The sequence below is a fragment of the Haliotis asinina genome, chromosome 8 (genome assembly GCF_037392515.1).
Source record: "Haliotis asinina isolate JCU_RB_2024 chromosome 8, JCU_Hal_asi_v2, whole genome shotgun sequence".
Taxonomy (NCBI): domain Eukaryota; kingdom Metazoa; phylum Mollusca; class Gastropoda; order Lepetellida; family Haliotidae; genus Haliotis; species Haliotis asinina.
The window spans coordinates 22,608,722-22,677,776 of record NC_090287.1 but is presented as its reverse complement, the minus strand read 5'-3'; the positions used below and the strand labels follow the sequence as shown (position 1 = coordinate 22,677,776).

The 69,055-nt window shown below is 37.2% G+C and overlaps 1 protein-coding gene across 1 annotated transcript; it reads right to left on the bottom strand.

Moving 5' to 3' along the window:
* Positions 1-17,973: 17,973 nt before the first annotated feature.
* Positions 17,974-61,171, bottom strand: LOC137293580 (serine/threonine-protein phosphatase 2A 56 kDa regulatory subunit epsilon isoform-like). Its single transcript, XM_067824216.1, has 12 exons — positions 60,671-61,171; positions 57,448-57,644; positions 40,413-40,514; positions 38,030-38,122; positions 35,740-35,870; positions 35,288-35,347; positions 34,948-35,056; positions 31,195-31,248; positions 29,893-29,943; positions 28,187-28,306; positions 23,298-23,527; positions 17,974-22,508 (listed from the first exon to the last, which is right to left on the bottom strand). Exons 1-12 carry the CDS (start codon positions 60,810-60,812, stop codon positions 22,415-22,417), a joined length of 1,383 nt encoding a protein of 460 aa, XP_067680317.1. The 5' UTR covers positions 60,813-61,171; the 3' UTR covers positions 17,974-22,414.
* Between the last annotated feature and the right edge of the window lie 7,884 nt (positions 61,172-69,055).

Below are 69,055 nucleotides of genomic sequence, written 5' to 3'. Positions count from 1 at the left end.
TAACTCAGTAGTACTGGATGTAGTCATACATTTCAGCAAATCATACTTTGTTGTGCTATGTTGAGGCAGCTTGGAACGGGGACTATGTATTCAGCAACGTCCATACGTCCCGATTCTTGTTAACACGATATATCATTAACTGTTGTACCCAGTGTCTTCAAATTTTGGAAATTATGCAGTCTCCAGTGGATTTTGGTGACCTGGACAATATTTTCAAAGTCACCTCAACTCACCATCAGCTTCTTATTAATGTGATATCTCTTGAACTCTTGTACCCAGTGTCTTCAAATTTGGTGACTACCTACATTGGAGGGTTACACAGATACTGTAGATTTGGGTAACTTTGACCCTGTCTTCAAAGTTTATATCCGATGAAACATTGCACCCAGTGTCTTCAATTTTGTTGATAGCCTACATTTGGTGATTACGCAGACACCAGTCATTTCAGGCATCTTGTTTGTGACCAAGAAGTAAAAAATAGTCAATATGTTATACATATTTGATTCTTCTCTAACAGCTGGGGACATTTGCCATTTTAGTGGCAAACTCTTGTTCATAATTGATATCCTGTACAACACAGAAACTCCTCTAAGGGTCTATGAGCTGTTGTGCAGAGTTGTGTCCCTTAGACATCCCTGAAACCTGTGATTGTTGGCTTGAATCCTGGTTTGCCCCAATCATATTGTGTGTCCAAAGTGATAAACATCTTACACCTGCATCATTTTGTGTTCCTCTCTCACATTAAACTTAACTCACTATGACATAACCGTTCAGATGCATGTTAAATCTTACTCACTCATGTTAAAAGATGACACTCGATCTGGTCCAGACTGTTGTTCAGCATAGGTTATCACTACATTAGAGGGGTGCTGTTTACTGCTCTGAATGAAAATGTGTGAACGCAGTGACACCGTGGTAGACAGTAACATTCCTGGTACCTCTACAGTTCTAATAGAGATTGTCCAGTAGAGGGGTTGGTCTGATTAACATGATAAGCAGCTTTGCAGACAATGGCAATGACAAAATTCAGCTGAAGAAATTCGGGTAGGAATGACCAAGTTGTTTAACCATTTCTCCTCATGCCAAAGATCTAGGTTCAATACCCCATGTGTTAAATATGTGAAGTCCATTTGTGGAGACCCTTGTCGTGGTATTGTGGAATATTGCTAAAAGTCATTTGAAACCAGACTCACTCTCTCATCCAGGTTTAGGTAGTAGGAAATGGGCTGGAAAACTTTATGTCTTGGATTAAGATTCTGCAGTGTTGCCTACTCCAAGGCTCTGCCTTGGGTTTTGCTACTTACATCAAGTGTTGAGTGGTCTATTGTGCAACAGCACCAACACATAACCAGGAGCAGCCCGAGGTGATGGGGTAGCCAAGTGGTTAAAGCATTCCCTCATCATGCTGAAGACCTGGGTTCGATTCCAGACCAGGGCACAGTGTTTGGGGTCCATTTCTTGTGTCCCTCCACGGTGATGTTGATGGAATATTGCTAAGAGTGGTGTAAAGCTATACTCACTCACTGTAAAGTGTACATCAATGCTTTAGAAAATATTCTTATGCAGTAACCATTTCAGGAGTAATTCACAGCAACATCCTAGCTTAATTTACATGTGGGAATCAGTGAGGGATAGAACTTTTTCAATGATCTTCCTTCTGAAATGACAACAAAACATTGCTCTGAGTTCATCTTGAACATTTTAAGTTACTTTCAAAGTGTATAGGATGGCCTCGATCAAACCATTAAGGCATGCCACTTGTTGTTGGTTCCTCATACACCTTTTATTTGAGACTGCAGATCTGATATGATCAAATCCATATACGCATAATCGGCCATGATTGCACCATAGGGGGTATAGCCCAGTGGTTAAAGCATTTGTTTGTCACAATGAAAACCCAGGTTTGCTTCTCCGCATGGGTGCAATTTGTGAAGCCCATTTCAGGCATTCCTCTGTTGTGATATTACTGGAATATTGCTAAAAGTGATGAAAAACCATACTGTTTCGCTGTCTCTATTATCACATGCCTTGCACTGAATCTTGCTTGGTTATGAAAACTTATTATCTTGAAATAACAAAAACAAATACAAATGTATTGCGGGAAAATTGGGTGTAAGTGCTATACTAAAAGATGTTTCCAGTTGTATAGGGCTGATTTAGGCAAGTTGAGTATTGGCTATACCATGAATTATAATATTTGGTTAAGGTGCGAACTTAAGCACAGTAGCTGGTAGCCATAATGCTATAGAGACTTATGTACTAGTTCACAGCATGTTTGTGTGCCATGACTTATTGCATTCAGTGCATTCCTGAAACCTGTGTTCAGCTTGAAAGATCTCAGAAAATACAGAATACATACTGCTGCCCGCATCATTTCATTACAGTCAAAATCAAGTCATATTACTCTGTTCCTCAGATCATTTCATTGGGTATGAACTATGTATGAACTCAGTTCTCTGCACTGTTTATACAGTATGGTTCAAAATTATTGAGAATAGCTAAAGCATTTCATATTATTAAACGAGAACAAATCAGATAAAATTGAATGTATTGTGAAAGTGAACTGACCTTTTCATGTTGTGTAGGTAACAATTTAATATTTTATCAAGTCTCCTTGAGCTTCACGGCACAGTCTAAGACGGGTAGGCATACTTCCTATCAGAGAGGTTAGTGTCTCGTGAGTTATGCTGTCCCAGTATCGGACCACTTCTCTCTTCATGTCTTCAATTTTTGTCAACCCCTTTTGATTCACACATTCCTTCATCATCCCCCAAATGTTCTCAATGGGATTTAAGTCAGGACTATATGCAGGAAATGGTAATGCAGTCACATTTTTCTCCTGAAACCACTGCTTGGCATGTTTTGCGGTGTGTTTAGGATCATTATCTTGCTGCAAAATCCAGTCATTTCCATAAAACACATGTGCACTTGGAAGCAGAAAATTATCTAATATGTTAGTGTAGCGTTGACTTGTCAGATTTCCCTCAAACACACACAGCGGGGTCGTTCCTAATAAGGATATCCCTCCCCATACATGAAACTTTGGGCTGTATTTAGGTCGTCGATACAACGGTGCTGACGCAGACTTTGTCAATATTTTCACATTATTGGGATATACCCATATTGAGCTTTCATCAGTAAAAATCACATTTTCCCAGTCAAAGTTTTCATGTGCCAAACACCACTCAACACGCCTGTCTTTATGTTCTTGTTTCATGAGAGGAGAAAGAATTCCAGTCTTTTTCTCCCATCCAAGATCAATCAAATTTCTTCTAACTGTAGATTTTGATACAACTGTTGATCCCCTTTCTATCATTTCATACCTGATGTTGGAGATGCTTGCCCTTTGCTTTTTAGACGCTAAAATTCCCAGCCGGACGCGATCTGAGAAGTCCAATTTTCTGGGTCTCCCTGCTCCTTTCTGATGCCCAAAATCCTTTCCCTCTTTAAAATTCTTCCTAATCCTATACACAGTAGAAAGAGGAGTTCCTGTTCTCTCTGCCAGTGTATTTACATCATCAATTCCTTGATTACACAACTCAAAAATCAACCTTCTTTTATCTTCAGCAGACATTGTTGACAGTGCTGAGGAAAATGACGTCTGCTACAAATTCAGGGGAGGTAACTCTAATTGTACTATACTCAGTAGGCCAAGATGAGTTACCTCCCTTATACCATTACTTAGTTTTAAGTATCAGTGAATCAGTTGAGGTGTTAGGATAGCTCAAAGTAAGAAGAAAAATTCTCAATAATTATGAACCAGACTATATATGCTTCCACAACCAAGCCCCCATGCTCTTGTATTCTATCTCACTGACGGCTTTGTAAACAAAGCTTAAGTCTCTTCTGTGTATAACTGACTCTCTCTATCTGTATTTCTGTGTATAGCAGGTGGATTAGAGCGCATAAGAAATGGACATTATTATGTTTATTATTATCATTTATTACCCTTAGGAAGTTGTAAAGGCATATATATTTGCACAGTGCTACAAGATGACAGTGACATCATACTTCCTGGTTGATCATACTGAATGGCTTTTTGACCAACAGAACAATATTCACATGCTCACATGTGGGCATTGGTAGAAGAAAATGCTTTATGTCTGAAAGTGTGTGATGTCAATAGAAACAAACTCCATTTAAACCAAAAAGGATCCACCCACTTCCTGGACATTCAGAACCTATAAACAATCTAGAAAGCTTCGTACTGGGCTGTAGCATTTCCAATGTGGTTTGTTTGGAAAGGAAAATCGCTTAACCATTTGCTTTGAAGTCATTGTGTACAGTGATGTAAGGGTAAAACTACAGAATACCAGATACCGTCCTCTATCTTTGAAAGCAGTTTACTTTTGTTTAGGTTAAGGGTTAGGGTAAGGTTTAGGGTTAGGGTAAGCTTTGTGGCAATGGTTACGGTAAGGTTCAGGGTTAGTGTTGGTGTTATGGTAAGGGTGATGTGACACTGAACAATAGGGCAGGTAGGTAGCCAATATTCTGTAGGTGTACCTGATGTAGGGATGTTTTATTCTGTCTGACAGTCTTATCAGGAATGGCAAGTTTACAGGTGTTCAGTGTGACCTGGCGATTCATAGTTTTCTTCTTTTGTTTTCCTGTTTCAAGGCTCTGGTTTGTTTTTCAAAGGGCTTTAGTTTAAAGGAATGATTTGTATATTTTCAGAAGTGATGCAAAGGGCTTTATTTTAAAGGAATGATTTGTATATTTTCAGAAGTGATGCAAAGGGCTTTATTTTAAAGGAATGATTTGTATATTTTCAGAAGTGATGCAAAGGGCGTTATTTTAAAGGAATGATTTGTATATTTTCAGAAGTGATGCAAAGGGCTTTAGTTTAAAGGAATGATTTGTATATTTTCAGAAGTGATGCGGATGATGAAGAGGAGGGGACAGTTACAGCATCTGGGTAACAGCAGGGCAACAGAACATCGGCAGGGGTGTAACATTGAAGCAACATTGTCAGAGATGTATCATTGAAGTAACATTGTCAGAGATGTAACATTGAAGTAACATCAGAGATGTAGCATTGAAGTAACACCATCAGAGATGTAACATTGAAGTAACATTGTCAGAGATGTAACATTGAAGTAACATTATCAGAGATGTAACATTGAAGGAACATTATCAGAGATGTAACATTGAAGTAACATCGTCAGAGATCTAACACTGAAGTAACATCGTCAGAAATGTATGATTGAAGTAACCTTGGTATAGATGTAACATTGATTTCATATCAAATTTAATATTGGAATAAGATCATGTGAGATGTATGTTTGAGCTGACAATATCTGATCGATTTAACATTGATATCTTGAAGATGTCAGCATGAGAAGAATCGACAACTGAACATCATTAAGAATCAGAAGCTCCTGACAGGGTATAACTTACCTCCTGACAGGGTTAATGAGTTCCATGTCTGTTGCATTGTTTTGTTGACAATATTTTGTTTGAAAGAGTGGTATGTTTGAGAAAAAACATTGTTTTGCAATAGTGTGACATATGTAAATTGTTTTGAAATTTGGATCAAATTGTATTGTTTCGTATTTGTAAACTTTATTTATTGTCAAAATCTTGGCTCCTTCCTAATCAGAGTTGGCTAATTTTGATGAGTCAGTACTTGTAAAATTCAATTTCAGTATGGCTCCATTTTTAGTGCTTGTTTTTTAAATCAAAATTTGTGCACAGATGTGAATGATATACAAAATCTATAACTTCAAGTCAAATGGAGTGTTATTTTTCCATCTCAAATTGAAAACATCACTTGTGATATCTTGCAGATAATTATTGCAAGATAAGGTACGAACTGCTGTTGCTTGTGTCTTCAGTCACTGCTGCTGCTACCATCATGCCTGCCCCGCCACTGCTTGTGTCATATCCACCACAAGGCTATATGTCTCATAGCAACGTACCTGGTGTATATGCTGGGCTGTCATTAGTTGTTAGTTTGTACAGTCGTCAAAATGCAGTGGTTAAAAAATATGTACCTCTTATGTGATTGATTTTAAAGAAAACAATCACAGGTATGATGTGAATCAGTTGTGAACATAAGACTTGGTATGATTGTAACATTTGTATTGCTAAACCCAGAGAAAAATCTTACTGAGCATATTCTGTTCTTTAGTAAAACATTTTGACAATTTTTGTATAAATGTGATTATGATATATTTAACTGATTTGCATAATGTGTTTTCTTGTAAAAGATTCCAATGGCATAGCAAGTCTAAAACTTAAGGAAAATGTTTTTGAATTGCTGCATTGGTCTGTATATTCTCCTGCAGTGTAGTTTGTTCTGTCTGTAGGTCCCTTTCACTGTGCTCTCGTTGGTCAGTTAGCTGTAGTGCACTGTGCTCTCATTGGTCTGTTAACTCTTGTAAAATAAACTCTCATTGGTCATTTAGCTTTCAGATACATGTAGTCTCATTTAATAGTCTTGTCGATCTATTTGGTCTTTTTGCATTCTGATAAACTATAGTCTCATTTGTTGAAAGTATATCAGTGTCTGTTTTGTTACATCTTAATGGATTTATTATGTTCTATGTTGAAATGAATTGTGTTATGTTGTTATATCTAGCCATATTGGTTCATCATGTGATACATGTTAAGCAAAATTCTGCCTTATAGTCAGCAATATGTTGTGCCAAAGCTATAGTATGTTGGCCAGAGCCGTTGTCTGTTTCCTGTTTTGTTGATACATTTCAAGATTTTATAAAGTTCTGTTCTTTTGTTATGGCTGTCTTTAGTTTAAGGTGACTTAGAAAAAGATTCATTAACTTGAAGCGGTTCTTACCCCCGGTAACTCCAGTGTGTATCAGCGATTTGTCATGAATGATAGCTATCATGTTTGATCAAAGAGGCATCGTTATTAATTTGTTTGGTTTTTTTTTTTAAAATTGATTTTTATTGAATTTATATTATGTTCACATTCAGACATTACAAACTGATGTACAAGAATTGTTTTGCTATGTAACTGTGATCCAGACTTGGTGAAGTGAGCACCTAAAGATCATTACGTGTATGACAATTCGGTCAGTTCCTGTGGTGCGGAGTAACTCATTATGCTGATGATGTCTTTCTGTGTAATGAATACTCCGTTGGAAAGATTGCAAAATGCAGTTTATTAAACACACAATGTTTCAGTTTTATACATATTCATAGGGCATCTATAGATCTTATTGATAGCGACTCAAAGGGTAGTAGAATTGATGGTAGCCCAGTTCTCTTCAGCACAGCCATTCATGGTACAGAGTTATGGCCGTTAGATATGCCAGGTACCTATTAACGTTGGGTCCACTTATGTTTCCTCTAGTTGTGCTTAAGTTTTATAAGTGTGATCATGGGTTTTATTTACACACGGTGAACATAACAGACAGTCATCAATTTGGGCATTCTCCCACATGAGGTTGTCATGTCGTGACATAACTGAATTACTGTTAAAAGAAGCATCAAAGTAACACTTAGCCTTTCACATATAGTTGAAAGTTTGTCACAATGTTGTTGGTATGTGATGAAATTCAGTGCTTGTTCCATAGGATTAGATAGAACATGTAGGTGCATACTTCATCAGGTAGGTTTGTGTCTGTCTTCAGTTCCCTTGGAAACTCCTGTAACTCAAAAGGTCAACAAGTTTCAGAAAGAACATGTGTGCACATGGGGTACTGGCCTCTCCTTTGATGCAATAGGGAGGAAAATCCAGAAATGGTATCCATCTGTGATAGTATTACTTTTATAGGATTGGTATTGTTTTATAAGAAAACTGGATTTGTTTTATTGAGAGATTTCACCCTTGGTTGGATCACAACCTTTAGTTGTTCTTGAATGATGTTGTCACATTGATCAGCTTCGTGTCTCATTTGTCATATGTATTGGCATTATTGCGTGTTTGCAGTGAAAATAAACTAATGAATTTCACCAAAAATATAAAAGGAAATCAAAGAAAGTGTACTTAAGATTATGAATCCTCATTATTTCACTTTGCTAACTGAAAATTGAAATCTCAGAATTTTATTCAGCTTAGGATAAAAGTTGTTTAATAAACAACCATAGTTTCAAATCGCTGTTGTTTAGTTTGTATTACAAGGTTGCAAGCACATTAAATGAAACACCGAGAACAAGTAGGATTGGTCGAAGTTAACCCTCATCACATGCATTTGTTTCGCTGTTCTAACTACTGTGCCTACCCCCTTGTAATATAAACCAATAATAGCTATTTGAAACTGTGATATTTTGTTAAACATCTTTCATCATAAGTTTGATTAAACTTCTCAGACTTTCATGTTCAATTGGCAAGGTAAAATGATAATGCATAATCTTAATTTCACTTGATTTGATTCACATTTTTGTTTAAAGTAAAATTCATTTGTACATTTTCACATCAACAGACTATACATCATATTTGAACTCGTGTTCATGCTGAAACTTCGTATCATCATCACTGATGTTTGGCCGCTCTGAATTGGAACTGACGAAGGGAAGGAAATAACCATTTTGTGTACAGTATCCGTGTATTCATATCTACAGATTCTGTAAAAACCTGGAAACTTTGTTGTCAAGTAGAATGTACACGACTGTTCATGACAAAGGTTATATTCAGACTGTAATTTGTAATGTTTGTGGTTAAGCTTTGTAATATGTCAAGAATGCTGAATGTAATTTTTGTTTCAAAAGTTATTGCATACATTATGTGTAATCCATATGTATTTAGAAATCAAAGTCTAGCATTGTACCAGATATTTTGTGTTTAATCATAGCATTGTACCAAATACACACATAATCATCATTGAGCATCGGTTTGATCAACTTGTCCATTTGTCAAAATGGCAGAATTTCCTCTGGTTGTGTTCTCTGGTCCAAGGTGACCTTGTAGACATTGTACTCAGCACTCTGCTTTGTCCCAGTAACTTCCTGTTTGCTCACGCCATGGCCTCCTGGGAAGGCTCCACATGTACAGATGTAAATATTCCAATTTTCTCATGTGCTGGCATAGGTGGCTCACAGCTAGTGGCAAGTAGTGGATTGCAGATTTCACCATCATTAATTGACGCAAACTTTGAATGAACAGTGTCTTTTCTTGCCATATTTCCGGTGAGAATTATGTCAAATAATGACAACATGCTGATATCCTGTATGAATATTCAGAGCTCTTCTTGATTATTCAGAGTAATTGGTTTATTGCAATGAATAGTTGGCTAAAGCAAAAAACTAAACACATATTTGGCGGATATTGAAAGGATGAATCTAAGGTCACAATGATAGATAATCAAATGGTTCAAAGCTAACCTACCTTCTTAGAAACTTTGAAAAATATTTCAACCTTTCAAATATTACAGTTAAGTTTACAGTGTAGTTGTACATTGTAAATGAGTTTAGTGGAATAATCATTTATTTCAACCAAAATGTTTCTATTTTCTGATTACTCAGTGTCTCTTGCCCTTAATCAGAGGAGGATGAAAATTGAAATCTGCCTGTCATTATCACTCACAGCAGATTACATTCAACTGGAGCACATCCAAAACCAAGTTTCATTTATTGAAATTCTGGCCAACAAATATTTCTCCAACTTGATTTACTGACCATAACTATGAAAATAATACGTATAATTTTTGCTGTGGTTCAACTGATTTATTATTAAATGTAGTAACAATGTACAAGGAAAAAACCTGATTCTATTCCATTCCTGATTGTTATTATTCTCTCTGGATTTCAGTGCTGCAGCCATACTGTGTAATTATGTGATTCCTGCTAATTGTATTTACCATGGCATTTTGTTTATAACTGCATGCTCCAGCACTGGTACAAATTTAGAAGTTTTAAGTTACTTATATATCGGGAACGTAATTTATTTCAAAATATGACTATTTTTATTGAAAGCGATGTCAGACATCAGATGTTTGGAAATCTAACAAAATATTCAAAACAAGGCATCATAAGCTTTGCATATTGCTTGCATATCTAATTGCATTTGCAACTGTAACATGAATCGCTGTAAGGAGTTTGTTTGCTTTATGGAGCTTGACTTGATGTACCAAGATCATCATGGAATCCTTTTGACTGTCAAAATGTCAAAGCGAAGGATTACAGGTGTTTTCACTTTTTATTTTCCCACATTTTCTAAAGGTAGGTGCCCCCTTCGAAGGAAATCCAGGCTGCAGTGCTGGAATTTAGTTGTTGACAATAACTGCCAGTTCGAAGACTGAAAAACAGAACAATTCTTTGAGATTGTCCCTTGATCATGTTAATATTGTTCGTGCATGTTGTAAATTTACTCCATGTTGGATGTCAAACAATCAGTTCATGAGCAGTTATTAGATGTGGTTTAGCCCCTAGGTCATACCCTTGATATGGTATCAGTTGCATAATATTGCTTGTATGTGTGATAGTTGTCTCCTACCACTGCAGTTTCTAGACATTGATCTCCATTTTATTGTACGAATTATGATAAATGCCTTGAAATATGATTGTGATAATTCGATTCCTTAGTCAACTTGTATGTGATATGTTCCAAGGATGAAATCAAAGTGGGTGGGCAACAAATTGTCTTTAGGATGACAGGAGCTAGAGTGTGTGCGATGAGTGTTTGTTGAATTCTGAAGCATTTGATAATGTGTGTATTAAGTTAGTTTCAGTTTATGCCACTTGTAGCATTGCCATGTTGTGTTCGAGGTCACTGGAATGTGGAGATCATGTCAGGTTAATCAATGTCAGAAACTGAGGATAGGTTTGAGGTACTATAGTTGAAGTACAGGTGGATTTTCCATAGTTTATTTTGACTTAATAAAGTTTGGGTGAGGACTAAGACAGTAGACTGTTGCCCTGATTTCCATTCTTTATACAGTGAATGAAATGAATGAACTAATTATATTTTATTTATAGTTTGTGATTCATTAATGAAATTTCTGACATTGTAGGTTTCAGTGGACCACATATGAATATTGTATTGAAAAGAAAAAAATCTTCCAGAAAATTGTTGTTAAAGCATAATAGAGTTGTCTCCCCTAGAAGGACACAACGGCCAGTGAGATTTTCCTTGCTGTAGTGAATTAACAGAACATGGTGTCTACATCCTAGGTTGTGTGTGAACAAAGACCTGATAATATTCTTCACATAGTTTCATCTTGTTTTATTCACAGTCTTAATTGGGTTAACACAAGATGTCTTTTTTTGGTCTTTGTTTTTGTTTATGTCTGAGAAATGTTTTTGCAACAGATCTGTTGTATCCATTCCGTGTAAGTTGAAGGATATCATTAGGTGTGATCTATAGCGAAGTGAGTTCATGAATGTGTCGTCTCCACTTGTGTAATGTAATCATTCTGGCTCATCATCTTTGCATTTATCATATTTATCTCTTTGTTCCCATACCTGACATAAATGAGAAGTGTATGCATAAGTGTAACAATGTGTAATATTGTAACTGCCATGGTCATGTTGTTCATGCTTGTATGAAGATAGCTATATGTTTTTGTAAAGAATGTGTATGTTAAGTTTGGGTTGTATAATAAGTTGTACAATATCATATACTGGACCATATGTCTTTGGTAGACTTTCCAGCACCGTGTAAACAGTATTTTCTCTACATCTAAGTCAGTATGTGCAGTATTCAGGTTAGCCTGTGTCATCCTAAGAGCTAGGCTTCACGTCAGTCCATCATGTGTCTTGTAGTGTATGTTTGCAGCATCATGTTTCTGTTTGGGAAAAAAATGTATACTTTTCTCTGATTGGTTGTTAATATTCTGTTGTTGGCAAGCTAACTGTCTGGACATCCTACACAGTAGTGTGTTTCTTACCCATGTGGTCAAACCCTTGGTAGTCGCATGCTAATCTTGTACGTCACATGAGTGTTATATTGCGCTGACCTGTGCAGAGATGCCAACCTCTACGATTTTATCGTAGTCGCTACAAATTTTAACTTCAAACTACGCCAATACTATTCCATTAGAAATCCTACAGAATTTGAATGAAATGCATTAAAATTCGGATATATAGACAAAAACATATACTTTCAACAATGAAATACATTTTCGGACTTCACGTACCTTCCAACCATCATATTTAATGACATATTTGAACTGGAATGATTGCAAGTAACAAATGTAATTTTAGCCAAGCTGATTTCAGTACCTTTGCGATTTGACACATTTAGTTCCTGCGGAAATAATTTAACCACGTAACCGTAGTATCGTTCATTTTTTTCTCAGAATCCATCATGATTTTGTTTATTTAGTAGCCTATGAATTTTATGGTCAAACTGCTAATTTTGAACATTGAAACTACTATTTGCAACACTTTGGGGTTGGCATCTCTGCCTGTGTCGTAACAACTTGACCTGAGATTCTAATGATTTGACTGGATAACTGATGACCTCTCAGTTATGTCATGATGTGATGGAACTACGTTTCCATTCATAACAAATGTGAATTCATCTATTCTACAACTTGTATGCATTGTGGGAATGTAAACATTGCAAATGTTGCCATGTTGTTTATTTGTGAGTCGAACTGAGAAATTATATCCTGCAAAAACATAAACTCAATGTTACCACCAGTGATGTTAGGCAAGTGAAGCAACTGCAGACCAAGAAACGGGTAGTTTACTGTTACCATGGGGACAGACATAGTGATGTCATTATAGTGTGATGTCATGCAATAAGTGTTCCACTGTACAACATTCTTCCGCAATCTTTCTAAATCCAGTTTCAATTTGAAACCATAAAATAACAAAAATATGCTATTTTGTCAGTTTAATGTATGTGAAACTTGGGTAATAAATAAAATACCACACTCGGTCTCATTACGTACAAATTATTCAAAACTCATGACCTTCCTATGGTTCTGACCTGGCATTTCCTTGGCCAGATACCATAGGAGGAACACTAATTTTCTGTAATTCATATGTAATGAGACCTAGTGTAGTATTCTCTATTTATTAACACAATGCTGCTGCATAGAAGTAAGAAATGAGTGTTAATAATGGCCAGATATTTCAGACTTTGTGTAAGGTGTGTGTTGGCATAAGATAGACAGTCTGTCTAGATAACACCATAAATATGATACATTTTCTTGAAGACTTGCATGAATATTGCTGATCTTACTTAGTAAGCGCTTGACTTAAAACAAATAAATATAACTTGTTTAATAAGTGATGGTTCCTGGGAATGGAAATTTAGTTATAATTGACTGTGGCACTTTTTATGAAGTTGTTTGTAAAAGCATAATCTTGCTACATTCTGTCGTAAGTTGTGATGTATCTCTTATCTAACCTGTAACAAGAGCATGCAACTATTGTATAGTACAAAACTTATGAAGCCAAGTTTCCCAGCCAACACACTATTCCTGAATAGATGTACAAAATACTTCAGCTGCTGGACACTGTCAGATATACTGATAGATGTATAAGATAGATATACTGTCAGTGTAGCATACCTATGTAAGCTTGGCATTGCAATGTTTTAAGCGGCTTTCAGCTCACATGCTGTTATTTTATAACTAAGAGCATGATCACAAGAGCCCAGCTTTCTGCAATGTTTGCTTCCAGTGAACAATGCTTGCATCTGCCATCAAGTAAATGCCATTCTTTCATGAGGTACATATCGGCATCTCACAAGATTGCCCTTCAAACACAAGGCCCTACCAAAGAGAAATATTGTGAGAAGATTCTGGGTAGAAACCTCCTAGTAGCCATATTTAGTTGTGAGTATAGTGAGAGATTGGATGGTTGGGACCAGGCTGATTGTGTCATTATATCTTGAACACAGAATTTTTGTTTGTGCTGTCGCTGTCAAGCATCGGTTGGTGTAGACCAGGCCCTGATTTCTTGAAACAAACTTAAGTCTGAGTTTTGACTAAAGTTAAAGTTTTGCTCAGTTCTGAGAAAATGCAGGAACATGCATTTTCCAGAATGAACGGAAATCAATATCAAACGCAAACTTTGTAGATAATCTGAGTTTGGTTGACAGATTTCTTTAGTTGTTTGGACTTTTTTATTTAAAAACATTTTTTATTTAAAAATTCAGCTGTTTTGAATTGTCAAACTCAGTTTGAGATTTGAGTGAAAACTTAAGTTTGTTTCGAGGAATCAGGGCCAGGCCCGATTTATATATATGACTAGTCTTGTTTGCTACAGAGTAATACAACATACACTTACTGTGTCACTTGCAGAACTGCATTTACAAAGGTTTAAGAGCTATTATCTCTCAGTAACTGAGGTCCTTGTACAATGTACTTATTGGGTTTAATACAGTATTTCATACCTGGAAATGGCGATGGGGTAGCCTAGTGGTTCAAGTGTTCGCCTGTCAAGCTGAAGATCAGGGTTTGATTACCCACATGGTGCAGTGTGTGAAACCCATTCTGGTGTCCCCTGCTGTGATATTGCTCGAATATTGCTAACTGTGGTGTAAAACCACACTCACTCATGTCTGGAAAGTGACTTTCATCGGGCAAATCCAGTTAAGCTTGCAACGCTCTTATGTTTTTCACGAGATTAATTGCTATGAATGTTACCAATCAATCTTGTCCAGTAATTATGCATTTCCTGTTTGTTTTGCACATATCAGAGTGAAAACACGCTCAGGCTATCACACAGAATTATATTGTTTTCTAAGTGTTGAAAAAAAGTATTTGAAATGATGCTGAAAAGTATTTCTGAAATTGCCAAATGTTGGTAAGATCCAAAGATGTTGGACTTCCATTTGTTGTGTTGTGACTGTCCTAGCAGGGGAACACTGAATACATTTGTTTAAATGTTTCATATGTTTTGTCGGGGATACCAGACATTCAGAGTTCAGGAAACATGAGTATTGTTTGTTTGTAACCATAGGGATCTTTGAATGCCACAGACCTGTTATGGAGTGAAGTATCTGATCTAACTAGATATGACTGGTAGTATCCCATGACAGCAGTAAGATGATATACGACAAGGTGCTTGTTGATTCACATATCTGCATGGTATCTTGTTTAATTGTCTCTGTCATAGTTGTGGGAACAAGATCAGCATGGGTGATCAGCATGGGTGTTTTGGGGGGTTACCCTGAAGACTCATTAAAGTATCACCATCTGGATGTCAGCCAAGTTATCCAGCTGGGTCTTTAGAAAATTAAAATTTTGCCTCTTAATTAAAATTTTGCAAATTCTCAGAAACAGGTTTGAATTGTTCTGAAATCAGCTCACAGTTTCAAGAGATTATGTCAGACCTTTTTCTACTTAGAAACCAAGGGATGTAGTGGTGTTGGCATTAAGAAACTTGATGATCTCATTGCAACAATAAAGCCAAGAAACCAATTATATTTTGATTAAGTCAGATAATAAATTCATAATTATTTAAGAATGCATGTCTCAAGCTTTGCTATAAAACATTTCTTGAAAGGTATCCCTTTAGTTGAAAAGTCTGTCATGAATACTAGCTGAGAAACTGTGTGACTGTTTCATCCATCATGGTTTAATTCATTGTGTAATACAAGTGGTGATGTCCCAAGGGGTATTGTCTGGCAACACCTTTTCATGTAACCCTCAAACAAAACCTTTGTTTTAGGCCTGTGTTATGATGTTTCTACTTGTTGCCTTGATCCTGTTTCCCAGCACTCATGTTTGAAGGTTTCACAAAAGTGGTAATATAGGTAAACATCTGAGACCTGCGTCACTTCAGACTTTCCATCTACAGCAAGCCAAGCGGCCATGTTGTAACTGGAATACTGGTCAAAGTGGTGTTAAACCCACTCATTCTTTACTAGTCTGTATGTGGTACTGCTTCATCTGCAGCTTTAAGTATGTCACGTATTATAGATCTCACAATAATGAATGAATTGATCACTCTTGAATGTTAATTCAAGTTTGTTTTCAACATTGATGGGTCACAACTATGTTCCATAGTTGTAGAAATATGGTTTTGATTTAAGTTTGGGGTGTAGTCTTGCCTATGTTGACAGAATTTGTCGTCTCACTCTAATTTTGATCAAAGAAAGAGGTATTTTCTTTAGTTTCAGAAACTTTGGGAAACTCAGGTAGAGAATACTCTGATTTGTCACAAGAAATTTATCATTGATCAATTATTTGGTTCAGAGAAAATTGTTTCATTGTACCGCCTACACACAGCTGAACGTCCTTTACTACGATTTTGTTCAGTGACTTTATGAGAAGTTAGGATATTAGATTCATTGCAAGTTCTGGAGCAAAAATACCATTACAATATTCTAGGATCTGTTTTGGAAATGTATCTTTCTCCACACCTCCAAAAATGTCAGCTTTGCAGGATTTTTACCTGTCTTGCTTCAAGTATCAAGCTGTAATGATAATCTCATATTTGGATCATCGGCTAATTTATTTTCAGTCATGCACAATGTCTTTGAAACTAGTTTTCTCCACATATTAGCACTGTCTGAGACCACCTTTTGTCTCTTCTCTATTCACAAATACAGGATGTGTCCATTAAATGCATGTTTAAAATTTTAACTGGGAATGTTTTGAGTTATGTGACAACATTTTGGATATTTGTTTTGACAGAAAGGTTGTATATTTGTGCAACATTTCTGGTCTGCATCAGTGTTGAATTGAGGGAATTTATGTACACCCCTGTTACTACTGACAGTTTCAAAAGTGACAGATCTTGTCTTGTGGCTTGTTCAGCTTTGTTGTGTTCTCAATGGACACTTGTTAATGCTAATCTATGTACAGCAGATACTAGCTATTGATTTAGTTATGGAAATATTAAAAAATATCAAATGCTGAAATAAATATGTCAAACTATTCGTATCTTTGTTTTGTATTGTCTTTTTAAAGATGGTTGCAAGGGGACAGTTTGCTGCAACAACAGTTGGATGGTTAAAACTAGACCCCAGACTTTTAAAGCTCTCTCAGAGCTAAGATAGTCGTAAGTCAGGTTTTGTGTATGGCACTTACATCTATATTAGCTGTAAGAGAACTTAGAAAATTAGGCCAGGCTGATTCATACCTTGAACTTGTTATTGTCGTTTGTCCCGTCAATAACTGTCTGGTATGGGTCAGACTCAATATAGCTGGAATCTGGCTGACTGCAGAGTAATACAATATTCATTCTCAGTCACTTGCAGGACTGTTTTTTTTATAATTGTTTAAGATCTCTCAGTAACTGAGGTCCTTGTTCAAGATACTTGTTGGTTTTAATACAGTATTTCATGTCTGTGTGGGGTGGCCTAATGGTTAAGGTGTTTGCCCATCAGGATGGCATGTGTGTGTGAGGATCCATTACTTGTGGGTTCTAATCGTGCATTCATCAGAAATCATGTAGATAAGTTACCAAAGTGATAATGGGCCCAGTTGTTCAAAAGCTTGTTAAATTTGAAAGGGCTCTTCATGGACTGTTGACATGAAGACAGTGAAAGCCTGTTGCTCAAAGCTCTGTTAACCTTGAATGGCCTGTTAAGGCCATGCTAATCATGGAATATGCTTAAACAACATCCAAACCATTACTTCAGTTACATAAATAGTTGCCCACATGCCAGAAATAACTCCATGCCTTAAATTTTTTATAACTGTAAAGTCGAAGAAAACAATTGTTTTGTGTGCATGTCCCAAAGTAAAAACAAATGTCTTGTTGCACTGATTAAGGTCCCATGCATAGACCAATGAATTACTAGGGGTGACTTTTCCATTGTTTATATTACAAACACAATTGTTGATGTCTCGCAAGCTCATAATGAATTCTTTTTTTTATTTCCGAAATCCTGATTTTTGCTCTTTCCATTTCATAGACATGTCAGTAGCATGCCAGGTCAGCATTGTATCAGTTTAAAAGCAAGCAAATCAAAGAAAATAAAAGCACTCCTATAATAATAACATTTTACTATAATTGAGACCTGACCCAAGTAGTGGACCCAACAACATATCCAAAAGCTTGCAAATCTGTTCCTTACATGTTGGTTTCATTATCTGAATCTCCTCAGCCATTATCTGCAGACATGTAAAATTTGATCAATGGGGTGAAATAAAACAGAATAAATTTTGATGAGAATATTTTAATTTTACAAAATATTTTCAGACATAGTTTACAAAGACAAATTGGAGGGTAACAACTATGCACAAACTTGGCTACAGATTGCCTACAAGCCAAGTATAGTTAATATAGCAACATAATATACAATCAAGTAAGCATATTTACAAAAGCAAAATTGAGGACACAACATAGAGCTGATTACGAAACTGTGCTGTGGGCAGTCAGACACTACTGAATCGAGGTTCTGGCTGCGTTAGGCTACAAATCAAACACACAATGTTCAATCTTGTATGTACACAAATTATTTGTGGCAATACCAACTGCTAACATAGGAATCTGTTAACATAACAGTTTAGGGTGACACGCCAGGCTCTATGGTAACTGGTAGACAAGCATGTAGTGTGGTGGTTAATGGGAAGAGGAATTAGTCAACTCTCGCGCCACGGCATTCAAAAGGATGTAACCCTTCAGTAATAATTACACCAAATTCACTGATGAATTTTTTCCAAGACAAACTGGAAACAAGCATCAGTAGTTGGCAATTATGGATATGTTAAAACACACAACAGGAAAATGACAAATTTTACAAACTGATATACACAGATTCACTGTATTCCAATGAATCTTACATTTCATAAACACTATAAATAATTAATGCACACATAATTCTCATCAGCAATTTGTTCAGTCTTAAATAGTATACCTCTGCAGTTGTCTAGCTAATAAGATGAGGACCATTTACTCCAGCCTGCCACAACAAAGATGGCAACCAGAGCCTCAACATCAAGTCACACAACCCCGTGAAGAACACTCGACACAAACTTCTCACTGTTAGTGTAGTCCGAAACTGTGATCAAAAAGGTATACATTCTTTGAGAGCTCTCTTTGAGATGAAACCAGAATGGTCTCCCTTTGAGATGAGCCCAGAGTGGTTTCCCTTTGTGAAGACAGCAGAGTGGTCTCCTTTTTTGATAAAACCAGAGGGGTCTCTCTTTGCAATGAAACTAGAGTGGTCTCCCTTTGTGATAAAGGAAATTTTCCCTTTGTCACTACAGAAATGTGTGCCTTATGAATCACATGCTCGACATTTGCACACCAGCAGAGGATAATAATCACGTAACACACAACAGACTGCTACAGATCTATGTCGGAAGCATACATGGGAATTACAGACTCACTGACCGGTCCAATCACTTCAGCAATGCAACACTCAAAGCTGACCATTTGAAATCATTGTTAGAGAACAGTTATCATGGCACAAAAATACTTTGATTGTTAGATGTTTCCAGTTACATTGCAGAACATGTCATCTGACTGGCAAAGTATAAGCCTCCCGTTCTTCCCCACTCACACACTTACAATGGCATAGTTGCGGTTAACATTGAAATGAATTTATCAGATCACATTGGAGCTTAGTCCACATATTAAGTAACTATCCTCAGTTCAGATGCTTACAGATGTCATAACAAAAATACCCTAGCTAAAAATCAAATTAACAATGTCTGAAAGAGTTAAACTTCTATGAAAACATTCTGAAAGATCAAAATATTATCTCCATGTGCACGAATCTGAGTCACTTGAATCTATACTCCTGTAGGTTTGTGACACAAGTACACTATTAAGTCATACACATTAAATGAAGAGTGGGTGAAGAAATGTATATACAGACAAGCATAGGAACACCAACTGAATATACTACAGTATCACAAGTCATAACAAGTCATGATTAAGAACAAATCTCGGGAGAACATAATTCCATCCAAGATCAGTGTCCTTCCGTGACACTTCCACTCTTGTAATGTGAAGCTAGTGACTAGAGTAAGGTTCTATCCCTATAACAAACACCCTCACTCTTAGGTAGTGTTGTCACTAGGCAGTGGTCACAACATAATTACCTTGTCCAACATACTTCTGTGAATCTCAGTGCGATCTTCCTCAGTCCCTTTCTGACTTCCTTGCAACTGTTCACAGCTCACGACTCAAAAGATATTGAAAGATTCATCGTGTAGAACACATGAAAAGTCTAACCCATGATGAAGGGCTATGTAAATCACAATATCATTGAGAATGCCAACATTTTCAACTTAACAACAAAATGATAACATAAGGAAACATTTTCATATTTCAATTGTTTCGCATGCACTTTTGCTCATAATTATCTATTGTCAACAGAAACACTCCAAATGAAAGCAAATCCTTAGCTTACAGAACAACTTTGACATTAAAAACAGGCAGGCAATTTTGAATGTTTTAACCTACTATAACACATTTGTTTAGTACCGTAAACAAATTGATATACATACTTAGTGGTATTCTTCTCAAATATGCAGAAACAAAGCAGTCCAAGATTAGGTTCATAAGACTTGTAGGTCAAATAGTCATAATGGCTTGATGAAATCAAACAAACACAAAACACAACACTTGACAGAAGAAATGAGATGGACAACTACAATGCGGACGGACATAGTGACTTGTTTGCTTGTGATGTCAGTTACATGAAGTGCCCACAATATTTAGCACACGAGACTTCTGTTATCCTCATCTACAAGCCTATAGAGGCAGTAGTCTGTCATCTGAAATCATGTCAACAAACCAATATATCCATAGCTTTCTGTTATGCAATAAATAAACCCTTATCTGTCAACCATCAAACAAATATATCCCTTCCACAATGAATAAACCAACAAACAAAGCCAAATCTCTAAAAGTTCAACAATAAAATTATATTTAAATCTTTTACTGGCCACTGAATGTTTAATAGTGAACTTCTCCATAAAATATATCTTGACGGTTTTGTGTACTATTTGTTTTACACTATATTAGAATACAATAGGTTATATTGTAAGTATTTGGTTTTATTTCCCTAACTACTTTCACAAATCTCTACAGCAACCATACTCAGTTCACTGCAAATAAAATTTAAAGATAAGTATTCATATCTGAATTCAGTTGCCATTTGCTCCAACAGAACGTGCATTGCCTACTGCTGAAGTCACAAATCCCCATCTGAAGTAATTGCTCAATTGTACCATGGAGCATGGGATAACTGTTCCATATTGACGAAAGTGTTTCTTGAAATGCAGTTGTACATGCAGCTTGATGTCTTCCCACTGATTAAGAAAATAGTGAGAAAACCAAAGTAATTGTTTTATGATTCAATTTTAAATTAAAGCAACTTACTCACAGTCATAAAATAAGCATGAAAACAATTTTGAAATTTATATCAACTTTCAGACAAGACAAAAGTCTACTCAATCTTTGACACATGACATAGAAAACCAATTCCATACAATATTTCCCTGAACCTTTCCAAAGCCATATATTATGCTCCAGCTATTGTATATATAAATATATACAGTGTTGACTTAAACAGCACCACTTATGTAGGATGACAAAGTAAAATGCATATGACACTGTATGACTTTCTGATGACTGTGTTCCACATGCGAGTAAGCCATCTACTGTAGTGACACACCCACTACAAACACTTGACTAAAAATTTGAAATAAATAATGACATTACACTTGATCCTTCAGTACAACTACAGGTCATTGCAGTCTGAGGCAGACAGACTTCTCTAGTTAGTGATCAGTGTAGTTTACAATACACATAAATAGACAATCTTCCTGTGAATCTCATTAACAACATTTCTGTGACCATATACATAGATATTCTCATCAACTTGTGGTGACAACTTCCAACCAATCAAGCCAGCATAACCCATTAGGGTAAATATATTTGGTATAACTTCCTAGCATACCAACTGGCTAATCTACGCTTATTGTTAGTTACTAGGTGTTCTAGCAATGTGACATCCTATCAGTGCATTGTGGCAGAAAACTGTTGTTTGTGGTATCAAATAATTAAGTAAAGACTCAGGAAGAGCATGTTGGCTTCAGAGATCTAACTGTATGTGGCAGGCATCTTGAACATTTTACTTTCCTTAAAATAAATTGATTATGTCCCTTGGATAATATTAATGTTGCAATGTTCACCTGAGAATTGGGAATTACAACTAAAATGAACTAAGGACCGACCATCTGTAAATTCCCTCAGCTTGTGAATTAAGTATCAAGAGCGATTTGACAGGAGGTATTCTGAAATCTCCACAGGAAAAATTCTGAAAGTGTGATAGAAACATAAATGAAGGTTATTGCAGGCTGTAGCTAAAAATTAATGTATTGGTTTCAGAAATGCAGTGTGCTGATTGCATGCAAGCACCTAATGCAACAATCCTAACACTGAGTCTAGACTGGCTCCTGAAGGAGTTGATGACTTTCTGCCAAATCTCCAGCACATTGCTTTGGCACACAGGATAACTAGATGAACAATCGTCATCAAGCCAGACACAGTAGCAGGGAGCAGACGAGTGAAAGAGCAATCAAGCAAGCGAGCACAGGCGGGCATTGAGGGTTTGGAGTTGAAGTGTGAGGTCACAGCATGGATGTTAGGAGTTCTTGATCATCTTGTTACGGTTGTTAACCTCCAACTTGTCTAGTCGACGCCACAGTTCCTCACGATCCTTCTCTCTCTTCTTTTCCCTGTGAAACAATGCGCAATAAAAAATACATAAACAAAGGATAACTTCCAGTTGATGTTTGTCATACCATAGAAGCACACATATAGATACAATATAATTCCTTTCGTGCAAACATACACCACAGGACATCAGTACATGTCAGTCGAGGCACATCAAGAAGACTTATCTGTCTGTAAATAATCTGTCTGTCTTTGTTGTTAACCAAAACTCCCAACAATATCACATTAATACAATGGAGGTCTGGAAATAATCAATAATATAACACTCAAAATATGTTTTGCGAGCATGTTTTGGACACTCAGATTCTGATCTACGTAATTTTATAAGTACCTTAAAACTGCAACATATGGACAAACAATAAATTTTAACATGATTCAGGATTGCAATGAAAATTTCATGTGCAAAAGAATTGGACTACATATTTATAATTTCATATCTGCACGCACTTGCCAAAAACCTACCACGAACACTGCAACCTCTTAAAAAAAGTTGCTGTCACTACTGATATTCAAATAATTAAATGTGTGTTCAATTCCTGAGCAGCCAAAATACAATTCTGCTTTCCTTAGGTCCAAAATGGCCAACAACAGCATTTTCATTATGATGGATGTGAGCACCAAATGAACCTTTTTCATCAAAAGTACAAAGATGAAACATAGGTCAATATTTAAGATAAGATAAATTCTAAGATTGGTTTAGCCCAACTAAATGCATATATATATATACAAATTTCAAAATCTAAATGCAAACAATCTTTCCTCAAAACTACTGTGTAAAGAAAAATACCAACTTTTGTCTTTCAGCCTTGTAGTTAGCTGTGAGCTCATCGAACAGTTTACTGTTCATCTCCATAAAGGTCTTCAGGACATTGTAGACCAGAGCCACGATGGTCTGATTCCAGTGCTCTTTAGAAATCTTGTATAGAGCTGGGAACATGATTGGCAACACCGCATTTGAGTTCTCCTCAATGAGACTCATGATGTACTCGTTGTTCCAGTAGTATAAAGCTCTTTCTGCAACCTGAAATGTAAACAAAATCTAGGATAGGGACAAATCCATTTTGTATTCTAACCATGACATATCAAATAGAATTTTCTGCATATATTACATATTACATATGTAATTTTTTTTCGCACAAGCAGAAAACTAAAAAATACATATCAATCAGTTCTTGTAGAAATGCAGCCTTGTGATTCTCAATGCATATACACCAATTAAAGCCATGCTATGTAAGTCCGTATTTATTGGGACAAATATGATGTTATTTATGTCACAAATCAACAAGTATTTGCCACATACATGGTAATGTTGCCACTGCTAAAGAAAAATGAAATGTAACTTATCTGCCAGCATTAATGCAAGTGTCCTATTACCATTTACAAAGTTTGATTCTTCACTGCTGAAGAAGAGACATAGTGGGCACAATATATGAAATAACAGTTATATACATGGAAAATATCATTTTCCTTGGCTTTTATGCGTGTGTTATGTATAACATGGGGGTCATGCATGAACATAGCAGGATGACTGTACAAATCTTGAGCTATTTTGATGTTAGCTTGCTTTTTTATTAGGCTACAATTGATTCCCAACATGGATACCATGTGTGAAGCATTTCTGGTGTCTCCTGCCGTGATAATACTGGAATATTACAAAAAGTGGTGTAACACAAAACTCACTCACTCAGGCTACAAACACTGAGAATGCCCTTGAGCCTTGCAATGACCATACAGATGTACTTGTACAACATTGTATCTCTAACTTGTCATTCAGTCTTCAAATTCTCTCTCATCAATGACATGAATATGAATTATTGCTAAAAAGAAACCTTATCCCAGCTGATGTGGACATTGATATGGATGTTAACCAGTTTGTAGGACATAATCTGAGATAATTTGTAAAGGAAACGTATTATGTACACCGTTTCAACTAGTACCACTAACTACTGATTCACCCATCCAAGCAGGTTAAATGGCCAACCATTGTTAATGTGCTGCTTTACCATCATGATAAATTATTTACTTGCTTTTAAGGTTTCAAAGAAGATTAGGACGTTCCCAACTTTGAAGAAAAGATACATCAGCATTAATTCATCCAATCAATATCAAGAACATGTGATTTAACCACATTTCATCTGACTGCACTTCTAAGAAAGACTGAGATATTGATGGACGAGCTTAACCATTAAGCTCTTCAATACATGGCGTAATGTACATGTTCCTGGATGCAGACAGCCAATGTGATAAGTAGGTCACATAACCGGTCACGATGACTTCAGGATGACAAAAGTTTCTATTTCCAAGTGATGACATGGGTGTGGCAAGAGTATGTGAACTCAGTGGCATCAATAATAGAGAAGTTTATATGTGCAAAAAAGCTATCAGCATCTTTAGCCACTATCTTAAAGCACTAGGTTTCTATGCTGCTCGTTTGTGTAGTTAAAGATAGAAATGTAAGAGGCTCGGTGAAACCTGCTTTAACTTTTGTGTTCAAGCCTATTTCAGTTACATATTGACATGCAAGCACATGTGTGTAGCTGTTTGTAATTAGGGCTGAATTTTAGAAATACCCATTTGAAATCTCAGTTTAAAATAATACCCTACTCTGATACATTATATTAATTTCAGGTGGACCTGTCCATGTATTTATGTTAGGATGTATTTAGTTTTACGCTGCTATTAGCAATATTCCAGCAAAATTCTGGCACTGTGCCCATGTAGGGTCTTTGGCGTGACAAACGAATGCTGTAGGCACCAGGTTACTCCATCACCCCTCCAGTCCTTCCGATACCCCTCAGTGACAAGGGCAAGCAGAGCAGGAAGAAGAAGCAAGTCTTGGTATTACATAGCCATAGGATTAAACCACCAACTTGCTGCCCCTCACCTGGACAGGCTCAAATACACCATGGCGATAATCCACAAACTGTATGACATCTTGAGTAATAACATTACAAGGAAATTCATAGTAGAGCCAGTTACATATGATCTCCACTGGAAATGAGGAAGATTTAATTCTGTCATGGAAATCATAACATTTCCTGTCCTACAATCACACAATAAATACATCTTCATATTTAGACTAGTTATTACTCACCCTGACCTATGAAAAAGAATACTAATCGTGCAAAACAAAATGAAAGTAATCCAAAAACAAACTGAGGAAAGTGTTCCTTACAGGAACATCACAAATCTGAATAACTGTGTACATTTCTCCACAAAAAGACCTGATAATAATCGTAATGTCAAGACAACTTAGCTTTCACATATAAAATATTATTTCACTGGCATGAAGTCACACAACATTTCTATAGTCATACCTATAGTCTTGAAGATCTGTATCCTATCATACATATTAAAACAAGACAAAATTGTGTCCAGGGATACAGACGCCCCTGCTGCTGTGTGAAGCTGAGTGTGCTCTGGTGATTGATTTCTACTGACCAAATTCAATAAACATCTATGCAACTATGAGATGCACACCTCTCGAGTCCTAATGAAACACATGTATAAGCTTAATCAATTCCGTTGAGCAGTTTTGTGGAGAAGTGGATAGATTTAATCCCCTATTTCACGATCATGTGAGAAAAAAATTCCACAAAATTTATGTCAATTCAAAGGGCATTAAAATCAGAAAAATAACAAAAATACAAAATCAAAATATGAGAGGCACACCTTTAGAGTCCCAATGAAGCAAATGCGCAATCTAAATGAATTCCATAAAGTAGTTTTTGAGAAGAAGTGGATAATGTACACTTCCCCTATAACATATTATGAATCCCATAAAGTAGTTCATATGGTGGGTACGTATACATGCAGTCTGTGATTTGAGTCACTAGTATACAGACATAGTCTAGCAACATTTTGTTTGTTTGTTCTGGAAAAATAAGTCCACATGACAGCACTAAAACTGGCCGGGAGTGTTGAAAGAAATGGCAAATGATCTCAAGGGGTTTGGGTGAAATGAACGTGTAAGATAACTTCCAAGAGAAATCACATCACCCCATTGGCCAGTATAGTACAGTACGTGGTAGTGGAGGGGACAGCAAGTATTACAGCATCAAGTGGCAGCAATGACGTAATACTGATGAAATGTCAGCTAGGCTAAAATGGTCCAAGTCTGACAACCTGAACACAACTCCTAAGCAGAGACCACATACCAGTATATGGTTTCAGCTTCAAGTATAAAGTCCAGCAGATATTGTTCGAGTTATCACAAGGACTAATACATAACTTACTGGGCCAAACTGAATATTACCAGGTTAAGTCACAGACTGAGAAATGTAACGTCCTTAACTAGACAAGTTCATGTTTCCAGAGACCAAATTATAAAAAAAACCCATATATTGAGATATGATGTGACCTTGAACTTTATGCCCCAGAAAATGAAACATATATCCAGCTTTAACAAAATGAAAATAATAATTATCAGCCATTATCATGCTGTTTGGCTATGTAAGACTGTTTCCTGCTTAATTTATTTTTCCATTTCTCAAGTTGAGTCATACCAAGCTCAGCTTGTCAGTCAAACATTCCTGTAAAGTTGTGCTTATTGTGCTATGTTTATCTGTGGTAAATAAGTCAGCTTTATCAGTGCCTGTTGCAGTCGTGTGTTTAGGCCTGCTGTTTGTAACGTGTCTGTAATGTGTCACAGTGGATCTTCCTGGTGCTACACCAGCCTGACTGGGCACCGTGACCTGTCATAAATCTTTCTAATTGAGGATAACTGCTTCAACCCTTCAACCACTAATCAAAAAGATGAAGTTTTCATCTTGGGATTTGGCTAAGGAGACAAAGAACAGATTGCTCCTTTAAAAAATAATTGTGGGAAAAATTATTAATAAATACAGAAGTATTCAGTGGAAAATCAAAGATTCCCTCATACAAAACATTTCAAAACATCACACAATAGATGGATGATCACGTCTTACAACTGCTTCTTCAAATTTACTACCACAGAAATAATTCTGAAACAAAGCAAGCACTTGGAGACAGTCACTTGACTCTGCATTCATGACGTCCATGTCTAAAACCAGGAAGCATGTGCTGCTGTTTAACTTGTTTAGAAAAAAAAACCCCAACTTTTCATCTTGAATCATTTTCTTTCCAAAATACAAATTTGAACACAATCAGCTGGGCCTAATGTATACTATATTAATCATTTATTATATTGATAATGATGATATCCTCCACATTCAACCTACCAGTACATGACTGCAAGATTTGTGTGTAGATGTTATGTATGCATGGTGTCTGCAATGGTAAATTATGCGTTTAAAGGTTTTGAGATGGCCCCTATCATGAGTGATGCCGTCTTATCTGATAACCCTTTGTCTAGGTGGTTGTGTTTAATCCTTTGTTGATGACACTATTTTGAGTATAACAACACAGCAGAGGACTGTAACCACTCCCCATTATCTGTTATTGATGCCAAATGCCTTGAGTGAGTGAGGTTTTACACAACAATCCGCAATATTCCACCAATATCAAGGCTGGGGGAACTAAAAATGAGCTTAACACACTGTAACCATGTGGGAGATCCAACCCGGGAATTGAGGTGATGAGCAAATGTTTTACCCACTTGGCTACCCCAATACCCTACATCATGCAAAGTAGTGGCCGTGGGTACATCTTCCCTGGAAGCTAGGGCAGACTGTAATAGTACTCTCAGGGGAATACTAACCTGGAAGTGTGGACTGGACACACACTTGGATATCTGTCTGAACATGGCCTCCATCACCTTTTGGAACTGAGCAGGTTCTATCACATCAAGGATCTCCTCAATCTCCCCAAGGAACATAACCTGTAATATGGGCAAACAGAGCTTCAGGTGGGGGACACAGCAGAAAATGTCTTCTCAGAGTTGCTGTTAAATGTCACTTTAACTGTATATGCTTGAAACTAATATCCTTGGAACATAACATCCTTCTCTACGAGAATATCACTAACAACTGCTGCAACATATGTCCGTATCAGGAAAACAAATTTTTTGCAACATTATTCTATATGAATATCTCATCACTGTGATAAAAACATGGTTAATTTCTATTAGAATCTTCCCAGTGGTATACACATACATGGTTAGTTCTCCAACATTCCTTTGTACGATATACATAATGACTGGGATTCAGAGTAAGTCATATTTATAGCCAAAGAAAAAACAAATGAAATGCAAAAGTCAACAAATAGTGAAATAGCAAAAAACTCCAGCTAACAACCTGATGAGAGTGTGTACATATTGTCATAAAACATCGCCTTTTGTTTCGGATATATGGTCTGGACAAACAAACTACTGTTAAAAGAGTTAAAACTTTTTACCACAGAATTGCAAAAAATAATAAAAATTTCAAAACTCCAAGTAGAAAATGGCACCAGTTGACCACCAGGTCTTTGTGTGCGTGAAAAGTTTTATGAAAGAATACATATTACCTTTACAGTTTTGGCCTGGACAAAAAGCAATTATGGATGGATGGACAGACAAGCTGATTACAACTGGGGGGATAATACTGATGGAAATGACTTGAGGCAATGGTCTCCAGCCAAACTCCCCAGACAAATTGGGTTCACAATGAACTGAGCAGTAATCCACAAAGACATCTCAATGTCGTGACTACTGCAGATGTATGATACAAGGGCAGCTGCAAACGAAAAATCACTGAGGATTGAGTCTAGAGTGCCCTTTCTTTCAACTTGAGTCCTATGGTTCCGATATCAATATATTTCCATAGATGCTATGCCACTTGCCTACAGCCTGATTCCGTTTTGTTAAACTGGTTAATTAGATAGTGACTACGGGTGATTTCATCCATCTAATTGGGTCCCCAGGCTCTGGTAGGAGATTTTCCAACACACATATGCTACATGCCATGTCACAGCATGATATGGATGGTTTGCTGTAATCTATACTATAACTATACATGTTGATACAACATTCTGGAGACATATCTGACAAATAGATTTTTCATATAAACAAGCAAGTATCCAAACTAAATTGTACTTTTCTCAACCACTAGATGACAACTGGGTATAAAAATGTAGGCATAGACTTCTCTTTTACATTAAGATATCTAAATCTATCATGAAAAGAACTCCAAAATATGTTGAACTAAACATTTTGACACAAATTTACAAACGATCGAAAACTGATTTCAATGCTGATGAACACAAATTCATGATCTGCTAAATGTGTGTAATTTCATAATCATGTTATAAAAACTGAGAATTGATTTCGGTTGCTGCATTCCTCTTATGAATGTTTGCACTGAGCTGTGGGCAATCCAAAATGGCTGACTTATATATCAAACTACAGACGTACCATCTTACTGTCATGGTTCCTTTCAAATGTAAGTTTTAATGTTTATCACGACATACAGGTGTATTCAGACATACCTCCTTTTGACTACAGGTCTTCGGCCAGAACTTAAGTAAACCTTTGATAACCTGTAAAAAAAAGGACAAAAATAATAATTGGTTCCTTCAAATCCTTGTTTATAAAAATATTTTTGGTAAAAATGAACACAAAGATGTGATAAGGATAGGATCAGACAGAAAGGCATCCTAGCCTTATATCCTTGTGATAAACAGTGAGTGAAAGACCATATCATTGATAGCAGATGTTGGATTGACAGACGGAGTTTGGTTTTAGCAATGTCCCAGCTACATCACGGCAAGGTGGGAAGGGTACACCAGAAATGGACCTCACATATTGTACTAACGTGGAGATTAGAACCCTGGTCTTCAGCATGACAAGTTAACACTTCAACCACAAGGCTACCCTACTGCCCCAGCTGCTGTGTAGGAAAATTAACTGATCAATATTAAATCAGCAACTCTCTTTTCTGTTTCTCAACTCCATCTTGTCACCTTTGATATCTTTCTAGCATGTGCAGGGTTAAACATGCTTTCCTACTTCATAGACACATTTCATGAGAGAGCAAAGCAAAGGAATGAATGTTTTATGCCACTTCATTCACCAACAGTCCCACAATTTCAAAGTGGCTGTCACATAATCAAGTTTCCACAGACCAGTAGTGGATTAAGAAACTATGGAGACTCTTCATGAAGAAGGATAGAAGCACCCATGTCATATTAACACAGCCCCAGCTTCATATAGTCATCTCGTTTAAATGTCATAAACTGTTGTGGGCATATTCCGATCAAGACTCCACCCTTAAAATCAGTGAATGAAAATGAATGGGTGAGTGAGTTTTAGTTTTATGCTGCTTGTAACGATATTCCAGCAATATGACAGAGGCAGACACCAGAAATGGACTTCATACATTGTACCCATGTAGGGAATCGAACCCACGTCTTTGGAGTGATGAACGAACAATTTAACCATGAGGGTACACCACCGCGCCATGAATGAAACATGAAAACATGACATGACACATGAAACATTGTCTTGTCACCTTTGTTTTACTTGTGTCAGTCTCTAGCAAGAAGACAAGGGATACAATACATGTAGTTCATATATTATACATGCGTACAAGTTGGGAGTCCAACTCAGGTATCAGAGTGCTTGAACTACAAGGCTCCTGCAGCAATCCTTGACGGACACTGTGGCAAAGATATGATAATCAATTCATACACCGGCATAATCTCAATCTACTTATACAAACTGAACCCTATTCCAAGTTCCACAATTTCATCTAAAATACACCCGGAGACAATGAAAATATCAATACTCACATCCTCAGTGAGAGCAGCATCCTTCTCCAAGAACTGCACAACACAGTAGGCCAGCTAAAACAGGACAGAGTTAAGTAAGCATAATAAATATGCATAGAACCTGACGGTAATTTTACAAATCACTGCACAAACAAATAATGGAAGTTCATGATCATAATTTGTGCTTCGGACTTGTGCCCTTCAAGTCTAGGCTGAAATATATTTCTTTTCCCTCACCTAAAAATGTGCTTACAAACAAGCAGAACAGTTGTTGTTCAAGGGGACTGACTGATCTACAATTTCCAGAACTGGCTGCAGTTTTGAATACACAATGCTGAAGTTTATGAAATTTTCATAATTGGTAAAGTTGACTGGTTGGTAGTTAGAACGCCGCAATCCTAAATATTCCAGCCATATGATGTCAGTGAGTAAAAATCAAGTCTGGACACAAAAGAGATCAACAGGATGTTGATGCATCTACCAGTAATTAAGATACGATGACATGTGTCAAACAAGTCACTGAGCCTGACCACCCGATCCTGTTAGTCGCTGCTTATGACAAGCATGGGTTACTGAAGACCAATTGTAACCCGCATCTTCACTGGTGAAATAGTAATGAAGAATGTCTAACATTTGCTAAATGAACATATAGAAAATCACTCACATACACATATGGTTAAACATTATGAATACCCACAAGCTCAAAGAATGCCTTCCAATAAGCTTTAGGCGAAATAATTTCATTGCAAGAGTTCTGATTTAATTCCTCTACATAGTAAAACCTTGTCAATCCTGTATCAATCAACACACGCCTGAAATGATGTAGTTCAGGATTAATGAATCATGATCAGACTTGTGCAAAAATATCATCTGAGCATTTAAGATTAATCAAGCACAACACTGGATAAATAAAACTTAGAATCTGCACTTCTGACCATGAATGACATTTGCAAGCGAAGTTATAGCTTCTTTATAAAAACGTGCTATTGAAAGGGCAACCTATTTGTATTAAATAAAAATGTTTTACAAAAAAGGACAAACTGTTTATGTTTAGTTAACAATCACAAGTTAAATGCCTCATTTGTCTTACCTTTACTTTATCAACTGGACCAAAAAACAAATTTTCCAAATAATAAACCTCCACAAAAGAACAACTTAAGACTTCAAAATTAAAGCTTTGTCATTTTCATATGGCTCGTAATTTCAAGTCAGCAGAAATACTTTTAGTGGTAATTATAGTTAGTGGAAAATGGTGAAATTTTCATATGATGCCCTTAAAATAATATGATGGTCATACCAAATGCTCTTTGAACCAGGCAATTGAAAGCATAAAGTTTTATCACTTGCATAAGTAGGGCAATTACACAAAGATAGGATGCCTGGATTCAGTACTATGGCAAGGAAGTGAGCCCACACATTGAAAGTACAAAATCTCATCTGGGAAAACATTGTTTGGACATAATAGGTCAAAAAATTCAAGAAAGCAAGGAAGTATTTTATCAAAAACATGTATTTACTATAAACAGACTATTTTACAACCGAAGTTAGTTTGGCATGGGATTACAGGCATAATCCTGTTGCAAAAGGAACTTGGTACAATGCTATGGTAAAGGTCAGGCACCTGAGATCAATTGCCTAGACAGTGCATGTCCTACTACCAGTACCATGGAATCACCCTGCTACCACAATGCACAAATTGGTCTGAACAGTATGTCTGATGGCAATATCTCACACCAAATCAAATGTTTGTTTGGCAATATCTCAGACCAATCAAATGTTTGGTTTTCAGGACACATTTCCCTTTCAGAGCAATGAACATAAGATGATTTTTGGTTTGGTAGATGCAGGTTGAATTTCAATATATTTTGAACTATTTGAATTAAATAAGTAACAAAACACTGACCCACTGAGGAAATGACACACCGCTCCGAAATGAACTAAGAAAAGTGAAGATGATACAAAGACAATGACATTTGTCATGCCCAAGCTTGACATGCAATGGCAGCAAGATGGGTACAATTTCCCTGCTGGAATCTTGTCCTGCAGCCCTTGGCTACATTAAGTGTTGTGTAACCTGATTTTGAGTGGGTGTATGATGTAGAAGGCTTGTCTTGGGGGATTGTCACTAACCTCTGCCATTTCAAACATCCAGTACATCATCCAAGAAATGGCAAATTCATTTAAGGAAAACAAAAAAATTGTCATTTGCATTAAGTTAAATGCAAGAATTTGGATTGCTAAAGGTGAAGTATTTTGGAAAGTTTGATCTTTAAAACACAATTCACTCATATTATCAGTCAGGTCTTAGAAACAAAAATACTAAATCTTGTACAAAATTCATTTGAAGCCTGAAATAGCACCTTTGAGACTAATTCTTTATCATGAAGTGAACTAGACTTGTTTAAAAATGTAACATATCAAACAAGAACATGACCAAAGATGTCCATGGGCATAGCAGCAATCTGGGATTACGAGGGATCATGTTTCCTTTCAACAAAGAGTCATATACACACTACCAGCACAGCTTCACTTTCAGATGAACTATCAATTCTGAGGAACGTTCATAAGTAACAATGGATGTTTTGTGCTGTTTTCCAAACAACAACATGATGCTCATTTATTACAAGAGAGGGCAACAAGAAGTCACAATCACAGTAATAAGCATATAAGATGGAAAATAAATCTATCCGGAACAGATTACACAATATACCCTGTGGTTTGCTGAGAACTTCAATAACTGTAAAGTTTGCAATTTTTTATATCCTGTATTTATCCATATAAATCTACAGTACACTTCTTTCCAAATACAATCAACACACAATTAACACCTGCTTTGTCTGGCAACAAGGTATAAACACACAACTCTATGAACAGACTTTAACTGTTGTCAATACAACAAATGGAAAATCAGACCTGAGCAAATTCTGAAATCCAACATTTCAAGATATACTGGATATAAGTTACACATACCTCAGTTCTGCTGAGGAAATTTGTAGTTTTATTTGTCAAAAATGGTAATGTGCCCTGTGTAATGTCCTTCTTTGAGAATACAATATCTGATCACATACAACTCTGATCAAATGTGCTCCCAATAAAAATCTAGTTTTTTGTAATGAGTGACTCTTTCAACTATGTAAACAAGAATAAACATCGAACAGTTTCAGAGACAAAGAGACTAGTGATGTTATTCATTTGTGATACATCTCCTGGGAAATTGGTCTCATCACAATACCTACTCTAGATGAACGTTTGGAATGAAGAAATGGAATGGCTAAATTTAACAAAACAAAACATGCTTTCAGAACAAAGATTTTCAAATGGCCTAATACACTAAAAGGCATTTCACTTAACTGCACATACCACTCATTTATTCAAAACATGGTTCAGGGATGTGAGCATATACTAGTTGCGTGGATAAGAGCGCTATTTAAATATCCTGTAATAATAACCTGGTGAATATTACTGGAAACCATCGAGACTAAATGGGTTTCTCCGTATGTTTTTTGCAATATTGTTTGGAAATTATTATATTTTCAATGAAGCAGTACTGGTTCAGAAATTTGATAATTCCACTGTGAAGTACCTAAGGATGTCACAATAATCTGATGATTGCATGATAGCAAATATGGTTTCTAACTTACTTGAATAGGAACTGCCAAGGCATCAGAACATGCTTTCATTGTCGTCATTACATTGGCAATAGACCCTCAATCATTTGCCTCAATTGCTTACTGTCACAACTCATCAAAGGAGCTTCATCAACAGTTAGCTTACCTGTGCATGATAGAGACTTAGACTGCGAGCTTTGTGTAGGGGGATCAAAACCTTGATTAAGAACTGCTTGTGCTCTGCCTTCAGCGGTAAAGCAAAACCATTGATAATGCTGGAAATAAAAAAAAGACAATTTTCCACTGCTGTTAAACTCTAGCTTAATTGAAAATTAGTTTTCCATGACATAACAAATGACCCTGAGTGTCTAAACACTGTAAAAGATGAAATGCAAAACACAGTAAAGGATTATATGTAAATCACAGTAACAGATGATATGTACCTTGGGCATCACATTTTATACATCTAGGAAGCTTAGTAATGTAGGAATTTGTTTGACACTGACCTGCCTAAAATCTCTAATAGTTCTCCAACTCCATTGAACTGCTCTGTTTCATATATAAACCTGAAAGCAGGAACAGCATCTTAAGGTGTGGACTTGCATACCTGGGTGAAAGGTTTCACCCAGATGAACTAACCCACACAATATCGTCTTTGTCAGGCTTGGTTAGCTACACAGTGGGAAGAAACAAGGTATTCAGACAGCATGTCAGTATTTTTCGTAGGAATGCAAAACCTTGAAAATTAGCCAACAATGAATACAGAAAGTTTCATAATGCAACAGCTGGCCCTTTGAATACAGTGAAACGTGGGGAAATCTTTTTAGGTGTCTGTTCTGTTAAGAAATGTATGCTTTGGAAATAACTTCATGAAACACTAATACAAAATAAACAGCAACATCTGATCGATCTTTATATTATATACACCAATATTTTACTGAGTGAGGTCCAATCTTACCTGAGGAAAAAATTATTTATTTGTTTCCTAATGAAAGCTCTAAGTCCAAGAAACTTTCCATAGATCCGGTGAAGGACAGTTTTCAAAAAGTCTCGTTCCCGTGGATCTTCACTGTCAAAGAGTTCCAATAACTGAAACAGAAAAAATAAGTTCACTTTAATAGGTTTAAACAAATTTGACAAAGAAACATTCTGGTTGTTTATTACTTAGAGGAAGAGTGGTTGATTGCATGAGCTATGATCTATGTCACCATGGTACATCGACACAGGATCTATTTGGTCACTCATTCCAACCACCTGCAGCCAACATTATACACAAGGATAAAAAAGACCAGCAACTGTGAGAAACATATTTTTGATTAATCAGAAGTTCGTTGTTTTAGTATAACACACTTGAATGAAGTAAACTTATCACTAAATTTGACAAATATTAATGACCAAATATGCGCTCAACATCATAAAACTATGTGCATTGTAAAATGTTAAGCACTTTTATTGTTTGATTTTTATAATTCTAGTGCCTTTCTTGCATGGTTGCATTTGATTGCATGATAGTATTTGTTATAAAAACAATTACTAGACAAAACCTGGGGAAAAACCCCTTGAAACTGGTAATTAAATTAAAAATGTCTATTTTCATTATAATCGATAATCGTTCACCACAAGTCCTTATAATCGATGGTGGATTTGTTTTCTGATTCCCAACACTAGCTGACAGCCTAAACCTGATGGGAGAGATTTCATTCCCTTAGCTGTTAATGATCCTATGATATTCAGCATGTGCTATTCATCATTGATCAATTGGCCAATCATTGAAATGTGCTTATGTACATTTGTTAAATAGATACTGAGGCAGTTCATACATTGCTGTAGTCTGTCACTGTCAGTCAAGACATGGACTGAACTGATAGTCTGGATATATAAGTCTTCGTTTTGTTCTGTGGATGTGTCATGAAGAGAATATGCATGAAGTCACTTCCAAATGCTTACTAAAAGTTAGAGATTTATGGGTCTAAATAATCAGAAGGTCTTTGTATTTATTTGTGAATTTAATTCCCATGAGTTTCCCCACTTGAATTCCTAGGGATTTGAGACCCGTGAAGGTCCCGGGGTAGAATAGGCCTTCAGCAACCCATGCTTGCCATAAAGGGCGACTCAGCTTGTCGTAAGAGGCGACTAATGGGATCGGGTGGTCAGGCTCGCTGACTTGGTTGACACATGTCATCGGTTCCCAATTGCGCAGATCGATGCTCATGTTGTTGATCACTGGATTGTCTGGTCCAGACTCGATTATTTACAGACCGCCGCCATATAGCTGTAATATTGCTGAGTGCGGCGTAAAACTAAACTCTCTCTCTCTCTCTCCTAGGGATTTGAAATGAGTCAGGCAGTATTTATCATTCATGTATATAGAACTTAGTCTCAAGTCAAAATATGTTGTTCATATGAAGGATCAGTATCTAATATATAACCCCCTCCTCCTGAAAATTTTATATTTAAACTTTTTACATGCCATATCAATCCAAACATGAAAAATTTAAACTACGATAGAAGATACTTACTTCAATCACAGTTGTCTCACATTAAACATTACAAATCTATGATATAAACTGTCATTCTAGAAATATGTGATTTCTCTTCCTATCAATTTCTTATTGCATTCAGCTGTTCCCAGTCTATTATCTGTATAACCTACACAGCAACCACATGCAGTGGGTGACATTACCAGCAGACTGTAAAACACAATGTAAAATAAGCCAGTCCGATTGCTTTTTTCAAAATTTAATTTCACTAGAATGTTTAGAAAAGGTCACCAAAAAATATCATCACATTTGACCTACAATAGGCAGTGAGTGAATGAGTTCAGTTTTATGCCACACTCAGTGATATTCCAGCTACATGGCGTCCGTCTGTAAATCATTGATTTTGGACCAGAAAATCCAGTAACTGACAGCATGAGCATCAATCTGATGACGTGTCAACCAAGTCAGTGAGCCTGCCCTCCCGATCACGTTAGTCGCCTCTTACTACAAGCATGGGTTACTAGGAATTGAGTAAGTGAGAGTTAGAATGTATGGCTCTGTTACACATCAGAATACCCATGTTTGTTGTGTAAGATATTTGACATGAACCACTGCAGTCAAAGCACTGTAATGATGTAGACAGCACGTTAACCTAGGACTATCATAAAGTACCCGAGTCCATCTTGACTTGAACAACCATAAAATTACACATTCTAACCTTTAAATATAAAACCACAATATAACTTGTTTCCTGCATAGCTTACATACCTGAAGAACAAACTTTTGGTCTATATATTTCTTGGCCAAACTTGGCTGGAAGTCTGGAGATTCAAGAAAGCGGAGAAAAAATTCATAAACAATCTGAAAAAGAAAAGAAAGCATGTTGAAATAGAGCAGACATGATATTTTCCCTTACATCCCTATTATACATTGACTAACATTCCTCTCAATCTGCTCAACCCAGCTTTCAGCGTTGGTGATAACAAAGCCAGGTAGAGATAATGTCCCAAGCGTAAGGCAGAATGGAAACTCCAGCCTCATAGATGCATATTGCAAGTGAAAGCTGAGTACGTATTTCATGATGTTACAAATGTACATGCAGCTGAAGGCTATTCCTGATTAACTACATTAAAATACACTGTGTTTTACGCTGTATAGAATACCTTATCTTATGAAAGAGTTACTGTTTACCTGGTTCAAAGTCAACACAGTAAAGAAGTATCCATCTGTTGTCCAGTAAAATGAAATTCAGCAGGAAATTCTAAATATTCTCAAATGAAAGATTGTGGATAATCATGGAAAATGAATTGCTAATAAAAGGGAGTGACTGATATGACAGGGTGGGACAGCATGTGAAGTAATGGGTATTGCACAGTGGCAAGGTGACTTGGTGACAAGGTGGACAGCATGTGAGGTGATGGGATTGGCACAGTAGCACATGACAGGGTAGTACAGTGTGTGAAGTAATAGGTGAGACAGAGTGGTACAGTGTGATAAGTGGTGGGTGTGGCAGAGAGGCAAGGTGACTTGGTGGCAGAGTGGTACAGTGTGATAAGTGGTGGGTGTGGTAGAGCTGCAAGGTGACTTGGTGGCAGAGTGGTATCGCATGTTAAGTGGTGGGTCGGGCAGAGTGCCAATGTGACTTGGTGGCAGAGTGGTACAGCGTGTTATGTGGTGGGTGTGGCAGAGTTGCAAGGTGACTTGGTGCACAGCATGGTACAGTGTGTTGGTGAAATAGTGGGACAATGTGTGAGGTGATGGGTGTGGCAGATGGCAGCAGTAGAAGAGTTTAAAATTAACTTTTTTAGCTTGTAGCAGGTACTTGCTACCTGGTTTAAAAATAGGGACCAAAATCCCTTACCTGGTAGCAGCATTCTTTCGTAATTAATCCCTCCCCCTGTTCCATTACTGCCTTTAGCCATATCGAACTGTACAAGTTTCCTGAAACTCTCTCTTCTCACCCACCACCTGTTTACTAGTGGTTTACAAAATCAAATTCTCTAAAAGTCTGTGAGTCTGCAAGTTGATTGTCCTCAAGGGTATCTGCCTACAGTCTCCAGTCAAGTGGAGATCTATCCTTTCAAAATGACGCCGTATTGATGAATGTAAGCAGTTTCACTAATTTTCTTTTAAAGAATAGCAGGTAGCAAGTTGTTGTGACTGTGTATTCCTTTCAGGTAGCAAAATAGGATTTAAACAGCAAATTTGCTACCTCAAAGCATTAATTTCGAACCTTGAGTTGGTGAGCAGGTGGGACAGTTTGTGAGATGATAGATGTGGCAGGTGGTGGCAGTGTGATGGTGACTAGGTGTCACAGTGTGTGAGGTGATGGGTGTGGCAGATGGTGGCTGTTTCCAGTTGGTGAGTATGTGGGGCAGTGTTTGGCAGATGGCAGCTGTTAGGACAGCGTGTGATGTGATGGGTGTGGCAGATGGTGGCTGTGTGATGGTGACCAGGTGGGACAGAGATGTGAGATATTGGGTATGGCAGATGGTCTCTCTGTGATGGTGACCAGGTGGGACAGCGTGTGAGCTGATGGGTGTGAAGATGGTGGCTGTGTCAAGGTGACCACGTGAACAGTATGTGAGGTGATGGGTGTGGCAGATGGTGGCTCTGTGAGTTGGTGACCAGGTGGGGTGATGGGTGTGACAAAGGGGCAATGTGACCAGGTGGGACAGAGATGTGAGATATTGGGTATGGCAGATGGTCTCTCTGTGATGGTGACCAGGTGGGACAGCGTGCGAGCTGATGGGTGTGAAGATGGTGGCTGTGTCATGGTGACCACGTGAACAGTATGTGAGGTGATGGGTGTGGCAGATGGCGGCTCTGTGAGTTGGTGACCAGGTGGGGTGATGGGTGTGACAAAGGGGCAATGTGACCAGGTGGGACAGAGATGTGAGATATTGGGTATGGCAGATGGTCTCTCTGTGATGGTGACCAGGTGGGACAGCGTGTGAGCTGATGGGTGTGAAGATGGTGGCTGTGTCATGTGACCACGTGAACAGTATGTGAGGTGATGGGTGTGGCAGATGGTGGCTCTGTGAGTTGGTGACCAGGTGGGGTGATGGGTGTGGCAAAGGGGCAATGTGACCAGGTGGGACAGTGTGTGAGGTGATGTGGCTTAGCAAAAGTGGATGGATATGCTTCTTGCCTGTAAATGAGGCCATGATGCCTCCAGTGTTGGGTCGTCTTCTTCCGGGTCAAAGTCAGGATTGTCATTAGGTGGAAGAGTGCGAAAAATATTACATGCAATCTGCAAAGAAACAAAATTATATCAAAGACGAATTGAAACATAAAGCATGTCAGAACATAAATATTTCATGACTGAGCGAATACAGAGTTCTCCTTGGTCTATAAGAGGAAATTGCCTAAACTCACAAAATATACATTGAGGGCTATTTCCTTGAGGAAAATCATATTTATGAAAGCATAGTGCTCTATCACAAACAGTTGACATTCGCAATACAGATAATCCATGTTTAAGACCTAAATTGCAATGAGAGAAAATCAACAAAATTCAAACCTTTCTGCACAAAACTGATACAAACTGATGAAAAGGGAGTATCAACATCCGAGACTGACACATACAAATTCATTCTTTAAAATATTATGCTGCTGTGGTTCCAAAATAACCATGAAAAAGGGCACCTGTATCAAAATATGAACACAAAAACCTAGATTTAATTAAAGCATGATGCATCATTTTTGCATTTTCTTATTTTGAGGAATCAAAATAAATGAAAGATTTTGTAAAGATAAAAGGCCATTACATTAACACATCTAGACAGTCTATTTCCAACAGAAAGGTGTTCCTGCAACATTAACACTATTAAACAGACGTGCACATTAATGTGAGCTGGAGTAAACTACAAGCTTAATCAATCCCTCATATGACCTTAACTGTAACAGAAAAACTAGACATAAAGCAAAAACTCCTGAAAAAAACCTGCATTTCTTTCCCTGGTGCAGCTATTTGCAGCATATTTTACAGGCCTGTCCAATGTATTTGAGCAGATTTTGATATTTTAATCTCACGCTGCTTTTAGCAATATTTCAGCAATATCACAAATGGGGAAGGGACACCAGACATGGGCGTCACATATTGTATCCATGTGGGAAATCGAACCCAGGTTGTCTATGTGCTGGGCAAAGGCTTTAACCACAAGGGTACCCCAATGCCCCTATAAATTTCTAACCCCATAAATCATCAATGATATCCTCAACCCAACCCTACATGAAAAACATCAATTTCTTTTAATTGTGAAACCAAATTCCTATAATCAATAGGTTTGTGTGGCTGAGCTAAGAACAAGGATAACTTTTAAGTACATACATATCCAGTAATTTTTCAAATTTTTACAATATTTCTCATATGTTGAAGACCTCCATTTTCCTGAAATGTTTGACAACTGGAAGCAATGGATAAATCTACAATAAATCTAAAATATTCCAAATTGAACTGATCTTTTAATTATTTTGAATTCCATTCCATTACATATATAACTAGTAATTGTATAATCAGGTGTTCTATACTGAAAAATGTTGTACACTATTCTTCATAGACTCATGTTCTCAACATTTTCTGAACTAATGATAACAGTAAGAAAATTCTTGAGCAAACTCGTGTGATCTCTACTACTGAATATCACACACAGTCAATGTATTCTGACAGTAGCCATGTGATGACATGGGCAATGGCCCTGATACATATTATCAATAGTCTATGTTCTCAGATAGGTCAGCTCCTCATCTTAGGCCCACATGAAAGCCAGCAATTTCTTGTCTGTTCATGAGTGCAGGGACTGGGAGAAAATCAATGTCTTGTGGCAGACTGAAAGCTAGCATGCTACCTGGACTGACGCCAATATGTCGACCCTAGTGTCAGTAATCAGTGGTCCTTATTCCTTTTCCATTCTTCCCCACCTGTCCATCCTCTCCCATCTGTCACCATGCCCCTACCCTGAGGAAGGGATCCTACTGGGTAGGGTTGTCAACTTTAGTAAGTGACTGGGAAAGTCTTCTGTTGGGAGTCAACTCCAGTCTACCACATGAAAGCTTGTTAACATTACAATTACCAAAAACAATTAAGGATACCATTACTGCCTAGTCAATTACTAATCATCTGGGTTAAGCTGTTGGACAAACTGCTCTGTAATAATGTTGGAAAGGGAAACATTTATTCGTGTTCCAAGCACCTCCCAAATCCCTTGCAGAGTGTATATTCAAAGAGAACTAAGAATTTGTCAAGTGTGGAACTTATACGCAGTGGAAGATAAGAGAAACCTGCTCCTCACATGTCCAGCTTTTGCAACATAAGAAATAGACGCATCAAATTTATTATGTCCTTCAAATAATATATAGATCTGCATCATTGCTAACCAGTACATACCATAATGCATTATGGGATATCACATAGTACAAGCATTACACTTAACTAAGTGTGAAAAAACTGTTATATTTATCCCGTAAAGTGCTTTATGTCTGTGGCCATGTGGTAGTGTATCACTTTAATAACCAGCCTAATTCTTTATGAACAGTAATAAATTTAGCTCATAAGAATAAAATATACTTTTGTACCACAATGAAATTTCAGGTTGGAAGCAAAAGTAGCTAACTGGTCAGGCTCAAGCTGATGAACCTGAGGTACACATTTGGAAACAACTCAGTTTGATCCTGATGAAACATAAAAGTTAAAACACTAACAATGTATTAGTAACGGCAGGGGGGAAATCTTGATCCAAATGTTTCCAGTAAATCCTCCCTGAAGAAAGGAAAATTCCCCATCTTACAAACAATTTGACTGTATGACCATATTCGATGTGTCCCAAAAGAAAAGAAAATTGGCAAAAGAATTCATGAAAAATATCTGCAGAAGTGAGTTTACATAACAGTAGATAAACAGAAACAACCTTATCAACCCTTTCATGCTGAGGCATAAGAATTTTTCACTTTTATCATCATAATTACAAAATCTCACCACCCACAGACAAACATATTCACCAAGTGTCATTTCGACTTGGTTTAAAAACTAGATTTATAGTATGCATGCAACTGTCATAATCGTCAGATCTGCTGTCCTGGTCAGAATGATTAAAATTCAGTCTGTACTTCATGGTTAGTGAGTGAGAATGATTTAACAGGGCTTTAACAATACTACAGCAACCTACATGAATAATGAACACACTAATACCAAGTGTTAGCCCCTAAAGTGGCAATGTGCCCTGCTGCTACAGGTTCAACTTCTCTGCATCATAATCACATGCTCCCCAATTGTATGGAAACAACTTTGACAGATAGAGGCCTGTGACAGCTGTGACTGGATGAAATAGTGTAAGATGTTTATGTGTTCTAAAAGCACATTCATTCAGTAACTTAAACTGAACACAATTTTAAGTATATAGTGCTGTCATTTTTATCACCATGACTTATGCTTATGTGTGCACAGATATTTACATGTAGGCAACATTTGGTGCGGAATGGAGGGTTGATGAGTTCCACTTCCTGTGTTTAGAAAATTCGCTGGACAAGTTGGACTGAAAGTGTGTTTTATTGTAGTTTAAGGGCTTGACTGTACCCCTATGTACAAGGAATGGTTGTTGATAGCCTGGATAATTTAAAAAAATATAGGCTTACTATAGAAGTCTACAGGAAAATATTCGGCATGGTGTAACCTAAAGAAGACTGTACTGATTATAACATATTCACTACATCTTTCTTTTTGATCACAAACAAGATGCATGAAATGACTGGTATCTGCATAATCACCCAATGTAGGCTGTCAACAAAAATGATGTCATTGGCTGCAATGCTTTATGAGATATTGCATTAAAATAATGCTAAAAATAAGGTCAAGGTCACCCAAATCATCTGGTGTCTGTGTAATCCTTCAATATAGGCTGTCACCAAATTTGATGACATAGGGGACAACAGTTCATGACATATTGCCTTGACAAGAGATTGAAAATTGGTCAAAGAGTTGTGGTGACCATGAAAATAAGGTCAAAGTCAACAAAATTGACTGGTGTCTGCATAATACTCTAATGTAGGCTGCTACCAAATTTGAACACATTGAGTACTACAGTTCCTGAGATCTCATGTCAACAAAATTAGGACGTACGTAAGGATGTACAGATGCTGCTGAATACACAGTGCCACTACTGAAACCGGTAGTGGTTGTATGTTATGTATAATGGTAGTTTATCATGGTGTTGTCAACTGTGAGAGGACACCTGAAGGACCCAAGAATCATTATTGTAGCAAACCAGAATTTGAACCCAAAACGATAGGCTTAAAGGATGCAGTTCTGCACAGCAAAATACTCAGCCATAGAAGACTAGGCCACACACCAAAGTTTCATGATATGATTATTCTCCTATCTTATGACCTGTGAAGAAACCACACAGATTTCAAACAGTGTTCAGTAACTGGTATGGATGCACTATTTCGGGCATCAGCTAGTCAGGGGGTGTGGGAATCACTGGGCACATGTACTCTATACTCAGCAACATTTCCCTTCTCTTGGGCAGATAATGTGCTCCTGATAGACAGCAGACATGCACAGACACACTGTGCTGGATCTCAAAACTCACGATATTATTGGCATTTCATTTGTCAAATCCACAGATATTCAACTGTATCATGGGCAAAAAGGACCATGGCAATGTAAAGGTCTGGAGCAATATTAATAAATAACAATATCATCATCACAGCATCAAAACTCCACCTGGCATCTAGTTATGACATTAAATCTGTGCTCCAAATGAGAGCAGCTACTCCTCTGACCAAGTGGATAGTTTAATATTATAAGTGATGTCCTCTTATCACCTGAGGCAGTCTCGCTTCATAAGTCTTTAGTGTTCCAAAACTGCCGAAATTGTAAAGCTTACTTCATTGAAAATAACAATCTGATGACATTTTTTCCCTGTTACAAATGCTCTGAAAAATACTGTTTAGGATTGATCAATTATATTTCTTGACTTACAGATTTTAGTTTTTTTCCTCCGAAAACCTAAAGGCAGGAAGAAACAAGAATCATCAGAAGATGACATATCCCCTCGGCCCCTGCATATTTGAAAGGACAAATCATCGGACAATTACTTATTGTGTTCTTAGACCAAGTCTGAATTGTTTCCAAGGAATACATGAAAAGTATAAAAGCCATATACCTGTAATCAGAAAAAGTCACCATTTCAAGATCTGTCTCGTATATCTGCCACGATCTTTTGAAAGATATGAAATGGTTTTCGAGCTGTGCTCTGGAATCAAAGTCAGCAACATGTTCATGGAACCGAGAAAATAATACATAAAAAAAAAAAAGGAAATGGCAAAAGGCACCACTTTGGGGTCTGCCACACATATCTACCAAGTTTTACTGACAGATATTAAGAAGTTTTTCAGTTCTGCTCCGGAAACAAAACACACCTCTCACGTTTGAGAGTAAGTCAAAAACGTTTCCATGGAACTGAGAAAATGATAAATCACTAAAACCTGGAAATGGTGAAAGGCACCACTTTAGGTTCCGATTGAAATATATATACCAAGTTCTGCTGAAAAATATTGAATGGTTTTTGAGTTCTGCTCCGGAATCGAAGCCCATACCTCCAGTTTGAGACTAAGTCCAAAATGTTTCCATGGAAACCAAGAAAATGATAAATCACAAAAATCTGTAAATAGCAAAAGGCACCACTTTGGGGTCTGCCACACATATCTACCAAGTTTTGCTGAAAGATATTTAGAAGTTTTTGAGTTCTGCTCTGGAAACGAAACACGCCTCTCACTTTTGAGACTACGTCTGAAACGTTTCCATGGAAACCGAGAAAATGATAAATCATAAAAACCTGTTAATAGCAAAAGGCACCCCTTCAGGTTCTGACTGATATATCTACCAAGTTTTGCAGAAAAATTTTGGACAGTTTTTGAGTTCTGCTCCAGAAACGAAGCCCATTCCTCCATTTTGAGACTAAGTCCAAAACATTTCCATGGAAACCGAGAAAATAATAAATCACAAAAACCTGTACACAGCAAAAGGCACCACTTCGGGGTCTGTCACATATATCTACCAAGTTTTGCAAAACAATATTGAACGGTTTTTGAGTTATGCTCCGGAAACGAAGTCTACCCCACCACTGGACTAACACTAAAATGTTCCATGGAAAAACAAAAAAAATAATAATGCCAAAACTCTGTAAATAGCAAAAGGCACAACTATAGGTTGAGATCATTATATCTATCAAGTTTGGTCTAAAAACATTGAACGGTTCCTGAGTTACGCTCCGGAAACAAAATGATTACGGATGGACGGACAGACGAGGCATCGACTATATCCCTTGCATTACATGCCGGGGGGATAAAAAAGAAATCACCAATCAAAAGTAATATTCCTTCTTAATACTTTTGAAAATTTCTGAAGCATATATGGAGCAGATATACATCTTAAAAACAGTTCTTGTAAGTACATATTTTTGGCCAAAGCAGACATTAGGATTTTATACTTTGAGTGGGAAAAATGAGTTTTTCATTTTTCTTTCTTATTCTTTAAGACCCGTGAAGGTCCCAGGGTAGAATAGGCCTTCAGCAAGCCATGCTTGCCATAAAAGGCGACTATGCTTGTCGTAAGAGGCGACTAACGGGATCGGGTGGTCAGGCTCGCTGACTTGGTTGACACATGTCATCGGTTCCCAATTGTGCAGGTCGATGCTCATGTTATTGATCACTGGATTGTCTGGTCCAGACTTGATTATTTACAGACCGCCATCATATGGCTGGAATATTGCTGAGTGCGGCGTAAAACTAAACTAACTCACTCTTTTTCATTAAAAAATATGACAAGCGGATCTATAAAACAAGAAATAAAATTGGTCTAACCTTACAGAAATGTTATTAAACATGGGACTTACTATTTCCATGAAATCCAGACATGATTATTTACACACTACCGCATATAGCTGGAATATTGCTGAGTGCAGAGAAAATCTTAACTAACTCACTCAAGATTCCATGAACAAAAAAGTCAGCATAGTTTTATAATGTATGGAATTTCCCAAATATAACTGCCATGCCTTAATAATACCAAGATTGAAAATGGCACAGCTTCCATCCATATGCAGGTTGCAACTCAAAACATTGACATTTGGCAAATATTCCACATACATAAATTACTTGTAGAATTAAAAATAAGAATAGCTATTTAAAAAGATCAATACTGATAGAGCAAAGTAAACCCTACAGTTGGTCTGGTCTTACAGTTTGGTATATGACAGTGGAATACTTTGCAACACATTATTTTCTGTAAACTTGGTACAAATATTGAGCATGTCCAAAATATTCATTGAATTAATGAAGACACTGGGCATTCTTCATTTGTTTCTGACCTGTAGGGATACTTCATGAACGTGAGTGTCAGCGTAATGCAGCATTTAGGATATCCAAAAAGTGTAATTGTATCTCTGTAAAAAGAACACGGTCTTTGAATGCTTTTACATGGTACTAGACTAAGCTACTAGTCTGCAGTTATCTCTATGGTGTAAATCTATAGAGACTTTCATCCACAACTGATGTTTCCTTTGTAATTCATTGACAAATCGGTATGTCAGTATGCTATTAGATGTATTAAGAAATTAAGAGAATCTGAAACTACCCAATCTAATTTCAAACTTGACGTTTTCAGCACCTTAACAGTTACTTTTAGGTCCTTGGTGTGTATAACATTGGATCTGCATGTACAATCACGGTCACTCGCTGTCAAACCCTTCAGATCCCAATATATCGCAAACTGTATTGCAACATAGGTACCAGAATTGAAAATATCGCAATACAGTATATTGTAAAGTGTCTAGTTACAGTTCTATTACATTTTTCCTTCACCATGTTTGTATCGTGAACTGCATGGCTTGTTTCTAGACTATACTGCTTCTATATGTCAGGTATGCCCTGTGGTGGATACATCATCAGCTACTCTGGCTAACAGCAGAGCTTGAGGACACATGTGATTACCAGGCTGATAATACCTGTGCTATGGACTCCCCACCATGCCTAACAATATGGAAGCACACTTCATCATCCCATGTGTGTGTCTTTGTCCTTTTATGCTATCACAATTTGCTCATTAATCAATCTTTGGATATGTTTGATATAATACCTATATAATACTACAGACTACTTACAGTGTAAAAATGGCCATGAACATGCCAAGATTTGTACATGTATTTCTGATCATTATTTTGAGGCCATAGCAGGCATGACATATTAAGCACATGACTTTCTTCCACATGGCATAACCATTTCTAGACGAAAATAATGGACAAACATTAGTTGACATGATACTTTCAGTGATCAAAATAGATAAGAAATTGAAAACAACCACATCTAAACCTATTTAACTACCTGTAAAGAAGGTACTTGTACGTTTTGAAAACAGATATTGTCAATTTTGAGTCTTAATAAGTTTTCTCAGATAACCAATTATACTAGATAAGGGAATGATGATAGTCATTATTAATTTCATGACCCTGTCAGATAATTTTCAAATGAAAATGTTTTCTTGAAGGATCATGCCTGAGTAACATCTGTTACAAAACAGCCCATCAACAACAAGAGCAAAAACAACAAGACCAACAAAAGCAAAACACCACCCCCCCAACCCCTTTAAAAAACAACAACACTTCTAGCCCTGACCCTTTTCAAAATGGTTTTCATGCCATTATGAAGGAAAGAAAGAAACACTGTCAGCTTTATCATAACACCAAAATAGGACTAGATTATGCAGTGGTCAAGCTCAGACAACCACATATACACTACAAGAGAAGATGTAGGTGTAGCAATGGCCCAGAATAACCAGGTAATTATGACGCAGATGGATATAACAAAGTATGCTGTGTCAAGACAGACAAATCCGCCTGTCTCCACTCCCGGCTCAAATGAAGCAAGCATAATTAAATGGCTGCAATGTCAGCCATTGATGTTCTCTAGAGGATGTATCGATCCCAAAGGTTAAAGCTATGATAACTACAATAGGACAGCTATCTTACTAATATTTAGCCCTCAGCAGCATGGGCTGGGAGAATGTGAGAGCTGGCAAGATGTTTGTACAGCTCTTACCAAAAGCTAAGGAATCAGAAGGAGCTATACCCACTGTTCAAAATCCTTTGTCTAAAATTAGCAGCTTGGCATTGTAGGCAGCAGTAATGATGCACATAAATGCACAGTTCCTATGACTAGATGCTTCATAAATAATCTAGATCGTACAGAGGAGGGAGCTATCATTTGCTTGAACACCAAAAACTTGTATGAACGTCCCTTGGACATTGCTTATGTGTGGCTTCACAAGTGAAAGGAGGTCAAGTAAACCTTTTACATGCCTGACAAAGCTAGCTTACAACAAGAGATGATAACACAGTACATCTTCTGTATATCGTACAGGTTTGGGAATTCTTTGAAATTTTTTATCAGGCATTAAGATAAATAATAAAGTTATCACTTAGCTCTTCAAAACTGGGCGTCCTTTAGGACTTGGCACATTTTGGGGGGAATCCATCTCCAAAACTGTGAGTCCATCAATCTCAGATCGGCATGAAATCAATGATCATGGATGCTTTACATTTAATAATGATTATGTTATAATCTGTTTACTTTCAATGTCATTGAAATAATGACTGGAAGCAGAATGTTTACATCTGAATAACACTGACAATAAAGATACAGCACCAAAATATGATGTGGTATTATCTGTTTTAGCCTTAAAAATATTATAAAACTGATTTAAATATGAATGACATTGAACTATAACATGACAAGATAGAGAAACTGATTGTGATAAATTAACCCATTCAACAATGTAGGCCAGAAAACCAGCCAATACGTCCCCTTACATTGTAGGCTGTAGTCACATCAAGATGATATATACTTTTAGGAACCTAACTGACATACGTTTCTTTTATCAAATCCTCTATCACTTTTCATAATGTCTGAAAACACTTACTAAATTTCAAAGGTCCATATTATCCACGGGATTAAAATTATAAACTATTTTTCACAATGTTACAAAAACAAAAAAAATTCTTGGACACATTCTCCAGCAATGGGTCCACATTAAAATTGTCAAAGAGAAAAGAAACGATGTTCACAGAAAATAATTAAACAAACTGAGTACACTGGAGGTCTTATGCTAGCATGATATGTCCACTAAGTATAGGTGGTAATTTTTTGGCATACCACATTCAGAATAGCAGGACTTTACCCAAAACTATAATCTGAATTCATAAGTTTTCATTTACAAGCCGGTCATCATATTTCTATAAATGTCTATACTATTTCTAGTCCGGCTGACAAGACTGAACAGACTTTTATAACACTCTTGCTTCAAAGGCTTCATCCTCATCAGTCACTGTGCTTGTAGAACAAGATGTTCAATCAACTGCACTTAACTAGTAGAATACTGACTGCCAGCTAGTGCTCATTCAGGAACACACCTTTGAAGGCTATGCAATTTGTTAACGATATTTACAGCAATGGCATATTTCAAGCAGGTCTGTGTTGAGAAGAAATAATTGTCTAACAGAATCGGTGTGTTTGAGCAACTTGTTGGCTACCCATCAACTTCGTAACTCCTATCAGATTTACAACTGCATGGTTTTTACTGTAAATACTTGTCCTTCAAGCATCAAACCTCCACTTTTAATTGCGACAGCGCTAACTGTGGCTAGCTCAGAACAACACTAAATCCATACACCTACCAATGTAAGCAATGAAAAGTGTACAGATGTATCTGGGCACACCAGTGTCAAATTTATTTTTACACCACCTGCCGTTTTCAGCTATCTTCCAGCACAGTGGGAGAAGGCATTGCCTGGCTTACCCAGGACAGATACTAGCTGCCGGCACTGCTTGTTCCTCATGTCAGCCTTCAGCTAGCATGTAATGTGGTTGTGTTAACTGTATCTAATACTGGGGTAATGGAGAAGTCCTGACAACACAGTACTAGAGAATATACATCCGCTGAATGCACCTATCATAACACTTGGCTCAGAAGCAGAAGGATAACCGGCTAGATGAAAGTCACATATCGGCAAGAATGGTGAATTCTTAAAGAATGTGTGTTCAGGATAATCTTGTAGCCTGCTTGTTTTAGCCGTTGAGGATATATATACACTGAAATGTTGGCTAGGAAACAGTTGTAGGAGGGAGGGAGGAAGGGGAGGTTTACAGGCTGATTGGGGTAGGCAGTGACCTCACTTCATCTCTAATGATAAACACAGGTTGTTTCTCCTGCAGGGAGTGGAGGTTAGACAGGATTAGAGAGAGATGCACTGCCTCCTCCTGCAATGAAACTCATGCAAAGTGGTCCACCACATGCTTCCAGTTGTGGAGGCCACTGGCACACTCTTGCTTAAGAGTAGAAATAACTGTTTTCTCATAAATTCTTCATTTCTGAGAGGTAAATATACATGGCTGGGAGTTGCACAGACTACTCATTAAACAGATGTCAGACTGACCTGAATACACTTTCACAGAAGTTAATGAAGAAAGTGAGTGAGCTTAGTTTTACGTTTCACTAAGCAGTATACCAGCTATATGGTAACAGTCTGGGAATATTCGGATCTGGACCAGACAATCCAGGGAAAAAATGCATGAACATCAACCTATACAATTGGGATACGATACATGTGTCAACTGAGTCAGTGAACCTGATCACCCAATTATGTTAACCACTACTTACGACAAGCATGGGTTACTGAAGATCAAGCCTAGCCTAGGTCTTCATGGGTTTAGATAGTGAAGAGAAAATAAAACAGCATTTTATCAAGTTTATCAAAGCTGTCCATCTATGTGCAAGAGTTGTGTGTTGCCCTTGGTGACAGACAAATTAACATTGATTCATCTTGCTACTGGTTGGTATCAGCCGACTTTTCCTTATTTATCTATGGCAACATTATTATGTTTAAAAATGTAATCTAGTACTCCTGCAAGAACATTAATGAATAATGATATTAGGATCATTATTAGCATCGGACACAGGCTGGTTATACAGGTAAAGCAATCACTAAATGGGATAAGTGTCTTGTAAAACCCATAAGAGTTCTTACTCACTAATGATAAGATGAAGAAAACCTTGTTTCCTAAAACCAGCTTAGGCTAATGGGCCTTTCAGACAGTTCACACTCATTTGTTCACAAAATACTCCACAAAGCTGCCTTTGAATATTTTATATGAACACAAGCAGATTTTCCTTTCTTTTAAAACAGAAAACCAGTAAATTCATCATGAAGGTGTTCCACACCATGGTATGTGTGACTAAAAATAACAAATCACCTGCCAAAAAGAAGCCATTTATAACACTGCTTCCATATTAAACTGTGAATACACTGTATATACACAGAAAATAACACACATAAAGTGAACTATCATCACAGCAATTCCACAAAATTTCAAATGTCTCTAAACATACAAAAAACTATAAAACACAAAAATAAAAAAAGAGATGCACACCTTTAGAGTCTCTCTAAAAGACATATGCTAGCTGAGATTTGTGCAGTGGTTTTTGAGAAGTGGTTCAAGTACAAGGCAGAGTGCCTGGTTTCAGATACATGGTCACACACAACATCATGAAGTTGGATAACTTGGAGAGCCCATCGTCAGTATATATCACAAGTGGCTGGTAATGTATATGTTAAAGGGTAAGCACCTAGCATTTGGATGCAGTAACATGTTATAATGTTATCTGTGAAGATACATCATTTAAAATATTTCAACAAAACCACTAAAACATTTGAATTTGCTTTAGCCCAAAGCATGCCTTAAATGTTTAACATGAGAAAAATTGATTTGAGCAAGCAGACTAGTGTGGAATCCTTTCTGATTTAAGAGTAGTATACTCACACAGACTTGGTGTATTATCTTTCAGTAACAAAGACCAACAAAATATTTTGATACAATTTGAACCATTAAAATAATATGACAAGGTATAAACACATATGATACACTGATGAACATTGCCTTTGGTACACAGCCATTTTGATTCCTCTGTGTAATCAGAATGATCAAAGAATACAGTAAATTCCTTTACTAACTGCATGTTGGTCTACAAGTTCAACATCACATCAAAGAAGGATTGTTAAATAGGTCAATCACTGCCCTATATAGGGAGGGGTGAAGTCAGCTTGACCTCAAAACAAAGAAAGCTAGTCTGCAGGTTCATGTAAATATACCAGCTTTCAATGTTTACATTTCAGTGACTGCACTGATGCCTTCATAACAAGTGATGTTAGTTTCCAATTGTGCCATCATTCACGGTGCAGGAAAGTCATGCTCTTGTTCAGTTTACTATAATCACCATTCCATTTCTTACTCATCAAGACAATAAACATAGGTATTGGCTCTCTATTCGATTCCATCCCTCCACCAACCAACTTCTCCCCCCACCCCTCACTCATGCATTCTCTCATACAGCATAGTAAGTACCTTCCTTCATGTCAAGTCTGGGGTATACATTTGCACACATTTGCTCTACTTCCCAGTGCACTCATTGTACAGGAAAATAAACTATCAAGGATCAAACAAAATAATATGAATCATACTGAACCTCTTGAGTCATGGTCATATTTGTTGACACCCAACTGAATTATTATGAACATTATGATGAACATGCAACACACTCTTCAGTATCAAACACTAAGACTCATCTTATATAAGCTATTACCTGTTTTGTATGAGAAAATAAGCATCAAGCATAACCTTGAAAGAGCTCACTTTTCTACTAGCACCAGTTACTCATGATGTTCTTCTCACCTTATATGATCACACCCAATATAATCAAATATTTCACTGGGCTCCTGATAAGGGCTGTATTAGCGTATGTACAAATAAAACTTATGTGCCAAATGGTAGGAAATAATTTTAAAAATGTAGCAGATAAGCACCACAGCAATTTGCAGACATATGTATTTGAAAAAAACATTCTGTTATTGTTTACTGACCTGTTTACACAAGAGTAGCAATGTTGAGGTGCATACATGAAACAGAATACAAGGTATTCAGTATTCTCAATGTACTTTAAGGGTTTAAGTACTCCTTTATTGAAAAAATAAGGAGTACATGCTCCCAATTTTGAAAACTTATCTGGAGCCCTGTTTCATTATCATGCTTAATGCACAGAATTATGCATACATCAAGCTTGATAACATGTGTTATATATTAAGGGATTTCTGTAGGTAAAACTATAATTAAAACAATATAAAAATGGGGCTCTTCTATAAATAAATCTCTTAATGTTTGACAAAGATACCTTGACCTTTTTCAATAATGTTCTCTCAGAATGAGACACGTCAGTTTATATTTCTGAGTTGACAAAACATGATAATTATCTAGCACTGTTTGCAATATTAAGTACCTTATTCCAATCTAAACCCCTGAGCAACTTCTAGATCAACCTTTGAGTAATCGGGTAAGTACCCCATACAAAGACCTTTACTTGAAATAAGAGTGTATTTTTAAACGAATATGCTAGAACTCATTTTCTCATTGAAATACAGCTTTCTAATAGTAAAGCTGTGTTTGATTTAGCACAGTTTTACATAGACTTTGAAACTGGGTGTTGAAGTGATTAACAACACTGAATGTTTCACAGAGTCATTTCATTTCATTTCAGTCATGTAAACACTAAGTCAATAAAGTAATTCTATTGTTAACATTTAAATCAAAGGCTGTGAAAACATGGCTTATATTTTTGCTTAGAATCAGAAAAGTGTTTATCCCGTGGAGTTTGGATTAAAAAATATTTATGTGAAAAAAAATATGATGTCTTCTAGGATACATATAACAACATTTTGGAAGTTATTTACAAAATTATGTGTTCCATAAACCCTGGGTTTTTATTTAATTAAGTCCTGCCCAAATATCATGCAAACTACCGAAGACATAAACTTGACATGCTATGAACCTTGAGTTACATGCAGATAAACCAGTGTATCTTTCACATTACTTAACAATTGCAGCATAAATATGGAGTGAGAGAGACAGCTGGGATGATTAACAAAATCATCTCAATGACAACCAAAGTATGACCACTCATGTCTCAAACTAGTAGTGGAATAGAACTCAAACTAAAATTATTTGTGACGTATATCCTTAATTGTAACCTAGAAACTATATGAAACATTTCTTGACAATCATATCATCATGAATCAGAAGATCTACAAAGGAAAGCTAAATATAGACAATGACAGATGTCCAGTCGTGTCCAGCAATGCTACATCAACCACTAGCATCACATAACATTGCTACACATGATGGATCCTTTAGTCAAGAAAACATAATCAAGGAATATCAATTATCACAGTCATATTTATTAACCTGTGCTGGAAGTGACTCGCAAAAGCATTTCTAACTACCCATGCAGTGAGAAGTAACATATTGCGATATGTGACAGTAGAAAAGTACCTATCTTACAGTAATACAGTCAGCAGATCATGGTGACCTGTACATCTGTGTTAGAAATTATTTGTCAAAGTTACTGAGGTCATTGTTGCAAAAGTTGTGAAACTTAAGGCTAAAAAAAACCTACAAAAGCAACATTATGGGCACATATCATCCGTAATTCCATCCAAAATCTGATACAGCGCACTAACCATGCTATTTTACTGCTTACTTGCCATAGCCTACTATCACTATATTTGGTCAGTTGAGTACATCTACGTCACTATTTGCAAGTCCAGCAATTCATGGCTGCACTGGCTGCTGAACAAAGCATGCATGGTTCTTGAACCAATCACAAAATAACTCTCCACAAGGTTTCACATCATTTCTTTACCCCTTCACTCAGAAATATAAACTTTTGCAAATGAAACCACTACAGAACACATATATATTCCTTCGTTCATCCCCTACAGGTGGTGACACAATGTTGCCCATGTGTGTACAAAATATCCATGACATCCCTCATACTGACAGAAGCCTCTGCACTAATTTTCTGTGTAGAAGTACACCTGAAGTGATCTCCCATGGAGGTGTCCTCCGATCCTCAATGAATGATATACCAAATCAGAGTGAAAGGTCTAATTTAATGAGACTGGCATATGTGGACAGTTGCATCCAGTTTGATTAAATCATCACAACTGCATATGCATGAATCACTATATCAAACCAAAAAAATATAGGAAATAGGCAAATGTCTACAGGTAAGTTAATGAAAAATCAACCTGTGTTAACAGGGTAAGAAATGTACCTAGTGGTGAATGTCCACAAGTGATAGTCCACAATCTTACTAGGATGAAAAGAATGAATACTGGGCAAACCTCAAACAAAGCAACACTTTCTTCATACATGGAAAAGGAATCGAACTGAACTTTTGGAGAGACAGAGTTTGGGACCTGAAACTTTTACTATCCTGAATAGTGACAACACACCAGGAAATTTTTCAAAACCACTGAATGCCTAAGTTAAGTACCATCCTGTGATTGACATACATACAGTTAAACCCATTAAACAGTGTCCTCATCATCTGCACACATTTTGTTGTACAAGGACAGACCGATCCAGTCTGGTCTATTAAGATAATATGCAGGATTTGGGAAAAGAGAGAAAATTCAATAATACTGCCACACTAAAGATTACTTTTCTTAAAAACAATGTGAAGGCAGGTATGTTTGTCTGTGTTCCAGTAGTTGAACATTAGCGTTTTTCCTTCCATCAAGCCTTAACTGTGAAGCTATCACCCAAATCGAAGCATTCCTTGATTCTCCACGTGTTCAGGTTCTTAATCTTCCATATCCTAAAAGTTTCTTTTCAATACAAATGAGATTTGGTGTTTCTATGAAAAGTATATATTTTCGGGTACTAAGCATTTGTATGACAAGTGCGTGCTACCAGACTTGCTTGTAAACACAGATACATCTCTCACACAGATTATACCAACTATAGACCCATCAGCTCTTGCTTTATAATCCCTTTGATGTGTGCCAACAAGTACAATCTTTTAATTGCATTTGGTATGACAGCCTACCCCTACATGATGGCTCGTATTCATATCTGTAACATTAAAATTCATATATCAAAAATTTGTTTAGCAGGCAAGTAGAAAGACTGCCCCACAAAGTCATAGATGTTTACACAATATGACCACCAGACTAAATATTAACCAACATTTATCTTGTAACACAGAACCACTCAGGGCTAGGACTTTGCTAGTTACCTACCATTCGAACAATCTCCGGATACGTTGGCTCTGTGAGAACATTGCGTGTAGCTGTGATGTAATCCACTAACTCATTCAGACAGGCCCTTTTAATTTCCTTACTCTTCAAATCTGACACAGGGTCCATAAAGTCAAACACAACACAACATTGCTGAAGCTTCTTGATGAACAATTCTTGCTGTTCCCCAGGTGGAGTATCTGAAATGGTAGATATTCCATTTTTATTTCTGCTAGACTCAACAAACAATAACAGTTTAATGCCATATTTCCATGTTCTACGTTTGGAACTACTAAGAGACAGTGAGCAGCCTAGTCATGGGGTACACTAGTGGTATAGTATCAAATATGATACTACACTATGGCATCATCTTTGGCAATGAAAATCGCCTGTAATGTAAGCCATTAACTTGGAACCTCTGTCTAATATAATTCTGTTTGGTCTAGTAAGCTAAAATGAAAATAGTTTATTAAATAACAGTAACATCTACTGATGCAAGGTTTATTCAGATTGAAACACTAAAATTCAAGGCCTTTCCAACGCTTTTATTTGTCATTTAAAGGCTTATTAGCCCTCCTATTAGTTTCAGACTGTCAGTTTTATAACATGATGTAAATCAGTGGTACAAAGAAAACACTTGATATAGGAATCAATCTGAATATTCTGATGGATAATCAATCCGCATTTCCTACCAACATGTATTTCCAACTACACAGTATGGCTCCCAACAGTTCTGTTCAAATGACATATTTATTGCATAGTTTACCATGTTTTCAAATGGAAACAGGAAACTGCTTTTTCACAGTCATCCCACTTGTAATGACAAGAAACAAACTGGTAGTTGCATTACATAGATGTTGTTAGGATGATGCATACAAGGCATTTATGATTCATTAAACTGCAATTTTATCATGAGACTAGGGACATGCCTGACAAAAACAATGAATTTTCTTTTAAATTGTCAATCCATTTGTCAGTTCACTGTCAGTGCCACCATTAAATGAAAGTGTTTTCAAATTTGACGGAAAGTAACTGCATAATTTCTGGCTCTAAAGCATATTTTGAAAATGTTAAGTGTTGTTATTCAGAATTCCCAGACATCAAAACATGAATTCAAGAAAGACCTGAAATACATATTATCAATTATTTCAAAATGATCATGATTTCAATCTGATAATGTTAAATGGCATGTGCTTATATCTTATACCTTATCACTCACCTGTGAGTTAAGAGAGGCCTGATGATTGGAGAAAGCTATCGGAAACACATTATGGCACAGCCTATGCTAATCAGGTGAAAAAGATATGATGTAACAAGTACCAGCATTTGATGACTAGAAATTTGGTTTGGAACAGATGAAATAGCACGATTAATAACTGATGAGTTCAATGTTAACCCTTCTCTTCATCACATATTAAACATGCCAAAAACACTGGTAACTAAGGAATAGATAATTCTGATCCACAGTATGGAATAGGATAATTATTTTTCTGTAGTTCTCTTTTTACACAGCTAACAGACATGACTTCATCAATGTCAGAGAAGTAAGCATAGGGAATTGTTTTCTGAATAGAAGTTTCACTTGAAATGCTTGACTTATTCATTTTCAGCCATACAAAGGCAATCTGTAACAAACAAACTGAAAATGGCCCTGAAAACTGAATGATTGATATCATCAGAATCAACTTCAAAATCTTAAATAATGCATATTATGCCACCTTCTCTTTTTAGACCAATTCAGTAACAAAATTCCTTTTCATAATGTTCATACTATGCAAGTCAAAAGTAATTTCACTCTCAGAGGTCTTTTCTAACCTGGAAACCCCAAGTGTACTTCAGCACAGATTAGATTAATTCTAACCTTGGCATAGATCAAATTGAAAAATGTAAAATAGTGTCCTCGTCTAAACATGTCCTCAGTCATGTCAATATTAGTGAACTTTCAGATGAAGGATTTAACTTCTGAAGTACTGAGACAAGGGTGGGATGTCTCTTGTTATAAGACCAGATATCAATAAATGCATAGTGGCAAAAGGATAATGGGTCATAATAGAGAAGGTTATTAAAAAGCTGGGTAACTGTTTATAAGCAACATGTTCAACTGAAACAGAGCTTTTGCTTTTGAAAATGAAATGTTATTTTGTGGCATAATGTCAATGTCTGTTGTATTCTTCAAAGTCATGCAGTAATGTAAATCACTGAAGTATGGACACAGACAAGTATTACACCCAATGTAGCCCGAGGCATGAGTGTACTTACATGATGAATTAAAGGATTTTACTTCAAATCTTTGATTCATTGATTAGAGATTGTGTCACACCCTGGCTTAAACACCTTTCCAATGTCTGTACTGGTAGTCATTCAGTTATATACATGTATTGTTACAACTTATAAAAGTAAGAGCAGTTGTAATTGAGAACCTAACATAATTCTCGTTAAGGTCTTGATACATGTGCATCTTAATAATCTCCTTATACTTGCACAGTTGTATTATATCCATGCTTCTAAAGGTTGAAAGGTATTTAAGTGATGCATAACAATTGGTGAATAATGAAAGTACTCGTACTAATTAATCACCTAATTAACATAAACTTATGGTGATTAATATGAAGCAAACTGACTTACGCCTCAATGTCAAATGTCACACAGAAAAAGACTGACACCTGCATATTGTGTTCTTAATGTAAACATGTAATAAATGATATAATATTTATGTAGAAATGCTTCCATGCAATCATATTTATGATACTATGAATAATAATCTCATGACATCACAATTCTCTACATGAATGGTGTATACAATGCGTTCACAGTTTTCTAATGTTCACATCAAGATGTTTCAGAAGTACTTGTTGCATACTAACATAGCCAAAATGGCGTAGAATGCTATTTTGGAACCATTTTCTTAAAGTCTATTTCAGAAAGGTGCCGCGCGGAAATATATATAATAATGATTATTGTGAGGTACATTTGATATCAATAAATTATCTCTGACCAAACACATATGATACAACGAAACAAAACCTGAAAATTACAATGATTAAATCGTTAAGGTATTCCGTTATGTTCTTGTAAAATAGCGCTTGAAACAGACTATAACCGGCCATGATGCCAATGGCACCGGCCTGAAATATCATAAATTAATCAGACATATCAACATGTGAGAAGTATACAAAGTGTAAATATGACGGTATAACAATTTTCAAGATCCACACTTAACCCTTACCTTTAAGATGAGGTAAAGCCTGCAACTCAGGGGCATTTTTAGTCCGATAATGCGATGAACCCTGAGACCGTTTCTGTTTTTTAGATTTGATAGACACCTTACTGGTAAAAGGGTCGATTCTATCGGCAACCTTCGCGGACATGGTGGTATTTTCTATCGCAGGCGATATCGCCGCGATCCCGTAAGTGAATATGAACCCGACTTTCTAATTCATAATCGCTGATTCGCTCCAAGTTTTGAACATGGCCTCTGCTGATGCATTGCAAATTGACAATCCGTGGATACACTTGACAGCGCACTTCACTTCTCCAAATGGTAATTTATGCTCCGCTGACTACTCCATGTAACAGACAGATGTCATAAGATTGACCCAATGTAAGTATCCAAAGAAGTGATCTCACTTAAAGTGATGTTTTGAGGGCATACAAACTCGCAAACAGATAATCACAATGTTGCTACTAATGGTTTCCTTCACATCTCGTCATGCGGCAAGTCCGAGAGACTTCAACGAGATTTGAACGACCTCGTTCCCGAGCTTGAGGTCACAGGGTCATAGGGTCGCTACGAGCGAATGTTTACACACCAACGATAAATAATAATCCAGCGTAAATAGTCAACAATTCATGACCACGTATATCTTTAAATCTGATATTAGACTTCTGATGTTAAACATCCCCTGTCCTTTGAATTAATCTGTATCAACCACGGGCATAATTTCCTTCCCTTTATTGAGTGTTTTAATTTATGCGGTAATCAATATAATATTCAGTCTCAATCAGCACGAAGGTATTCATTTGGTTTAGTCTCTATTCGCCTACATTTCCATTCGCCAACAAAAATGCAGCTGACCAATTAGGATGAAAAAATACACCCTACTCTTGTAATGAAACCGCCTGATCAGGGCTTTAGTGATCTTGATTGACTGTTGTTATAAGAATATTTAGTGGAGTAGGGAGATAAGTATATCCAATGTGAATTCCATTATTTATTTAGATAAAAAGCATTGGCAAATAAACATTCGCCTTTTAGTAGTGATTATTTTTAGAAATGGCCTAACATGTCAAAATATAAGCAACTTCGTTTTCAAGTTTTTATTTCCAAGAGATCTTAGCTTGGTCAATACATTTACATGATTTGTAATATATATTTTTATCTCACTTTTGATGCAGTGAAAGTTTTCTCCACATTGTGTATATATTCTTCTTTACTGTTAGGCAGATAATGTTCAGAGGGTCGTTACTTTTCGTCTTAAAAACAAATAATATATTTTCTAATGTTAACTCAATTCGTCCTTTGCCGAATATCCCTAGCCATGAGGAGAGTTCGGTCCACACTCCCTTTATAAAACTACACACAAACAGTTGATGCCATACGAGCTCTCGTGCCTGTGTGCATGATGGTGATTCTTTAAATAGATATTAGTCGTTAAAATATTCTGAGTAATCTTGTATTGAAAATATTTCAAATTTTCACATCTATTGGGCATTAAGCGTATATATCCCAATCATTCTGGAGAAAACGTCTTACTAATATTTCCTTCCATTAAGACATAAAACATCTTTTAACATCAATATTTTTTTCTCTTTTTGTATTCCTCTTTTTCTTCTTTCAAATAGAAGAGTCCAGTTTCAGATCATAGGGGTGACACAACATACATTTTATCACTGCATAATTTGTGGTCAACGGACCATGAAGTGTTGTTTTAAGAATAGAGAACAACCCATTCATGTTCCCCATTTTGCACACTGCACCAAATTACGTAGACATTATGTCCTTTCAATATGCAACACAACACAAAAGAATGCAATTTTACGTTTTTATGTGCATGCATTACGTTTAGGCCTTTCCTTTTGTGGTTTATTGTGTGAAGATTTCCTTGTGTGGCGAGAATATTCCTATCCTAATTCCTTAGCTGAGTATCAGTCTGTACAGTATCAAGGCAAATCATAGCATGTGTATTCCCAGCAGATATTTAGAACGTTACATTGTGTTCAAGATAAAGCTAACGCTGTAAGAATCCACATCGAAACGTTCCTCTAAGCAAAAAAAGGAAGTTGTTATCACGAAGTCGTATGATTTTTGAAACTTAAAGAAATGTCATTAATTTCTTTGTAAATGACTTCATTCAGTATTTAAGAAATGAAACAAATGGATAGCTGAAGCATCTTTCAAAGGTGTCATGAAAGGCGTACGTGACGTAAAGACAGCGTTTAAAGCAAATCATCTTGTAGCTTCAATTAATGCAGCATTGGCACTGAAATACCCATACAAATCCTCCTTTATCAATATACACCTGTAATGCACAGCAAGTATATATTTGTGGGTGTTACAAATATTCAGTAATTCTAATGTGTATCTCACAGATACTTTGTATAGTGTGAACGTTGTGCACTACCTGCAAATGATAGCATACCAAAGGCGATCATTGAACATAGTACACTGGTTTGCATTGTTATCACAAGTACTCTTGTTTACAGGTTTTGTTTCTATGTTTGGTGTGTATTCATTGACATCAGTTAAATGCTTTGATGTAAGAATGAAGTGTATTTTGTTTCCAATCTCATTATTGCCTTAGTGCCTGCATCGTTAGACAACTATTTACATTTTCAGAGTTTGACAAACAGAATTAAGAAATGCAAACCAATAGTGAGTGTAGATTTGCTGGTACATGACCAGATTGTGGCCACATGAATACGGTTAAAAACCCTAGTTGCAGGTACAGCAACGTGCAGTGAACTTGGACAAAGTATTGTGACTATGTGCCCCAGTCCACGCCGCTGAGTCCATACCTCGTTAGGATGAATTATATAAGCCACTAGACGACTTCAGGAGTAACCCAGCAGTATTCCAGCTATATGGCGGCTGTCTGTAAATAATCCAGTCTGGACCAGACAATCCAGTGACCACCAACACGAGCATCGATCTGCGCTACTGGGAACCGATGACATGTGTCAACCAAATCAGCGAGATTGACCACCTGATCCCGTTTGTGGCCGCTCACGACAAGCACAGTCTTCTTTATGGCAAGCATGGGTTGCTGTAGGCCTGTCCTACCCCGGGACCTTCACGGATTTCGACTTTAGGAAGCACTGGTTCAGCGGATATGTGCGCTATATACATATATCCAATAGCAATAATAATAATGTAGAGTTGGGAACATAGATTGCTATGTTTGTAATGATTATGAAGGCTATTCTTATTAAATGCAATCATTTAATCACTTGGAGTGTTTTGGAGTATGTTGTTTAACCCCACATATAAGGATATAGGTTTGGGCAGATAACATAGCGTGATTCATTAATCAATCAACGTATAATGTTAAGGATGATTAAAGACAAATAGTTACAGATATAAGGAGTTAGCGTTATATTTAAATGACATTAACGATTTACATTATCTGTAGTTAATGAAACAGGGCACTGATTACAATTTAGATTGAGTTTTGACTTGTCTATCAGAACTGTTTGAAAACAGTCTCCGACCATTTGTTTTAATAAGAAAACAACACACAAAAAATAAAACAAAGTAAAAGCAAACAAACAAAAAAAAAACTCAAAATACTAAGGGCAACAACAAACACACAAAACTTTCACTTCTATTGCTTCTACTGCGATATTTACATCTTAAATGATAGCCATCTAGACTGTTTTGGAACCGTGCGGTAGCCCAGTGGTTAAAGCGTTCGCTCGTCACGCCGAAGGCCGGCGTTTGATTGCTCTCATGGGTGCAATATGTAAAACCCATTTCTGGTGTCCCCCGTCGTGATATTGCTGGTATATTGCCAAAAGCGACGTAAAAATATACTCACTAACTCTGTGTGTGTTCTCTTTATCGTGTCATTTTATGTTCATAAGGGGCAGGGGCCTTGACATGGTCAACGAATTTCATTACGGTTACCACAGCATTGATACTGTCACTGTCATTTTCAGTGCTTTCTGAATTTATCTGATGAAACATTTTCTAATTACATTTGACATGTTTGCTGTGAAGTCAATCTAAAGTAGCCAACATTTGATTATAGTATGGGAAAAGGATTGTATTAAAAATACCGCACGAAACTGTACAAAATATGCACAATAAAGATGGACATAGGATTGTGTACACCACTGACAGAATGGACAGAGGCTGACTTGAAATGTTGATGGGATAGGGGCTTTTGTTTGGACAATCCTGGTGGGAATGGACCAAGGATTATGTAAAGCATTGGTGGGATGAGCGAGGGCCGACATAAAACCCCGATGGGATGGGCTAAGGATTATGTACAACACTAATGGGTTGGACAAAGGCTTAAATAACACCATGATGGGATGGAACAAGGATTGTATACAGGGCTATTGGGATGGACAATGTAAGTTGTTCACTGATCATGATGGGGCATGGGTTCATGTTCCCTCGATGACTGTTCATGTTACACTTCTAAACATAAACAAACATCGAGGGTACATCAACCCATGGGATCAGTGAACAACGTATTTATCTTACCGAACACCTTAATGTTAAGTTTGAAATGTTTGAGGCATGGGTATCGGATCGTACGCTCCAGCCAACCTGTGAGAATCAAACGATTCGAATCTTGCATCTTGCTGTTTTCACCAAAGGTATTGACTTAGTAAAATCGCCATGGTGTAATTCCCGTTAGCCTTCACAGGAATTACATTTGAACGTTTTGTCAAAAATTTATTCATTGGAATGCGAGGCAACCTTTCGTAACCGTCGCTAAAAATTCAGTCGACACCAGAAAAAGAAATTTAGAATTATCTCCCGTCCATCGAGTTGCAGTAGCCAAACATCGGTAATTTCCGTGCATCACTCATGATTCAATGTTATTCAAGATAAACAAGTACTACTACCATGTACCGAATGAGTTGCTATTGGCAACGGGGTACATTGCAGTGTACCTCGCTTGTAAGCGAGGTACACTGAAAATAAAGAAGAGCGCTCAGTCATTCAGAAAACGACATTTACGTGCGAGGTAAGATAAAATCCTTTGTCCATGGACAAATGCCTACATAAAATCGTGATGAAAAGGACAAGGGCTTAAACAAACTCTTATGGGATGTGCAAAGGATTGCATACCATACTGGATGGATTTGTAGAGGATTGATTAAAACAGGGATGTGAGAGACTTGTGTACATCACGTTCAGATGGGAAGAGGCTCGTGTACAGGACCGGAAGGAAGGACGGAGAGAGACTTGTGTACAGAACTTGAAGGACGGAGAGAGACTTTTGATCCAGAGTAGAAAGGCGGAGAGAGACGTGTGTTCAGGACCGGAAAGATTTAGAGAGAGAACTTGTGTACATCGTAATCAGGTGGGAAAAGGCTCGGAGGATGGAGAGAGATTTGTGTACAAGACTGGAAGGAGAGGGAGAGAATTGTGTACAAGACTGGATGGACGAAGAGAGACTTGTGTACACGAGTGGAAGGATGGAGAGAGGCATGTGTACAAGACTGGATAGACTGAGAGCATTGTGTGCAGGATTGGATGGACAGAGAGAATGTACAGGACTGGATGGACTGAGAGAGACCTGTGTACAGGATTGGAAGGACGAAGAGAGACATGTACAAACCTGGATGGACTGAGAGAGACTTGTGAACATGCCTAGATGGTCGGAGAGAGACATGTGTACAGGACTGGAAGGACAGAGAGAGACTTGTGTGCAGGACAGGAAGGACGAAGAGAGGCTTGTGTACAGGGCTAAGTGGACGGAGAGAGGCTTGTTTACAGGACAGGAAGAGAGACTTGTGTACGGGACAGGAAGGACGGAGAGAGACTCGTGTGCAGGACAAGAAGAAAGACTTGTGTACAGGACTAGATGGACTGAGAGAGACTTGTGTACAGGACAGGAAGGACGAAGAGAGAGACTTGTGTACAGGGCTAGATGGTCGGAGAGAGACATGTGTACAGGACTGGAAGGACAGAGAGAGACTTGTGTGCAGGACAGGAAGAACGACTTGTGTACAGGGCTAGGTGGACGGAGAGAGACTTGTGTACTGGACTGGAAAGACGAAGAGAGACATATGCTCAGAACTGGATGGACTGAGAGAGACTTGTGAACAGGACTGGATGGGCGGAGAGAGACTTGCGTGCAGGACAGGAGGGACAGAGAGAGACTGTGTACAGGACATGAAGAGAGACTGTGTATAGGGCTAGATGGACGGAGAGAGACTTGTGTGCAGGACTGGAAGGACCATCCATTCCTGGGCACAATTCTCTCTTCGTCCTTCCAGTCTTGTACACAAGTTTCTCTCAGCCCATCCAGTCCAGACATTGCTTATGTCTCTAGGATATGATATTGCACGACAGAATAAATTTATTGAGTTTTATTGCTGAAAGTGATTTTCTTTTCTTTTGTTTTCATACAGATTTCCGTTGAATTATCACCCTCGGACACTTACGAGAACAGTTCCAGTCGTCACATCATTACATTACGTTCTTGCCCTCTTTGTAACAGGCTAAACCGGGGCTAACATCAAATACATAACGATATATACATACGTACAGTGCCGACTGTCACCTGCCAGCCGTTAACACCGGCACACATGTACAAAATAACGACTGATCCTTTTTCCAGTTTGACACTGAATCTACACAATGCATTTCATGTCTGACAGTTGTGTAAGACCTCAGCTGGAGCACTAGAGCCTGTCCAGATGGTGTAAACCTATATACATGTATAATTGAAAAATACTGATATATCTAATAGATAACGACATGTATAATATGTCGCTTAGTACGCACTGACACCTGTACAGTGTAATCGCTGGATTAACGGGCCCCTCATTCAAATCAGAATTCAGAATATTAAAATAAAACCGTCCGCCAAAACATATTTATTGTCACGACTAGACCGCCAAGGATATCTGTATTAAGCACGCGAGAAGTGAGTTTTTTTAGACGTGGAATGCAGGTTTATAGGCAGTGTTATGTTAGCCAGCTACCTGTAACGTCGCTCAAACACATGGGCGCAACTAGGTCACGTATCACCAGTTGACACAAGCCACGCTGACATGTTTACCCTTTTGCTAAAACATGGTAGCATCATTCATACGGGGGCAATATTAGTTTTATCCCATGGCTGTTAATCAATACGTACTGCATGTTAAGATCACTTGTGAGGTAATGGAAGGAAGGGGGTACGTGTGGACATTTAGTGGTCCCCAATCCTCCCCCCCCCGCTAACCCAACCCAAAATACACACACACACGCACGCACGCACACACGCACGCACACACACTAGATGACTGTATACCAACTGCCCCGTTTTAAAACAAAAAAAAAGAGTTCTAACTTCTTTCATTCCCGCAAGCATTCGTTTATTGTGTAGTGTTGTGTTTTATTAACCTATGTGTAATTTTCTATATGTAATGTAAATGTTAAAAGCATTTCCCTTGGGTTAATAATATATGGTCCTTGTCATCGTGTGATTATTATATGGTATGTATGTGAACATGTGAATTCCTGTGTGCGGATGTTCGTCTCTCTCTCATTATCTGTGCCAAGAACATATAAGAACGTCATACATAAACGTCGAACATGTGCACGGAACACAACCTTCCACAGAACAAACTGTCACATCGCACACTCCAAGAGAGCTAGGTCATCCGTTGTATTTCACACACTTTTGAGGAACATGAATGTCACAAGCATCACACATGCCTCTACAGATCATAACTGCCACAAGTGTTGTGTTCAAGGGAGTTAACATTCACCAACACAACAACACGTTTACAGAATATGACTGTGCAAAACACTGAGTACGACTGGCATCATGAACAGACAAAGCTCGACAATATGATCACCACTTGTGGTATACACACTTCACAGATGGTAATAGTCTGTCATACAGACCCTGTAGCAAATATGTCCAAGAAAGCCCATAAGTCCAGAAAATCTTAAAATGAAGAAAGTCTCAGAGCTCCTTTTCATTGCAATTTAATCCTTTACGATGAACATTTTTGATCTGTAAAATATGTTCATTTCAGAGCCTAGTAGTTAATCTAAGTAGGAGCGCATTGGCACATGATATCACCAGTATCACAGACATGTCTATTACTAGTGTCGCCCAAATATGTACAGAATATACCAGTCACCACGTACACTGTGATTAAACAAGATGGATGTGAACAATATCGCAAACGCACACGCACACGCACACGCACACGCACACGCACGTCTAAGGATCAAGACCTGACAGAAAGACCTCAAGAGACAACTTAACTCTTAATGAAAGAAAGGGCACACGTACAGAATACATGACGTACACAGGGAACATACACGCTTTCACAGAACATGACGGTAACCAGTGCCACACACGCTCATCCACAGTACATAACTGTCAACAGTATCACACACTTCACACATTCACACTACTACAATAGCGAC

Excerpts from the sequence above, each read along its gene's own strand:
- LOC137293580 (XM_067824216.1), bottom strand. The coding sequence starts at position 60,812 with ATGTCCGCGAAGGTTGCCGATAGAATCGACCCTTTTACCAGTAAGGTG. Across the intron at positions 35,871-38,029 it reads ACCAAAAGTTTGTTCTTCAG|TTATTGGAACTCTTTGACAG; the intron begins GTATGTAAGCTA and ends TTTCTGTTTCAG. Across the intron at positions 31,249-34,947 it reads TAAGTCTCTATCATGCACAG|CTGGCCTACTGTGTTGTGCA; the intron begins GTAAGCTAACTG and ends GTCCTGTTTTAG.